This window comes from Canis lupus, chromosome 6 (genome assembly GCF_011100685.1).
Source record: "Canis lupus familiaris isolate Mischka breed German Shepherd chromosome 6, alternate assembly UU_Cfam_GSD_1.0, whole genome shotgun sequence".
Lineage (NCBI taxonomy): Eukaryota > Metazoa > Chordata > Mammalia > Carnivora > Canidae > Canis > Canis lupus.
In genome coordinates, this window is record NC_049227.1 from 43826164 (window position 1) to 43898252 (window position 72089).

General features: G+C 40.5%; 1 protein-coding gene and 1 pseudogene across 1 annotated transcript; both read left to right on the forward strand.

Annotated features, from left to right (window-relative positions):
* The first annotated feature begins 10852 nt into the window (after window positions 1-10852).
* On the forward strand, window positions 10853-59054 carry SLC25A24 (solute carrier family 25 member 24). The gene is made up of 10 exons (XM_038541163.1): window positions 10853-11058; window positions 22610-22736; window positions 26453-26540; window positions 39274-39385; window positions 41211-41369; window positions 43627-43779; window positions 48251-48358; window positions 49826-49993; window positions 54429-54579; window positions 57047-59054. Exons 1-10 carry the CDS (start codon window positions 10876-10878, stop codon window positions 57229-57231), a joined length of 1434 nt encoding a protein of 477 aa, XP_038397091.1. The 5' UTR covers window positions 10853-10875; the 3' UTR covers window positions 57232-59054.
* LOC111096357 lies at window positions 33544-35990 on the forward strand (annotated as a pseudogene).
* Window positions 59055-72089: the final 13035 nt, after the last annotated feature.

Here is a 72089-nt window from a genome sequence, read left to right on the forward strand (position 1 = left end):
ATCTGAAGGGGAGAAAAGATAGTCTTTTCAACAAATGGCTCTGAGACAACTGGATGTCCATATGGAATAATATGAACTTCAATCCTCCTACCTTACACAATACAGAAAAAGCCGAAATAGATCATACTTCTTTTTAAAAGATTTATTTATTTATTTGAGAGACAGAAGGAGAGAGAGAGAGAGCGAGAGAGCGAGCGCAAGTGATTACATGGGTGGAGGGCCAGAGGGAGAGAATCCTCAAGCAGACTGGCCAGTGAGCACGGAGCCTGACTCAGGACTTTATCTCATGACCCGTGAGATCATGACCTTAGCAGAAACCAACAGTCGGGTGCTTAACTGACTCAGCCACTCAGGCACCCCTGAAGTAGATCATACTTTAATGTAACAATGGAAACACTACTATTCAAAGTATTGCATATTAAAGTAAGACACCATGTTCACCTCTCATATTCAGAAAGTTTATAACATTCTAATTCCCAGTACTTGCATTTTTTAATTAAATAAAGCATTCATATACTACCTATGGAAGTGGAAATTAATCCAAACTTATTGGAGGGAAATTTGACAATACTTAGCAAGAGCAGAAAAGCAGAAAGATAACTGAGCAATTTTATTTCTAGAAATTTATCCTAAGGAAATCATCATAGATATCCAAAAAGATGTATCTACTGGTGTGTTTATATTTTCCATTGTTTATAATAGCAAAGGATCGTAATAAATATGTTTTTCATTTAATTTAAAAACTAATTTTAATTTAATTTTAAAAATATTTGTTTAAATATAACAGTACAATATTATGCAGTTTTTTAAAATGTTGATATAGGAGAATATTAATGACATGGGAAAGTGTATATACTAAATCAGTTAGGAAAAGCAGTACTCAAAACATTATATATAATTTGACATTATTCAAGAAGAAATATGCAATAAAGCAGACATAAAAAAGAGAGTTGGTAGGGGTAGGGGAGAGATAGAGAGAGGTTACTGTATCTAAATTAAATTCCTGGACAGTGAGCTCATGAGTATCTGTCTTCTATGATTTTCTATATTTTTCACACAATAAATATGTATCAGTTTTGCAGTCAGAAATGAAATTACAAAGGTCATTTAAAAATAGTGAAAGAAATTATAAAGGAGAGATTTCTTTTTAAGATTTTATTTTTTTAAGTAATCTCTACATTCAATGTGGGGCTTGAACCTAAAACCCTGAGATCCAGAGTTGCACGCTCCACCAACTGAGCCAGCCAAGTGCCCCCATAAAGGAGAGAATTTTAAGGTAGCTGAAAAAATTGTAACAGTTGGCTAATGAGTTTGGCTAATGAAGCTCCTTTGTTTTTTTGTCTTTTTGTGTTTTTTTAAGATTATAATATTTATTCATGAGAGACACAGAGAGGGAGAGAGAGAGGCAGAGACACAGGCAGAGGGAGAAGCAGGCTCCATGTAGAGAGCCCAACGTGGGACTCCATCATGGGTCTCCAGGATCACCCCCTGGGCTGAAGGTGGCGCTAAACCACTGAGCCACCCGGGCTGCCCAAGCTCCCTTGTTAAGAATAAATGCCTTAAACATAATTTAAAAAGAGTAAAAATGTAAGGATAAAATAAGCATAATTTATTCGTTTATTTATTATTTTAATTCTTTTAGGGAGGAGGTAGGGCAGAGGGCGAGGGAGAGAGAATCTTGGCAGGTTCCATGCCCAGTGGGGAGCTGATACAAGGCTTGATGTCACAACTCTGAGATCATGACCTGAGCCAAATTCAAAAGTTGGACACTTAGCAGACTGAGCCACCCAAGGAGCCCCTAATCCAGTTTTTAAAACTTAGTAATTTTATAATAATTGATTCTTAGTCATCACATCTCTCATAAGTAACCTTTGTTCTCCTAGGAAGAGGATGGTAATAACTCAAGGCAAGCTGAAGTGTTCAGAATGTTGTATATTTACTCACCCTGTCAGGTCACAAAAGGCTACCAGGAAGTCTGTGCAGGATGTTGTGTGGGCAGCAGGAAGTTCTTCTGAGATTTAACAAATAAATTTGGCTAAAGAAAATTCAAACAGGTGCACATCGTGGCCAGCCTTACTCCATTCATTCATGTACATTCTGGATGACTGTAGCCAAGTCATAATTAGATCAGTAATGATTTGTATAATCCACATACAATTCAATTGTATTTAATTCAATGACAAAATGAAAAAGAATGGCCTCCATTTTCTATTTCTGGTTTTTATTGGTAGCAGTGTTAGGTTTTTAGAGCAGTACACTTATTTTTTAGGCAAGCATTTCTGGTTTGAAATTTTTCAGAGAGGTTATAATGGCTTTTGGTGCTGTAGTATATCCCAAACAATTTATGATTATGATGTATGGTCTCAAATAAAATATATTGCCTTCAATATAACTCTTCAGTCTGCAGAGGAAGGGACAGTAAGGTTTTGCTCCCCTCCTCCAATAACAACAATTTAGAATAAGGAAGTGCTTTATAGTGTATTACTCATGATTCTTCCCCTAGCCCTTGGAGAGAGGCAGAGCAGGTATTATTAACCGAGTCTTGTCCATGAAAAACCTGGAGCTCAGAGATTTTAGCTAAGTAAGTTTGCTGGAAGTTAAAAATGTCTAAGAAGAACATGGGAACTAAGGTGGTGTTTAGAAAGGACATGGTTATTGGGGCCAGATCTCTATGAATGTGAGTCCTGGCCATTTGGGAAGGTCAATCTCGATGATAGTTTTCACATATGTAAAGAAAAAGTTTTTATTTCCTGCTTTGGAGGATTGCCATGAGACTTAAAGGAGAATAAAATCTGTAGGTTATCTAGAATTTAGGACATTTCTCTAACAGCTGTCTCCATTCATTTCTCTTAAATATCTCTATACTCACTGAGGCCTTTGCAGCTGAATGTTTTAAGTTGAAGCATAACTTATGGGGTGGAATTACTAGACCACTTAACTGTGTTTCCCAGAGTCACTTTGGTTCTTCCTTTGCTCTACGTGAAATTTAGGGCAAGTCCCACAACTTCTCTGATTGCTTCCAGTTAGCAAGATGTTCTTCAATAAAGTAATTAATATGTTCAGTGCAGTGTGGTCATCACAACTTCAGTCTCTATGTAAAGGTAAGTAACCTCTCCCTCTCCCTTTGCTCAGGCGGGCTGTGATGACAGGGCTGTGATGACTGAGCTGGGTGTGTTTGGTTTCTTCTCTCCACCCCTTCCACCCCCTGCGGAGGACTCTTCTTTCTCTAGCCTGTGAGCCCCATAAGAGTCACAATAGACTGGAAAGGAGAGCAAAGGGCCAGGAGGCGGGTTCTTATGTGACTAACGTACTGATAGGAGCCGCCCTGAGATCTTTCTCTAATGGGGAGGCTCCCCACCCCACCCGGGCACTAGGAATCTGTCTTCTATAGTTTCTTGTTGGGTGTCATGCACTCTCCCAGGCTGGTTACTTATGTTTCCTTCTTCCATCTCCACACAACTGATGGTGCCTCCACCTACCTCTCTTTCCTGATGAAGTTTATCTCTAAATTCAGACAGCCACTCAGCCCTTTCAGACAGGACCCGAGACAGCACAGCTGTTCCCTGTGGCAGCGCCTTGCACAGCCCACATCTGGTACAGAGAAACATTCATACGTCTTTGTTTCAACAGACTGTGTAGCTTGCCTAAGGCAGCAGCTCCTCTTTCACTTTACTGTAAGAGTAGTTAGCAGACATTCTGTAACCATCATCAGGTACCAGTCCACTGCGTCCATCACAGTCCACTGGGCCTCAAAACTCGTGAGACTTATCAAATTTCCAGGTCATCCCCCTGAAGCTCCTTGCTCTAAGCTGGAATGAGGGGTGCAGATCCGGCCCCCTAGGTGGAAGGTGGGGGTTAGAAAGGGGGGGTTCAGCACTGCAGCAGCTCTCTCCAAACATCCTCTTCTAATCCGACCCCTTTGACCCTCAGTATGGGTGACGCATTCAAGGTCACAAAACTGACTTTCTGCCACCACTTCCTTGGGAAATTCTGCATTATGGTCTTGTGTACCGTTTTGGAATAGGTTATCTCTTGTCTCAGTATCTTAATCTAAACTTCTATTTAACTGCCTGTTAATTCTGCATTACTTTATATAAAATTTATGTCCCTGTAGGTTGCTTATGAACTTAGCTTTTGTTAATTGAATTTCATCTTACCATTGACTTTAATAATAATTTCCGAGATGCTTTATTGCTTTTATCTGACTTGTTTTCAAGTGGAACTCACTTTTGGACATTTGACAAGTTAGATATAATCTGACACACTGAAACCCAAGTAAGTTAGACTTAATAAAGCAAATCTATCTGTACGTCTACATCCTCTTCCTGGAAATGCCCTCCTCACTGGGAGCTGCAGCACATTGACATAATCCTGGGCCCACGGATTGCTCCAGTGGTGAGCACCTAAACTCCTGAGGAGTCCCTGGTGAAGAGCTGGAGAACTTAGAACCAGAAAGAGTGTTGAGAAAGGCTCTCTCTGGTGCCTGAGGGAGCATGACATAAAATTGAGGGCTTTCGATGTCTGGAAAACTGATGTGTGCTGTGGGAGAAGATGGAAGCAGGAGCACAGATGGGAACAGAGACACAAGAGAGAGAATCTTCTTTTTTTTTTAAGATTTTATTTATTTATTCATGAGAATACACAGAGAGGAGAGAGAGAGAGGCAGAGACCCAGGCAGAGAGAGAAGCAGGCTCCATGCAGGGAGCCTGATGTGGGACTCGATCCCAGGTCTCCAGTATCAGGCCCTGGGCTGAAGGCGGCGCTAAACCACCTGAGCCACCCCGGCTGCCTGAAAGAGAGAATCTTGAGGATATTCCAGTTCATGGCTCTTGTCTCACCCACGTCCCCGATGCAGTCCTTCTCCTTTTGCGTAAGTTAAAACAGATTTCTGGCATTTGGGCTTTCCAAACGCTAGCTCCTTTTTTTTTTTTTTTTTTTAAAGATGTTATGTATTTATTAATGAGAGAAACAGAGAGAGGCAGAGACCCAGGCAGAGGGAGAAGCAGGCTCCCTATGGGGAGTCGGAGTCCGACGGGGGACTCCATGCCAGGACCCCGGGATCACGCCCTGAGCCAAAGGCAGATGCTCAACCACTGAGCCACCCAGGGCCCCCCAAATACTATCTCCTGATAGCCTACTAAGGTCTCTTAAATTTTTTTTTTTGAAAACAGAAAATATAAAAAATAGGTTTTAATTTGACTACAAATTTACTGCATACACACACAGGTAATATCCTGCCTTATACAGAGTCAACATCCAGAAGACGTTTGAAACTATGAAGACATTAAAAGGGAGGGTTAATTAAAATCGACAACAAGAACTAGTACTATAGCGACTTTTTAAAGTAGCCTACTTTGGCCATAGAAGGTTTCAGGTGTCACAAAAAGAACTTTAACTGGGCAGCCCAGCCTGGGGGAGCTCAGCAGTTTAGCGCTGCCTTTGGGCCCAGGGCCTGATCCTGGAGACCCGGGATCGAGTCCGGTGTCGGGCTCCCTGCATGGAGCCTGCTTCTCCCTCTGCCTGGGTCTCTGCCTCTCTCTCTGCGTGTGTGTCTCTCATGAATAAATAAGTAAAATCTTTTTTTTTTTTTTTTTTTTTTTAAGAGCTTTAACCATCTCATGGCGTCGTTTGGAGCACAAAGTTACGTTATCTACTTCAGGGCTTAAATAGATAACTGAGTCACTGAGGAATCATTCACAGGGGTTATAAAGTTCCTGATTCCAGAAGAACCTTTGACTTAGTTACCGACAGAAGCGTGCTGATGTGATGCGTTGTTTTGGCAATATATAAAATAACTTTCAAAGATGAATATATTAATTTCTTCTGTTGATCTACTTTAATTTTGTTAGAGTGCACAGTGAATGAATATGGACAGAGAATATTCTATAAGTGGAAAAAATGCTGTTACATCCGTTTAAAATGATTTTAGTTTGTATCTTTTGTGAGTATAGTTTAGGGACCCATAACTCTGTTGATGGCTAAGAAATAAAAAGACCCACTCACCTTCCTTCTTTCTTTCCATCCTCCTGCCTGAGCTCCCTCCCAGCCTCTAGTGGGCACCCGCCACCTTCATCTTAGGTTACAGCGCCCTCTACTGACGTGTTGGCACCATCACGGTAGTGGCTGCTTTTCCTTCAGGAGAACACCGCTTTGAAAGTGTACAAAAGAGACAAACTTTCTGCAAATTGAATTGCTCTCAAACCCCTTGAGACTTATTACAAACATCCAGGTACAGTCACGTTACTACAAAGAAACAAGTGATGGTGAGTTTGAAGACATCACAAAGACATAGACAAACTTTCACGTCTAAGACCTTTAAAATTTGAATATAAGTAGCACAAAGGCATGAAAGAAAAAACAGCAAGAACTTCCGTTTTAAAAATGAGCGATGAACACCTTAAAATGGGAAAAGAGGCATTAGAAATTTCTCTCTGCACAGCATAACTTTAAAAATGAATGTAGAGGGGGATCCCTGGGTGGCTCAGCGGTTGAGTCTGGGGGTGATCTTGGGGTCCCAGGATTGAGTCCCACGTCGGACTCCCTGCATGGAGCCTGCTTCTCCCTCTGCCTGGGTCTCTGTCTCTCATGAATAAACAAATAAAATCTTTAAAAAAATGAATGTAGAGGAGCCATTTAAAAATTGTTTTACAGATTCTTAATTTTATTGTTATTCATACAACCCAAACTTCTTGTAGCTATAAAACCCTGGAGGCAAGATTAAGTTATGTCTTGTCTCCTCTGACTAAATTGTATGCTCCATGGGAACAAAGACCCCTTTATATTTCTAGATCCAAAAATATTGAAAGCATGCATTCACGTCAATACCACTAATTCGAATGTAACACTAGAGTTCATCCTAGCATTCCCCTCTGCATATTTGTAACTCATTTCTCTGAGAGCAAGAAGCCTACTTCTCTTTATCCTCGATATATTTATTTATCGGCTCAAGCCCCCTGTATGTAACCAGCCTCCCAGCCCAGTAGGCTGCTGCCCTGCTTGGCCATCCCCTTTCTCTGAGCTTTGACCCAACCGGGTCCTTGAAGCAGTTCCTCAAGCCTGCTTCAAGGCTTTTGGCTGGTGATGAAGGAAGGAGGGGGATGGAAGGGAGGGTGGGGAGAGAGATGGATGGAGGCTTGACAGGCAAAAATAGCAGTATAGAATATTGATCCAATTTTCATAATTATTGATTCTTCAATAAATGTGCAACTTTTTTCATTTTAAATCTATCAGGCTTCAGAACATAATTTATATAAATTTTCACAAACTGAAGACATTTTAACACAGTCTGACAAAATTACTTACAAAGTGGTGAGGCATGTGGTTTTGAAGCCAGTTTGAACTTGACATAACTGTTTTGAAATGGGAAGTATTTACATGATTTAGTAATAATGACAAACTTTTAGTAATTAAGTGCCATGTTTTAATGATTGAGCTGTCTGCATTTACTTTTGGAGGCGTTGGGGTACTGGATAGGCTGAGCAAGAGACAGAATTCACCTTGTCATCTGGAAATCGGTCTCCTAAATGACTTGAAAAGTCTGAATATTCACTTAGCTTAATATGATAGAGTCAAAACTTAAAATGATTATCATCTTTCTAAAGACTACTAGGATATTCGAGTTTAAAATTCATTGTATGATAAAACTATCTTTCCAGTGATGGTGATGCCTTTATATTGAGCCAATTGAATTCTCTTACATACCCCACTTTGTAGTTGCTTAACTGTGAGGCAGCAGTGACTAGGATTTTGACATAGAGTTGGTCCTTTTGGAGAGACCGAGACTTGATCTTATTAGCACCGTACAATAACTACATGGTTCAGTAACCAAAAACGGTAAACTTGTTTACCAGCTAAAACTATGAACATGTAGAATGATCATTCAAGTGGATTCTTTCTAACTATAAGGTATTCAAAGCAGGTGCTCAAAGAGGCCTTTGAAGACAAAAATAGGTGAAATTGATAAAGTTTGAAGGTTGTCCCAACAGAAGATGGTAGTACTTAAGAAAGACAGGAACTGGGGAAAATAAGGGTGCCTTGGTGGCTGGGTTGAGCATCTGCCTTCGGCTCAGGTCGTGATCTTGGGGTTCTGGGATCGAGTCCCACATCGGGCTCCCTGCAGGGAGCCTGCTTCTCCGTCTGCCTGGGTCTCTGCTTCTCTCTGTGTGTCCCTCATGAATAAAATCTTTAAAAAAAGAAAAAAGAAAAAGAAAAGAAACTGGGAAAAATAGAGGCAAGCTGAGTTGGGCTGAACCCTCAACTTCTGTCCTGACCACAGAAATGAATTGGGTTAAGGAAACCTAAGTGAGTTCGGGGTTTCTCCTCTTGACCTCCACAGGAACCACTGGTCTTTGGGAATTATTAATAGAATTGGGTAGGGATGCCCTCTCTCATGCAGATGTTTAAATGTCTATGTAAAGTTTTATTCTCTCATGCAGGAAGTTGCTATTGTTGATTTTACCTTTATTCAGTACGGTAAAAATGTTTTCTTAATCTGTTGTGGGCGGATACTGTTATAAAATACAGTAAAAATGATTTATTAGAAAGTTGAAATTAAAAAGACAATCTGTAAGCTAGTATTAGACTCAACAAACGTAAAAGTACTCCATCAAAACTCCAATAAAGTTTCTAAATGCCTCCTCTTAATGTCTGATTTAGGTCATTGTGAACAGGTAACAGCTTGCAAACTGGCACAAGTGTACAAACCATACTTTGAGTGGTATTACTTTATACCAGCAGAGCATCTCAGACTTTAATGTAGCAAAGGATCACCTAAGGCTCTTGCATTAAGTGCAACTCTGGGGTGGTCCTGAGACTATTTCCTAAGAAGCTCCCAAATGATACCGATGGTGCTGGTCTGCAACCATAGCTTTGAGTAACACATCATAAACATCATAAATAGTTTTGATTTTTACAGTGATTTTTTTTTAAAGATTTTATTTCTTTATTCATGAGAGACACAGCGAGAGAGGCAGAGACATAGGCAGAGGGAGAAGCAGGCTCCCTTCCAGAGCCTGATGCAGGAGGGACTCAATCCCAGGACCCCAGGATCACGACCTGAGCGGAAGGCAGACGCTCAACCACTGAGCCACCCAGGTGCCGTTACAGTGAATTCTTATTCTATTTTACTCACGTTTAAGTCAGGTAGGTACTAATTAAAGTCACATTTATTGAGGTCTGATTTCCACAGAGTAAAATTAAACATTAAATAATTAAAATTAGTGTACAGTGCTGTTCATTTTAACAAAGTCACACAGTTGTATAACCACCAGCATAATAAAAACCTAAACAGTTTCATCACCCCTCAAAGCTACCTTATGCTCTTACATGTAGTCAATACCTCCCACCCCGCAGCCCCTGGCAACCGTGGATCTGGTTTCTGTCCCTATACTTTTGCGTTTTCCAAAATGCCAGGTAGTGCATTGTATAGTAGTTTATTCCTTTTTATCACTAAGTAGTGTTCCATTGTATAAAAGCGACTCAGGCTGCGTTTTTGTGTGAACATAAATTTTCTCAGTCAAAATTTTGACAGGCAATTCCTGTAATGACTACAAGAAAAAAAGCATTCAAGTCTTGGAGGACTGTTTCAAGCAGCCTCTCTTCGAGTACAGAGCATCCGCAGTGGAGGTTAAAAGGGATTTTTAAAGACAGATAGAAACTTTGAAGGCTTTTCCAAAGGAAGAGGGTAATCCTTAGCAAGACTGGAAATCGGAAGCAATATAAAGAAATAAGTTGGTCTCATAGTGATTTAACTAAACAGGCAATCCTCATACAACATACAACTGTGTTATGAGGCCGATATTCATACTCTGATTTTACGGATGAGGGAGGTTACATACAATGGTCTCGACCCGGAGCAAAAATTTGGAAAACAGGAAGAAAAACTTTTGAAATTCAATTCAAATTTGAAATTGAAATTCAAATTATTGAAGCCTAGTGCTCAAAATTTGGCTCTAGGTTTGGGCATTTTGTCTGTCCAGGCAATACATGTGTGCCTATCTTCAGATTTGAAAAACCTGCTCTCGTTACGCTACGGCTCAGAACCCGGGCACCTCCTACTTCCCAAGGTCGGTGGTAGGAAGTGAGCCCCAGGCCTCGCCCCTGCGCTCTTCCTGAGAGAGGCCCGAGGTTTCCCTGCCGAGCGCTTTTGGCAAATGCTCCCTGGGATTTATCAGGGTTCGGATCATACTAAGCTGTAGAGCAAAGGAGATCCCTGGTTTTACCACCCCCTGCCTGGATGAACCTTGATCCAAAGAGCCTTGAGTTTCTCCGTCTTTTGCCCCCAGCTCTACTGAGGTATAAGTGAAGTATAATGCCTAGTGGTTTTAGGTGTTCCTTTTTTTTTTTTTTTTTTTTATTAATTGCTTTCAGATTTAGCTCCTCTGCTTCTTCCAGCAGAATTCCCACCCCAGGTGCAAACACCCAACTTCCTCATTTTTGTCAGTGGAAACCAGGCCCAGAGATGCGGTACCCCTGGAGCCACGGGAGGCAGTGGGGGCGCCGCCGTGCCGGGGCCTGCGCGGGGGACGACCCCGGGCGCTCGGGGGGGTGGGGGAGGGGCTCGCGGCCGGGACCCCGGCTTCGCAGCGCCCTCGCCTCCCGCTCCTTCCCCGGGGCCCGCTCCCCTCCCCCCTCCCCCCTCCCCGGGGGCGGGCGCCGCGCAGGCTCCTCCCGAGACGGGCGCGGCCACTCCCTGCGCCGGCCGGGCGGGGTCGGGGGCTCGGCTCCTGCGCCCTCGCCGCCCGCCGACGACGCGCGGGGCCTCGTCTCCCTCCCCCGGGCCGCGCGGGTCCTCGCCTCCCCCCCGGCCCTCCCCCCTGCCCGCCTCCCCCTCTCCCCGCCGCGCCCCCCCCGGGCCGGGCCGCCGCGCCCCCGACCATGCTCGGCCGCTTGCGGGGCTCCGTGGCGCCCACGGCGGCCTGCCAGGACGCGGAGCGGCGGACGCGCTACGAGGCCCTGTTCCAGCAGCTGGACCACAACCGGGACGGCGTGGTGGACGTGGGCGAGCTGCAGGAGGGGCTGCGGAGCCTGGGCATCCCCCTGGGCCGCGAGGCCGAGGAGGTGGGGCGCGGGCGCGGCGGGAGGCGGGGGGGGCGCGGCGGGGAGAGGGGGAGGCGGCGGGGACCGTGGGCGCCACCCGGCGGGCCCCGAGGTCGGGCCCCGCGCCGCTCCCCGGCCGAACCCGGCGCCGCAGCCCCGCCTGCCGCGGTCTTTCCGGGGGGAATTCGTGCACGAGCGCCGTGGCCCGCTGAGACCACAGTACTTTTGGTCTGAATGCATCCGGGGCCCTGGTTGCAAAATGTGATCACAAAGAATTTTTTTTTTTTTAACTCTCAGCTTTTGCCAATACTTAATCATACTTCTGTTTGGTTCTGGCCTCGTTGCTGTCGGGCTTCCGCGGGCCCCGGGTCCTGTAGGAGGCTCGCACTTTGCATCCCTTAGAGGCCTCCGGGTCTGGTGCTGCAGAACTTTGGAGACCCAGTCGCCTGTCTCCTCCGCGGCCTGTCAAGAGAGGCAACAGCCCATGGCTTAAGACCTTCTTAATGTCCTGAGCAATTGATCTGAAGGGTTGGCCTGTCGCTGAGCTGCAGCTTCAACTTCTCTGAGTCATTTTAATTGTCCCTGAAGTTCAGCGCCTCTAGCAGGGTGGAGATACTTGGAACCTCTCCAACCCTTCTGAAACGTCAGAGGACATTCCCTAGTCCAAGAGGGAAGGGGATTAAACTCCAAGAGCCAGCAACTGTTTCACAGTTCTATTTTAAGCTACTCGTTCGATGTCTTTAGTAGTTCCAGGTTCCTTTAGTTTATTTACTGTTTCTTATTGAATCAGATTTAGTAAGTTACGATTTTCAGAAAACTGTTTATTTATCCAAGGTTCGTGATATTCACTTATGATTTTTAAAAAGTTCGACTATATGTGTAGTGATATACTCTATTTCATTTGATATCGAGCTCCACCCTTACTCCCCTTTCAATCTTGCCAAAGATTTGTCTATTTTATTTATACTTTGAAAGAACCAACTTTTGGGCCTTTTTTTAAAAAAAAATATTTTGTGTATTCATGAGACACACACAGAGAGAGGCAGACACAGGCAGAGGGAGAAGCAGGCTTCCCCATGGGGAGGGGAGCCCGATGTAGGACTCGATCCCAGGATCACAACCTGAGCCAAAGGCAGATGCTCAACCACTGAGCCGAGCCACCCAGGCGTCCCTTACTTTTGGTACTTTTTGTTGATGGTCTCTCTTTAATTTTTTTCTCATTATGTTTGTGTATTTCCTTCTACTTTCTTTGGGTTTACTCATTTGCTCTCTAATTTTTTAGTTGAATGCCTGATTCCTTAGTTTTGAGCTCCAGTATCCCTTTACTCACTTCTTTAGCCACATCCCACAAGTTTGTATTTTATTTACTTCCAAGTATTTTCTAATTTCCAATGTGATTTCATCTTTGATCCATGATTTATTTAAATGTGTGCTTTTCAGTTTCCAAAGACATACTTTTTCAGTTCTCTGAAAATATGAATAAGATAGATAAGCCTCTGGCAAGTTTAATTAATAAAATATGAACTCAAAAACAGGAATAAAAAATGTGTTTGGTTCTCCAGAATTTATATGTGAACAAATTATAAAGTTCTATAAAATCATGTGTATGCATAGAATAGGATAGCATGTATTTATCACAATCATATATATTTTATTTATTTTTCTTTAAAATATTTTATTTATTTATTCATGACGGACACAGAGAGAGAGAGAGAGAGAAGCAGGCTCCATGCAGGGAGCCTGACGTGGGACTCGATCTCGGATCGAGGGATCCACTCCAGGATCACGCCCCAGGCTGAAGGTGGCACTAAACCGCTGAGCCACCAGGGCTGCCTGCAATCATATGTATTTTATGCATAAGCATATGTACCCATATATAATATCACTCTTTGTGCTTATATTAGATCTTATTAACTAATCCCAGGACTCTTTTGACTGGTACCTTCTTCAATAAAAGGTTAGTAAAGGCTACTTATGGATGATGGGAGTTAAATTTTTACTTTTTTCTTCACAATTTTTGTATTATTTCAACTTTTAAAAGTAATTATATGTTGTTATTGTTAGGGGGGGAAAGAAGAGGGTTTTATTTTTATAAACATCACCTCCTCTGAGATAAGCCTTTCCAGACCACCCTCTCTAAGAGTTGATCACACCCTACTACCTGTAGGTCCTTGGTCTCACATGTCACTACTGTTATAATTTTTAAAAGGTATTATTTTTAGTTATCCACTGTACCCTCCACTGAGACCAAGCATCTCAAAGATGAGGGTCACATCTTAGTCATCTAGGCAGAGTAATGCACGCAGACTTAGGACTGTGATTTCAAACAGCCTAAATAAGGAAGAGGCTTATGTGAGGAAAATTACAGAAAAAAAAAGATAAAAATTTAATTGTAAAGTAGTTGTTAGTGCTTCTATTTTTATCATGTATAGGACAAGATGACCAAAAAACTTCCTATTGGAAGATATCAAGAAATGCTGTATAAAATAAGATAGTTTTTTTAAATGAAGACTATTTTTTAAAAGCAGTTAAGTTTAATTGAGAGGATGTTACAGAGATTTCCCATATATCATCTGCCCTTGCGTATCACATGTACAATCTCCCCCATTGTCAGCCTCACTCAACAGAATGGTGCTTTTTTTTTTTTAAACTAAGGGTGAACCTACATTGACACATCATTATCACCCAAAGCCCATAGCTTACCTGAGGGTTCACTCTTGATGTTGTACATTCTCCAGGTTTGGACAGAAGTGTAATGACACGTATCCATCATACAGAAGATTTTCACTGCCCTAAAAATCCCGTGCCCTGCCTATTGACCCTTGCCCCTCAACTGCTGATTTTTTTATTGGCTCCATAGTTTTGCCAGGTAAACATCTTTTTACCTGCATAAGAAAATAAGAAAAAGCCAATCAAACTGTCTGGGTTTAAATCTTAGTTCTGCTACTTACTAGTTAACTCTGGACAATTTTCTTTTTCTTTTTTTAATTGAAGCATGGTTGACACACGGTGTTACATTAATTTCAGGTGTACAACATAGTGATTTGACAGCTCTATGGGTTCTGCTGTGCTCACCACAAGTGTAGATTATGACCTGTCCTCATACAGCGCTCCTACAGTGCTATCAGCTCTCTTCCCTGTGCTGTGCCTTTCATCCCCATGACTTACTCCACAACTGGAAGCCTCTACCTCCCACTCCCCTTCACCCATTTTGCCAGTATCCCCACCCTTCTCTGGGTTTTCTCTGAGTTTTCTTCATCTCTCTAGGTCCAATTTCCTCAACTGTGACAGAGGCAACACTAGTACCTATCTTAGAGGGTTATTGTGAAGAATAAATGAATTAAAATATGTAAAGTACTTAGAAAAATGCCTGGTACCTAATAAGCAATCAATTAACCGTTAATTACCGTTAATTACATCACTACCGAAAGAGGGCAAAGACTCCCTCTATGATTGTGGATTTGCCAACTTTTGTTTATAATTGTGTCAATTTCCCCTTTTATATATATATTTTTAAAAATATATTTTATTTATTTATTCCTGAGAGACACAGAGAGAGGCAGAGAGAGAAGCAGGCTCCATGCCTGGAGCCCCACGTGGGACTCAACCCCGGGTCTCCAGGATCACGCCCTGGGCTGAAGGCAGCACTAAACGGCTGAGCCACCTGGGCTGCCCTCCCCTTTTATATTTTAAAAAGAGACTATATAGTGAACTCTACTACTGATGTATTCAAATGTAGCATTTGAGTATCCTCCTGGTGAAACAATCCTTTTAACAATATACTTTTTTTTGCCTATCCTTATAGCTTAGTTTTCAAATTCCTGAATTACTACCAGAGTGTTGCCCTCAAACAGTTATTTCCCAGGTCACCACTGGGAAATTGCCAGCACTGCGCTCCCACCTTGTGTAAGACATTATTCTTGCCTCATACTCTACTCAGGTCTCTGCCAGTTGGGTGGTGAGTGAGCCAGTTTCCAAATCCCATGTTACCACCTCTGGTGTTGGACTACTCTCTTGGTATTGTCAGTTCTAGTCTTCTGAGGAGCAGAAACCAAGATGGGACTGGGTGTGCAAAAGGTTCATTGGGAGAAATGCTTGTGATGGGTAAGAGAAAGGAGAAAATATGTAAGTCAGGGGGGAAGGCGGTTTAAGACCATGAGTGTATTATGTGGCGATTTCATGCCTGTGGACCAGGCATTCCATGAGCCAGGTAGTGGTGCTATCTAAGCATCTGTGGGTAGGAGAGGGAAACCCTTACCTGAAGAGGAATCTGTTCCTGTAGGCATGAGCCAGTACCCCTTTCAGAACAGGAGGCCTCAATGTAACTGAATTTCCACCTGGTGACTGGTTGATCTTCTTGAAGAATAGTGTCATGTCGGTGGCTGACAGGGGCCAGGTCATGAAAGACATTTGGGGCCTGCTGAGTGGTTTGGATTTTATATGAATAATGGGAGCCTTAGGAAGTTTTAAGTAAGAGAGGGACAAAGGCAGACTTAGGTTTTAGGAAGATCACTCTGGTGGCTGTGTGGAAATAGATGGAGGAAGAGAGGGTGTTGAGGCAGGCCTGGGAAACAGTAGCCAACCAAATACTTGGAATTAGGATTACATGGTCAGTCGGGGGGGGGGGGGGGGGGTTGAGATTTCAGCAGCATAAATCAAGGATTTGCATAATGTCAAGGATGGGGGAGACTATCTACTTGAGTATCTAGAAATGAGAACTGAGGTGACTCTTCAAGGGATGACTTCAAGATAATAGTTTGCATCTAAGACAGATAACTCAGCTAGATGTGAAATCCCTCTAAATTTCCACCTGATTTTATCTCCTCTCCATGTTTCCAAGCTTTTGTAATGAATTCAGCATTTAGAAGGGAGCAAATTTCTGTAGGCCTTCAATGGAAAAAAATATGAACTATAAAAGCAGAGTGTAGAAAAGAGGCATACAGAATACAGTAGCTAACTAACCATTACTAAGTGTTCCAAGAATACCCAGGGAGAAAAGGACTTCAAAGCAAGGTCTGCTTTTTAGAGTATTTTCTATTTTGTATACTTTCTCCTCCTTATTGTGTGTTTTTCATCAAAGGCCATGTTAGAATATTCTCAAGCACAGTGTCAATGTTGGGATATCATTTGAGGTACTCTAAGGAACAAGTTTTAGAACATTAAAGAATAGAGGAAAATCTGAATTTTAATTTACTCAGATGGAACTTGTGAGGAAAATAAACTGATGGAGAAGAGTCAGCAGTTTTAGCTGGAAGTATGCTTATTTTGTTTGAATTTAGGCTTGGGAGAATTTGGAGCAGGGCAGGGCCAAAAAAACAAACATTGCATCCCCCCCAACCCAAAAATTTCCCAGATGTAAGAATTAAGGCAGTAAAATGAAAAAAAGGGAATCTTGCCCAATAGGATTTTACAGGTATTTTTTTCTTCTCCAATCTTGGCATCATTTTAGTGGTTCCTCTTTTATTAGTGTGTGGAAGAGAAAGGGAGCCATATTTTGTAGAGTATAAAGGTATTCTGTGTTCAAGTTCAGAGCTGGCTGGCTTGACAGATGTGTTTAGTTGGCCTGGTAAATTACAGGCAGTTTTCTTTTTATTTATTTATTTTTAAGATTTTATTTATTTATTCATGAGAGACAGAGAGAGGCAGAGACACAGGCAGAGGGAGAAGCAGGCTCCCTGCAGGGAGCCCGATGTGGGACTTGATCCCAGGACCCAGGATCACGACCTGAGCCGAAGGCAGACACTCAACCACTGAGCCACCCAGGCACCTCAATTACAGGCAGTTTTATTTATTTATTTATTTATTATTATTATTATTATTATTATTATTATTATTTTTAGTTACAGGCAGTTTTAAAACTAAGTTGTTTGGGGTACTTGTGTGGTTCAGTCGGTTAAGTGTCCCACTCTTGATTTTGGCTCAGGTCATGATCTCAGCGTCCTGGGATCAAGTCATGCCTGGGGCTGCATGCTCAGGAGGAGTCGCCTTCTCTCCCTGTCCCTTTGTCCCTCCCATTCTTTCTTCGGGCATGTGTGCTCAAGCTCTTAATCTTTCTCTCTCTAAATAAATAAACCTTAAGCACACACACACACACACACACTCACACACACACACACACACACACACAAAACCCCTAAGTTGTTTGTCGTATTTTCATGTGTACAAACTCTTACTGTAACTTTCTTTTTTTTAAATTTTTTTTTAATTTTTATTTATTTACTTATGATAGTCACAGAGAGAGAGAGAGGCAGAGACACAGGCAGAGGGAGAAGCAGGCTCCATGCACCGGGAGCCCGATATGGGATTCTATCCTGGGTCTCCAAGATCGCGCCCTGGGCCAAAGGCAGGCGCCAAACCGCTGTGCCACCCAGGGATCCCTGTAACTTTCTTAAGAAATATTTGTCACCATCAGGGGCCTAAGACTATTAAAACAGAGCAAGAAGGGAAGCAGCATGGCCAATGAGTTCCATGCTTCCTATGACTGTTCAGGCTTGGTGAAGTAATTTAACCCATTACTTTACTTTCCTTATTCTTAAAATGCAAATATATTCCACGACTCCTGGACAGAGCTTTTATCAAGATCACATGTGACTGGATATGAAAATTGATGCAAAAAAGCCTTTAGAATCTGATGTCACAGGTACTAGATAACGGGCTCCTAGACTCTCTGTTCTCAGGGGTATCAAGTGTATGCTGAATGATTAGAAAGTGTCCGACAAGTGGCTGGACTGGGCAACCTAATTTAAGGGCTCTTCCAACTCTGATATTCTGTGATTATTTTGATTTTATATTTGTAACTACAGATGGGATAGTGTCACATACAAGGACAGTAGCTTAGCGAATGTGTATTGCTTTGAATGGAATTTCTTTTCGGGGTTTCACTCTGTGGCATAGTTCCTCTATTAACAAGAGGGCTTTATTTCATTAGCATTTCTGTTGTGAGAAACATAATTTCTAAAGGAAATACAATAGAGAGGTCATCGAGGTACCTTTTAAGGCATCATAGCAGGGAGATTATGGTATAAGAAAAACTGTGAATTCCCAATACACTTATGTCAAGTGTTCTAAAATACATTACATCGTACCTTTTGTGTTTTTCTCCTTATATCCTGAAATCTGATGTTATCCCTTCTTTGAGACTCTTTATTTTGGAAAGAATGAAAAAAATGGAAGAATTCTTTCATAAGGCATAAAATACCCTTTCCACTTAGCTGTTAGTCTCCTTCCCAAATCCCAACGTTTTGTTTCCCTGACTGGGCCACAATCATGGTCATTTGTCTCTTTATTTTCTTATCTCTGGTTGGTGTTGCTCTCACTCCCTCTTTTCCACCTGGTAAATTACTACCCGTTTGCTCAAGGCTTCAGCTCACCTATTTTGTAATTTTACCCTAGTGCAGTCAGAATTCTTTCTTCTATAAACATTCCAGTTAAGATGTTTAGAAGTAAATAAGCTACCACAAGGCAACACACTGTAAGGACGCTGCTTGACACCTTTTGACCACTCTGAGTTACAAAGATGTTATCTTTTTAAGGGTCACATAGGGTCCACTGAGAAGTCTGCATTGGACAGGATCTATGAAAACAGCAAGAGGATTTGTTGAGAAAGTTTGATGCCTCATTCTGAAATCTAGAATATCATATCTACTTCATTCTCTGGTGCAATGTGTGTAGTGGTTATTCCTATGAGCTGTGGAATCAGACCAGAGTTCACATGTTTTCACCATTTGCTACACTTGTGACTTTGGGTGAGCTCTTTAATACCCAGAAACCTATCCCAAATGCAAACTTGGCATGGGCAGAGCTACAGGGTAGTAGTACAAGTATTACATTCCTTCACTTAATATTTTGGAATAGTGCCAGACGCTGTTCAATGACCTGGGGATATAGTGGTGAACAAGACAGGTCCCTCAACTGTGTCCTCCCAACTTTCCGTAGAGGAGGTCTATTTGTGTTGGATGGGTGGGTATGGTAATTAGAAGCAAATGAGAAACAGGATAATTTTTAGTTTTTTAAAGATTTTATTTATTTATTCATGAGAGCCACAGAGAGAGAGGCAGAGACCCAGGCAGAGGGAGAAGCAGGCTCCCCGCAGGGAGTCTGGTGCAGGACTCGATCCCAGGACCCAGGATCATGACCTGAGCTGAAGGCAGATGCTCAACGACTGAGCCACCCAGGTGCCCCTAGGATCATTTTTAAAAGTAGAAAGCATTGTTGACTACAACAAAAATAGTTGCCCTTTAATTAGTTTAAGATCACCAACTGGATGTTTTGCTCCCTCCTATCAGTTGTGTAAAATTCTGTCAGTCTGTTTTCCTTGTTACTCTGGCCATGACTTGTCTTTCCTCCTTGGACCACTGGACCCTTGTGCCCCGCCTGGATGTCTATGTGCTGTGACTCCCTGGGACTCCGTGTCTTCTCTGCAGTGCACAGGGACCCCGCAGGCTGTACAGTTCTCTTGTGTGGGAGAATTTGTTGTTGATTGGGCCACAGCACGTCTTGTGAAACAGCATTAGATGTTTGCCACTGCCTAGTGGCTCTGGAGGGAAGTGTGCATTGCCAAGCCTGCGGTGGTACTTGGAGCCACCGGGTGCAGCCTCCTCCTGGGGCAGGCCTGTGGGTATTTCATGCGTGGGGCAGGCCCCTCTCTGTATGTTTGTCAGTACCTGACAGGATGAACGAGTAGAGCCAGAGCTAACAGATAACGGCCTGGTTAAATTTGCTTTGTGATTTTTTTTTTTAAATTTATTTTCTTGGAGTAGCTTTAGGTTCACAGAAGAACGAAGAGGAAGTCCTAGAGATTTCCTGTATACTCCCTGCCCCCACACATGAATCGCCTCCCCATTGTCAACATCCCCCCCAGCCTGTTACATGTGTTACGACTGATAAACCTGTATTGACACATCATCACCAAAAGTCCGTAGTTTGCCACAGGATTCCCTTTTGGTGGCATTCTCTGGGTTTGGATAGATGTATAGTGTGACCTGCGTCCATGTTTACAGTGTCATAGGGACTATATTTTCTCTGCCCTAAGAAAATCCCCAGGGTGCTGCCCATTCATTCCGCCACTCTCTCCCCCAAACCCCTGGCAACCACTGAGCTTTTTTTTTAATTTTTAAAAATTTTTTTATTTATTTATGACAGTCACACACACAGAGAGAGAGAGAGAGAGAGAGAGAGGCAGAGACACAGGCAGAGGGAGAAGCAGGCTCCATGCAGGGAGCCCGACGTGGGATTCGATCCCGGGTCTCCAGGATCGCGCCCTGGGCCAAAGGCAGGCGCCAAACCGCTGCGCCACCCAGGGATCCCCCACTGAGCTTTTTAATGTGTTCCTAGTTTTGCCTTTTCCAGAATGTCCTAAGCTGGGGTCCTATAGCATGCGGCCTTCCAGATTAGCTTCTTGCACTTAGTAATATGTAATGGGCCTTCAGGGCCCCCCTGTCTTCCTGCCTTGATGCTTTATTTCTTTTTAGCCTTGCGTCAACTCCGCGTCCAGCGTGCCCGGCCTGCTCGTGCCTTCGCCCACTGACCGCCTCCGGGCGGTTCCCGGGTTCTGGCGGTCGCGGACGGCGCTGCTCCGCGGCGTGTGTGTGCCCGGTGCGCGGCCCGGGCGGCTCTGCGGGCGGATGCGGGCGCGGCTGCTGGGCGCTGGGGGGGTGGGGGTCGGGGTGGGGGTCGGGGTGCGGGGGATGTCCCAGCAGCGACCCAGGACAGGGCCCGGGATCCATAGGAACCCGACAGTCGGCCGCGAGGGCGGGGTGCCTGTTACCCCCAAGGTGGAATGTTCCCCGCGAAACCCCGCTTACCGTTTCGGGGCGGGGGGGGGAGCAGGCGAGGTCAGGGGGAGACGTGAAGGGAAGCGGGGGGCTCTGGGCGCGGGGGGCGCCGGGGGAGGTCGGAGCCCTGCACCCCGAGCGGGGCTCTGCGAGGAGGCCTGGAGGAGCGACCGCATTTATTTATTTATTTTTTAAGATCTTACTTATTCACAAGAGAGAGAGAGAGAGAGAGAGAGAGAGATCCAGATCCACAGGGAACCTTCTATTTCAGGGGAACACTAATGGGGCTTTTCCTCCCCGGGTGACAGTAACATCTTTAGCCAGTTCTGTCTGTCACATGTCCCCAGCTTCCCTAGTAGAAAATTTATTTATATAAATTAAGAATTCATCAATTACAAAAATAGAAATGGTACTTACATAATGACAAGAAAGAAAAGAGTTTTTTATTTTGATAATAGATTTTATGAATTATTTTTTTTATGAATGATTTTTTATATGACTTTTTACTGTGAAGGGTGAGAGACTGAATATAAAAGTGGACAATGATTTGCTCATATTTAAAATTTAACTTTGACCCACAACTTAGATCAACCTGCTCAGGACACGAACCTCTTTTCTATGGTAAACAACCCAGGGTACCAACCTGCTGTAAGTCAGACTTACAGGACAGCAGATTGCTATCTCTAGAGACAATCCAGGTAGCAAAATAATAACTTCTATAACAATCAGCCCCGAATAGTCAGAGGTTGATTGCTACCTGACAGCTTCCCGAAGTTTCGTCCCTACTTCCAATCTAGGACCAAGTAGAGAAAGTGAAGTATGTACCCCTAACCATCACACAGGGTGCACAACCTCTAATTAGCCTGCCTGCAGCTTCCCCAGGCCAAGAGCCACCAATCAGGACACACCTGAAGCCCCGCCCCCCAATAAAGCTTGCCTACTCCTCTGCCTGCCTTTGGGTTCAGCCAAAACTGACCGTGGCTGACTCCCTTGCTATAGTAAGCTCAGAACAAATAGCCTTTGCTTTTCTCATTTGACTGGTTTTCACTTATTTCTATAGAGGAATACAAAAGAAAATTCAAAAGGGAACCCCTAGTCTTGCCCCATTATTGTAAGTTGGAGTCCTGATTTGCCATAAGAAAGGGCAAAGTAATATGGGTAAAAATAAATCAAGCTGTTCAAAGATAGGGTCAGGGATGTCCTTTAGCTTGTAATTTCCAAAATGATAGTCATTTTCTGGTATTTCTATTGACCAAAATATAAACTTCTTAGATGGAACTTTAGTATGTAAGTGGGGCCCCAGAATCCTATGCCATTTGCTCTTGGATTATGTACATCTCGGTATATGTTGAGTAATCAGAATGTAATTTCCAGATGAACGTGATCCTCAACTAATCTGTAAAAGTAAATAAGCAGTAATTATTTTTCAGTGACAATATAAATGTATTTGCTTTTATTTATGTTTTTTGGGGGAGAGCGTGTGTGGGGAGGAGTTGGGAGGGGCAGAGGGAGAGGCAGAGAGAGAATCTTGAACAGGCTCCCCTGCCCCCTGATGTGGGGTTTGATCTTATGGCCTTGTGATGAGCCAAAATCAAGAGTCCCTGGCTTAACTGACTGTGCCACCCAGGCACCACAGGAAAAATACTGTTTTGGACATCTAAATTGCATGCTAGGTCAAGTATCTTGGAGTTTATAAAATGCTTGTCTTAGAGGAAAACAGCCAGTCTGCTCAAAGTATATGTATATCCAAATAATTTAGTAATTTAGCCTATTAAAAAAATCTTTTTTCTTTTTTATAGAAAATCTTTACTACTGGTGATACCAACAAAGATGGAAAGCTGGATTTTGAAGAATTTATGAAGTACCTTAAAGACCATGAGAAAAAAATGAAATTGGCATTTAAGAGTTTGGACAAAAATAATGATGGTGTGTCTTCATTTTGTATTCCTCACCAGCTATGAAGAAGCACTTCTCATATATCCAAGAGTATAAAACAATGTGCATTTAGTCTCTTCTTTTAGAAAATAATTACTAGTAGTTTTAGTACTCGTCTTTCATAGTAATGTGATTTTTCTATAGAATTTATGTTTTTAGTGGGGAAAGGCATAGCTTTGTCTATCAAATTAAAAACTGTGTATATGTTCACTATAAATATTATGCTGATTTGACTTAAAGTTATAGGTTAAAAATAATAATTATGTTCTCTGGGCAAGAGATATTTGGTTTTGTTCATATATAGACATAATGTTACATATTGTAAAATTTAAAAGACCTTTCAGGTTATCTTACATTTAATAATCTTTTTGAAAGAATGAGTTTAAAGCAACTCTGATCATGAAAATTGGGAGAAAAAGAATATTTAAATATGTAACTTTTTTTTTTTTAATTAAGTAAACTCTACCCCCAATGTGGGGCTCAAACTTACTACTACTCTGAGATCAAGAGTCCAGAGTAGCCCCTAAAGATGTATCTTCTGGTTGGGGTTTTGGTTTCACTATTTAGATTACTAGTTTAAAGTTAGAATTCCAGTGTATAGAGCAAAAAGCAAGTGCCACAGTAGGAGAAAGGTTGGAGCCTATGAAACCCTTATCACCAGAGGTAGCCTTTGACAGGAAGTGGTAATTTATTTTTAAAAATTATAATGTAGGGCAGCCCAGGTGGCTCAGTGGTTTAGCGCTGCCTTCGGCCCAGGGTGTGATCCTGGAGTCCCGGAATCGAGTCCCACATCGGGCTCTCTGCATGGAGCCTGCTTCTCCCTCTGCCTGTGTTTCTGCCTCTCTCTCTCTCTCTCTCTCTGTCTCTCATGAATAAATAAATAAAATCTTTTAAAAAATTATAATGTATAAAAACTTAATAAAAAGATAAAATAAAGCCTAAAATGCATCCTCAAACCCCTCCCTGTATGTGAATAGTCAGGGTCATTCCATTCACAAACTTGTTATTCAAGAAACAAGTTAAACAAATAGATTGAGGAAAAAATATGACTCATACCTGAGTTGGGCAAGTTTTTTTTGTCAAAGGCCAGATATTTTAGCTTTGTGGGCCATGTGGTCTCAGTTGCAGCTGCTTATCTCTGCTATCATACTGCGAACAGCCATAAACAATGTGTATATGAATAAACATGGCTGTGTTCCTTTAAAACTTTATTTACAAAAGCAGGCAATAGACCTTATTTGGCCCCTTGTTAATATTGAATATTAACTTTAGTTTAGGTATCAAGCAAATTTCTTCTAACAACTAAACCCTTTGAATGGTTTTGATGGCTCAAGTCTGTGACACTCATCTAGGAGGCTGCGTTTGTAGTGGAAGGTAGTGCTATTTGAACATTTGTTACCTCCTCTAAGTCTTACACTATATGCCCCCAAGTCTAGCTTTAGTCCAATCTTCCAGCAAAATGCAGTTTTTTGTAAAGATTTTATTATTTGAGAGAGAAAGTGCATGAGAATGAACAGAGGGAAGGGTATAGGGTGAAGCAGACTCTCTGTTGAGCAGGGAGCCCAACTTGGGGATTGATCCCAGGAATCAATCACAACCTGAGCTGAAGGCAGATGCTTAACCAACTGAGCCACCCAGGGCCCTGCAAAATGTAGTTCTTACAATCAGCCTTACTTCTCTGCAAACTTTCGTTCCTATCTTGAGTCCACTAAGGTGCAACCACTTAGGTAGGACTGTCTTTATAGTGTGAAGGTAGGCAGTAGCTGGGGGATGGAGCTACCTTGGGGTCATATGTCAGGTAAGCAGGGGTGAATCATCCCAGGATGTAAGCTGTGCCCATATCCGTTCTCTATTTCAGAAAATTCTACATGAACCAGAGGAAATAGTTAAAGGTGAAGTTTTATGATCAGCGAAAATAATTTTTACTTAATTTATCTTGTTTGTAGATTTTCAAACAGTTTCTTATTTTGAGTTCATATTTTTATTTATCAAACTTCTTATAGCATAAACAGTCTTTCTTTATTTGTCGTTTGTGTATTTGAGAATTTGCCTACTTGCTAAAATTTAACCCCAAAAGTAACTCTAAAATCAGTGCTAAAAAAAAATAAATAAATAAAATAAAATAAAATAAAATAAAATAAAATAAAATCAGTGCTTGCAGCATTTTTCCATTCCTTCATGGACTTAACTTCATTTGCTTGGCGAGCACATTTCTAGCTGAGACAGAAGAATATGCTTTCTCATTTTAGTTCTCATACTAAGACAGGTGTCCTTCTCAGTCTATTTAGTGCCATGTTTCTTGCATTTTTGTGCTTTTTGTTGGCAATTTTGCTGTTTAAAATGGCTCCCAAGCATAGTGCTGAAGTGCCATCTAGCATTCATTCCTAAATGCAAGAAGACTGTGTGTGCCTGAGGAAGAAAAATGTGTTTATCACATGTACTTCATTCAGGCATGAATTGTAGCATTTTTGGCCATGAGTTCAAGGTTACCGAGTCAACAGTGTAATATGGGGTTCTATGGTACTTACACACATATATGACAAGGTTTTATATTGGTTGGTTGATAAATATGCTGTGACCAGAGGCTCAAGGGACGTAACCCTGTATTCCCCATAAGGGCCATGGTTTGATGATTCAGGGTTCCTAGTGACCTTGTAGAACATGACTACTGTGAATAACGGGAATTGACTGTGTTTCTTTAAGAGTGCAGATTATAAGAGAGAATTTGCAGAGTGGCATTTAAGGAATTTCATTGCGAACAAATAGATCCCTCTGTTTTTACACTGTGCAGATTCTCCTGTTTCTCTTTTCCTCTCCCCAGGAAAATTCTTTCCAAATCCTGGAATTTCTTCAAAGTTCTTCTCTTAAATGAAGTCTTTCCTTTCACCTCTAACAGTAATTTTTGTCCTCTTATCCTGGAGAACTTTGCCATTAGTACTGTTTGGCATCAGAGCCTCTCGTGCTTTGTTTGATTTCCTCCTATTTCATGCATATTGGTCTTGGGATCATAAGTCTGTGAGCTGCTTGAGGGAAATGCGGCATTTATCACTCCCATTTATCACTTCTGTTTTCTTTTTCTTCCTCTCTTCTGAGTCCTCTTGTTCTGTCTGCAAAGATGCTCTAATTTCTCTAATAATGATAATCTTCTCTCTTCCATCGTCCTACCATTCTTGCTTTCCTTATTTTTATTGCCAGATTTCTCAAAAGAATGATCCCTATTCTTTGGCTTCTTTTAGTCATTTTCTACATCCTTTGAACCCCTTGCAACACACCTTCATGCATATGAAAATTGCCTAGTCATTTATTAAAATGCAGAAACACATACTTGTGAAATTAATAGATCCTGATGGAATTTGCTTTAAAGTCAGAGCGTCTTGATTTGAATCTCAGTCCTGGTGCTGCTTAATTTGTTACTTGGTGAGGCCATGAAAGCTCTCAGTCTCTTATTCTTTAGGTGGAATACCATTATTTACCTATAAAACTTTAAGGTTTCTGAATGAACTAACGTCTGTGTACTTGTTTCATGTATTTGTTTTGAGTTGGTGTTGCAGTATGTGTGTAAGCAAGTCTGTGACTCACCTAGACTCATGATTTTGCCTTAATGAGTCCAGGGCTTTCCCTTACAAAATGAGAGATTTGAAATTCACGATTTCTAAGACCCTTATCAGTTCTGAGTCTGAGTTTATGCTCTTTTTAATTTTTTAAAGGAATAATTGAGGCTTCCGAGATTGTCCAGTCTCTCCAGATACTAGGTCTAACTATTTCTGAACAACAAGCAGAGTTGATTCTTCAAAGGTAAGCTCTTTATCTTATTATCTTATCTTGACATTAATTTCCATATCTTGTATTAGAGATCTTCATTTTAAGTGTAGCTTAAAACTCTGCAGCTTACCATTACTCATTACCTATGTTCAGTAGCTTTCTTTGTCTTCCTTTTTGTTTCATACGCACACATTTAAAGTGTAGGAGTGGGAAGTGGAAGCTCAGACTGGATTCTCTCTTGCAAGGCCTCTGGGGCGGTAGAATGGCAGTAAGGCATTAAATTGTACATAGAGAAGGAGCTAAGCATTTTAGTGCTATTTTTCCCATTTGGTTTCTAAGGTGATAATGAAACTCATTGTTCCAAGAGAAGCCATTCAGCAGATTTATCATATTACTTAACCTCCATGTCACTGGATAAGAGGGAAATTCCAAAGGCTCACAAAGAAACACTGATTTAAACTCTCAGAAAACAGAGATGCCGATTTGAACATTATTGCCCAGGATAATTGGTTCAACTATTTAGTGAGTCAGACCTTTACAGACTTAATGTTTTATTTCACAGGATAGAGCAATAATCTCTGACGTCTCAGTGCCCTTGAAAACTCTTCTCTTGCAAACACACCATAGGGACTAATTTATTTTTTTTTTATGATAACAGAAAGCAGAAAAGGGTGCTTATATTCCTGTGAATGCTTTCAGTCTTTGAGATTAACTAAACTTAAGTTTAGCTAAGTTTAAGAAACTAAAAAGTTTCTGCTAAGTGGCTTTGTTGTTGAATTTATTTCCTTTTATATCTGTACCAGTAGCATTTTTCTCCTTTCTGACTGTTTAGAATTTCTTATAAAAGCCCCTGGTACAGGAGGACCCATGTCTCAGAGCTGGGCATGATGTTGCTGTTGTTAACAGGATGAGGGAGGCTTTCCTGAGGAAATGAGAAACTAAAAATGAAAAGGGGTAAACTGGATTTTGGCAGTGAAATATGAGACATGTAATATTCTCTTGCTGAAGTCACATTCCTCTGGGGAAGTGAAGGTTTTTCTCTGCTTCTTAGGCCAGACATCATATTCCACTACTCCTTTTGATGATAGTTTTAGGAATAATGCAGATTAGAAGCCCAAGTTCTAGAATAGACAGTGGGTAATACAAAAGGATGGATATTTAAAAGTGGCTAAATAAAATTATGGAAGCAAATGTCCATCGACAGATAAATGGATAAAGAAGATTGTGGTGTCTATATATATACACATACCACATGTATATATACACACACAATAGAATATTACTGAGCCATAAAAAGAACAAAATCTTGCCATTTGCAACAACATAGATAGAGCTAGAGAGTATAATCCTAAGTGAAAAAAGGCAGAGAGAGACAAATATCTTATGATTTAACTCAAGTGCAATTTAAGAAACAAAACAAACAGTAAAGGGGAAAAAAAGATAAACCAAGAAATAGACTCTTAACTATAGAGAACAAACTGATAGGAGGGTCGGGGATGGGTGAAATAAGTGATGGGATTAAAGAGTACACTGTTGTGATGACTACCAGGTATAAAATTGTTGAATCACTATAATTCATGTGATTCATGAACATGAACTTCATGTTCACTTTACTAGAATTAAAAATAAATAAAAGTGGCTAAATAATTGCATATGTAAATATTTTAGGGCAGCTTATTGATATATGGTTCACATACCATTAAATTTGCTCTTTTAAAAAGTGTATAGCTCAGTGGCTTTTTAATACGTTCACTGAGTTGTGTAACTATCACCACTACCTAATTTTGGAGCATTTTCATCACCACAGAAAGTAACCCCGTACCTATTAGCAGTCACTCCTTATTCCTCCTTTGCAGGCCCCCAGCAATCACCAATCTGCTTTTTGTCTCTTTGGATTTGTCTGTTCTGGACATTTCACCAAAAAAATGGAATCATACAATATGTGGCCCTTTGTGTCTGGCTTTTTCACTTAGTGTGGTGTCTTCATAGTTCATCCATATTGTAGTGTGTATCAGCCCTTCATTCCTTTCATAGACCAAGTCACATTCCATTATAAGTATATATCATACTTTGTTTATCCATTCATCAGTAGATAGGCATTTGGGTTGTTTCCATTTTTTTTAAAGATTTTATTTATTCATGAGAGACAGAGAGAGGTAGAGACCTGGTAGAGGGAGAAGCAGGCTTCATGCAGGGAGCCTGATGCGGGACTCAGTCCCAGGACCCCGAGATCACAACCTGAGCCACAGGCACACGCTCAACCACTGAGCCACCCAGGTGCCCCTGGGTTGTTTCCATTTTTTGACTGTTATGAATAATGCATGTACATGTTTTTGTGTGAAGATATGTTTTCAGTTCTCTTGGGTATTACACCTAGAGGTGGAAAGACTAGGTTATATGATAACTCTGTTTACATTTTGAAAAATCGCTAGCCTGTTTTTAAAAGTGACTACATCATTTTATAATACCAACAACCATGTATGAGGGTTTTAGTTTCTCCACACCATCCCAACACTTGTTCTTTGCTGTCTTTTGGATTTTACCATCTTAGCGGGTATTTTTTAAAAAATTTTATTTATTTATTCATGAGATAGAGAGAGAGGCAGAGACACAGGCAGAGGGAGAAGCAGGCTCCATGCAGAGAGCCCGATGTGGGAATCAATCCCGGACTCCAGGATCACGCCCTGGGCCAAAGGCAGGCGCTAAACCGCTGAGCCACCCAGGGATCCCCATCTTAGTGGGTATTATGTGATATCTCGTTAATTGATTTGTATTTCCCTGATGGCTAATAAATCATATTTTCTTTTGCACTTTTGTGCTATTATTATTATTATTATTATTATTATTAGCATTTGTACTTCTTCAGAAAAAATACCAGAATGTGTTTATACTGGGAAAACCTCCTTTTTTCCTTTGTGTCTTCTTTACTCTTCACGTTGAACACTTTGCCTCTGACACCTCTGGTCACCAAAAGTGTAGGTTCCCCACGCCCACTCCCACCCCACATTAGGCAGTTATCTGTGACATTAGCCTGAGTATCCTACAATTTAACTTAATTCTAACACTGTCTACCTGGAGAAAGTGTCAGATCCCATAGGTTTAGGGCTCATCCCACAAGACTCCTCCCCAGTTCTGATGCCAATCACAAGTAGTGGGTCCCCATATTACCCACAATTTCTGACCAACTTGGTTATAAGTTGGAGATTCCCGTGACCCTCTTCCTCATTTGATTTGATTAATTTGCTCGAGCAGCTTACAGAACCCAGGGAAATATTTACTTAGGTTTTCCAGTTTTTTAGAGGATGTGATGAAGGATACAGGTAAACAGCCAGATGAAGAGATGCATAAGGTGAGGTCCTGGGAGGGTCCCAAGTGTAGGAGCTTCTGTCCCTGTGGAGTTGAGGTGTGTGTTACCCTCCTGGTAGGGATGTGTTCACCAACCTGAAAGTTCTCTGAGCCCCAGACTTTGGATTTAATGGAGGCTGCCTCACATAGACATGTTCAATTATTAATTCTATTGCAAGCCTTTCTCCCTTCTCTGGAGAATTTGGAGTAGGGGACTGAGAATTCTAAGCTTCTGATCGTGGTTTGGTATATCTGATGACCAGCCTGCGTCTCCAGGAGCCCACCAACAGCCACCTCATTAGAACAAAAAAGCTCTCAGTGCTCTTATCATGTAGAAGTTTTTCCAAAAAAAGATTTTATTTATTTATTTATTTATTTATTTATTTATTTATTTATTCATTCATTCATTCATTCATTCATTCATTCATGAGAGACACAGAGAGAGGTAGAGACCAGGTAGAGGGAGAAGCAGGCTCCATGCGGGGAGCCCGATGTGGGACTTGATCCCAGGACGCCAGGATCATGACCTGAGCCAAAGGCAGAAGCTCAACCATTGAGCCACCCAGGTGCCCCTTATTACTGAGGAATTTACAAGGGTTTTAGGAGCTCTGTGTCAGGGGTGGGCTAGAGACCAGATATTTGAACAAGAGAAACTCCTAGGGCTCTTATCACTTGGGAAATTACAAAGGTTTTAGGAGCTCTTTGTCAGGAACTGGGGACAGAGACTAATGTATATGTAGGTAGGTTTTAAAAGGTAGCATGTAATTAGGGTTTCAGTAATGGGGGCCATGGACCCTCTGGAGTCCTCAGCTGTTGGTGTGGCTCATATACCTGCAAATATCAGCTTCTTGTCTGCCATGTCACTGTCTCTTAGTATCCCAAACCTGAAGTTCATGAGAGAGAAATCTGAAAGGTGCTACTTGCGACAGCTGTGGCTAGGTCGTCAGAGTATGCTGAAATGTAGACTTTTCAGTAGAAATCTGGGTGGAATGGGCAGTCTCTTCCAAATATGTGTTCTTCATATATCTTCATCTTCTGCTCCCAGGTAAAAATCCATTTTCGTATCAGGCTTTCATCCTCATCCCTCTTTCCTCTCTTTTTCTTATCTTGACATTTATTGAGGACTTTGGTACCTGCCAATCAGTCATTTTTGCCTTACCCCAAGTCCTAGGAAGCTTCAGTATTTGAGCTGGTGATTGATCTTTTGCCTAGCTAAGACTTGCATCTGCATTTTGCTTTGGCAAGCCACTCCCTCTCAGGATTACACCATCACTTGAAGCTTCCCCTCCTCTGAAGTCTCAAACACCTGTATCCTACCTTCTGACCCCTCTTCCAGATTTTGTGTTGTCTTGCTCTCACTGTACTTGCTTTTTGACTTACCTCTGGCTCCTTCATTTACTCCAGTTCCTCAATTTCTTGACACATTTCCTTCTGTCACTTTCTCCCATCCCTGAAGCATCCTACCACTTGCCTTCTCTACCCCGACATTTAGGCTATTAAACATTTCTAGAGAAAAATGAAACTGTTCCGATTCATACCCCTAAAATCAGCACAGCCTTTATCCTCTACCAGACATTCAGGCTGAAGCTTTATGTGTCTGTGTTCCTGGTCACCTGTGTCTTCCATTTCCCCAGTGATTATTCCAAATGGTTACCACTTTATTTCTGCCTGCCACTCTCTTAGTGACTGTCCATTCTCTGTGGCTTCAAATAGCAAGATCAGCTAGGCACAGGTGAAATCTGTTGACTCTGCTCTCATCATGTTTCTTTCAGTTCTTTGAATTTTTTAAAAGTCTTCCAACATTGGAGCCTTTCGCTTGCAGTAGTTACTGCTTAAGGGACTAAGGCCCTCCCCTCCCCTATCCTCTGTTACCCTTAGGTTTTTACCTCAGAACCACCTGCCCTCCCTAAACCAGCCTCCTTCTCCCCCCACCCCCTGCCAACTCTACAGTGGTTTTCTTTATTTGTGCAACTTGTTCTCTGCTTCATGGTTTGTACAGGTTGGAACCATGAGCTTGTTTCTGTAGCTTAGTGATTAGAAATAGAGTTTATGAATTAGAATGCCTGGGTTAAAATACTTAATTCTACTCCACTTACCAGCCTGTGACCCAGAACAAAAACTTAGCCTCTCTCTGTGTATAAGATGGAGATTGTAGAAAGTATATAGGGTTGTTTTAGGTACTAAATGAATTCACTCGCGACATGCTTTAGAACAATGTCTTGCAAATGCTCAATGAATATTAGCTATCATTTGCTATTGTTTAGTGCCTGTTTTTCCTACTATGCTAAGTTTTGAGGGCAGGGACCACTTCTGTCTTGTTGTGTTCTGCACTCAGTACCTTGTAATAGTGTGCCCTCAGAAAATACTGAAGAGTGTTGAAGAATGAGTAGAAGTTATCCTAGTGACACGGATGGGGGGAGGGACATTCTAGTAGAGGGCAAGTCCTGTGCAGACTTGGAAGCATGTGAACAGCACTTTTGGGGAATGGGTCAGACAGTGTTTTTCAGAACAGAGCACTGGTGGTCTTTTAGCTGGTGGTCTATGAGCTGTCTGGCTCATCGGAAACAGCCACGAATGTACTATAATAATGACCGATTTGTGGGATTTAAGAAAAAGAACAGCTGCAATGGTAGATAGTAATAGGGGAGAATTATTTGTTTTGAACTGTTCTAAGATTCTTATTCAGGAGAGGGAGGTGAAATAATAACTTTAGTTTTTTTATACATACGTGGCAAAATTTCAGGGTAAACCACTACAAAGATAGGAATTGAGTATATAACTTCTAAACCAGTGAGGGGGAAAAATGGAATAAAAAAAAACAAGCATGAAATTCAGGCAGTTCAACAAGTAAATAAAGGAGAAAAACAAAGAAAAAAATGAGACAAATAGCAAATAAGATGGGAAAAATAAGTGTAAGCACAATAAAGCCCCACCAAAAAGTACCCTAAATAATGTTAAGTCCTGTTTTCCTTTTACTTCCATTCTCAACTGGGCCAGGTTGAGTAAAGTTGCAATCTTTTTGGGGGAAGGTGGGGTGGGAAGTTAGATGGTTATTGCCTCTGGTTGGTCAGGATATTCCCAGTTCAGTTAATACTCTGGTGGGGACAAAGACTTTCAGTATTTTCCTGGTATTGTGATGGAACGTACTCATCGAAAAATATTATTAACCTCACAGTAGCATGAAACTCTGTTTTTTAGTGATCCCTGCTTATGGTGGACTTTTAATGTATATCAAAATAAAAATTAACAGTATTTACTAAAACACAGAGATTGCCAGATGTAAGAAAAAATGAAGACCAAATCCTACAAACTAAAAGCAAGCCGAGGTAGCTAATTAATATTGGATAAAATTATAAGGTAAAAAAACATTAATGGGAAATAAAGTGTCATCACATTTAAGGTTCACCACAAAGGACATACAATTTTTAAGCTGGTTGATAGAATACCAGGGATAAATTCACAAATCCTTTGTAGTTGTGAGAAGTTTTAACAAACATCTTCCTAGACCTGTTAGATCAAGCTGAGAAAAAATTTAGTCAAGGTGGAAGGGAAATAAATAAGAAGCTTAATTTAATGGGTATACAATAGAACCTTGTACCAAAAAATTAGGAAAAAAATTTTTTTCTCATGTACATATAACTTGTACAAAAATTGATTTTATAGTAGGCCATAAAGCCAGGCTCAACACATTTCAAAGAACTGGATATCACAAAGTCCATTTTCTTTGACCACATGTATTAATTTAGAAGTTAGTAACAAAAGTAAGTTCTAAAATACCATTGGTTTTAGATATGATATATACTTCTCAATAATTTTTGGGTCAAAGAGAAAATCATAGTAGACATTCAAGGATACTTTGACTTGAAAGCATATCACATATGAAAACTTTTAAGATACAGCTAAAGTGGTACTTAGGGGGAATTTTATAGCTTTAAAGCTTAGAGTAGAGAAGAATTAAGGGGTGCATGGGCTGCCAGGACCAGAGCCATGAGTGAGACCAAGATCATCTACCAGCTGGATGCACAGGAGACATGGTACCTGGTGAAGCTGCTCCTGCCCACCAAGTGTCTCTCCTTGGCAGACTTCAGGGGCATCCTGTAGTGACCAAGCTTTATGTTGTTCTTCAAGTCAATGGACCACGGTTTCGGAGTGGTGAAGGAAGAGATGTGGGATGACAATGCCAAGCTGAGGTTGGTGTTGCTTGAGGGCTGCATCCAGAGCCAGTTTCCTTCTGTGCTGACAGCTCATCAGAACTGCCACTGCCCATGGAGTGCACAGGAGGCAATGGGGACTCCCGGCCCCGTCCTTCAACCTTGTGCTGGTGCGGGAAGCAAGCAAGACCTAGACAATGACACAGAGACAGATTCCTTCGTATCTTCCCAGCGTGAGGAGCAGTGGCAAGAGCTAGGGGTCTGTGATAGCTCATGCACCTTTCTGAGCAGTGAGTTAGAGACCAGCAGCTTCTTCTCATCTTATGAGGATGACTGCGCTCACAGGTTTAGCAGCTCTATAGAGCAGGGCAGTGCCTCCCACTTCATGAGAAGACGAGGCAGCAGAAGCAGGAGGCTTCACGGCCCGAGTGGTCGTGGTCCTTCAGCAGCACCACAGACTCCACCGTGTCACTCAGCATCATCACAGTCATTCTCATGGAAGAGTACAACTTTCTAGGCATCTCCTTTGTGGACCCAAGGCGATAGAGGTGTCTGTATCAGCTCTGTCATGAAGGCTGAGGCCATGGCTGCTGATGGAGGTACAGACCTAGGAGATACGCTATTACAGGCAAACTAGAAGAGCTTTAAGAATATGCGTAATGACAACATGGTATGGGTTCTGTGGCACTGTGCACAGACTGGGGCCATCACCCTGTAGCCAAGGGGCTGGGACCCAAGCCCATGTGACTGCTTCATACTACTCAGGAGTGAGGCCATTGGGCCCACTGACCCTGCAGCCTGGGTCACTGATGCTGTAGCTTTGACCAACACCCTCCTGCCTGTGGAATGAGCCCCTAAGCTCTATCACCTCCACTGGCTCTTCTTTCACCAGCCCCATTCATGACACAGAGTGCCATAGTGACATGGCTGCCATCGTCAAAGCCATGGCCGCCTCTGAATCTGGGCTGGGGGTCGGTGGCCGCATGTGGCCCAAGATTACCATCCCCATTACTTTCATTGGCTTGGATGTGGTAGACTTGCTGTACCACAATGTGGAAGGCTTCACTGACCAGGGAGAGGCCAGAAGGTATGCCAGCAACCTTCTGAAAGCAGCTTCATCCATCACACTGTCAACAAGGTCACCTTCTCTGGGCAGTGCTCCTATATCTTTAGCGACCCCCGTGGCAACAGAACCAACGTGGCTCTCCATGATCACAATGGCTTCCATGGCACCTCTGACCAGTGCCACACGCAGGGCCATGCCTTGGTCCAAGGCTTTCCTTTACCAGTACCTGCTGCCCCTGCACCCCTATAGCCTACGCCAACTGCTTTGGTGGGGGCAGTGACAGGTGGAAGGAGAAGGACTTGAAGGCTGGGGACTTGAAGTTGGGCAGCAACAGCAACAAGTAGGACACAACCCACAGTAGCTTGTGGGGCCGCAGGAGCAGGTGCCCAGCTAGCATAGCCACTGCAGCCAGCCACCACTCCATGACCAACTTGTGCAGTCACCACATGCACCCGAGCTGCAACCCCCCCATGGCATACCTTCTTTCAGTGGTCCCCCCATGCTGATGATGCCGCCACCACCAGTGGCCATGGAGCCTCCAGAGCCCCTATGGGCCAAGACCTAGCCTACATGCCCCCTGAAATGACCACCAGCAGACAGTCCTTCTGCACGGCTCTGGGACACCCAGTGAGTTCTTTGTGGATGTGATGTGAACGGGACCCTACCCCACTTACGTCTCACTCCCTACCCTGGGGCCAGCTGCATCCCTCTCTCCATCTGTCCATCTTTTTTACTTTGACACCTAAGAAATAGATAAATTCAAAAGAAAAGAATGAAGGCTGAAAATTAACATGCTAATTTAAAGGGAGAAACCAAAATAATCTCAAAGAAGGTAGAAAGAAGGAGATAATTAAGGAAGCAGTGGAAATAGGATGCAGATATACAGAAATCAGATCGACAAAGCCAAACATTGGTTACTGGAAAAGACAAATTTGGGACATCTGGGTGGCTCAGCAGTTGAATATCTGCTTTTGGCTCAGGTCGTGATCCCGGGGTCCTGGGATCAAGTTGGGCTCCCCGTGGGGAGCCTGTCTCTCCCTCTACCTATGTCTCTGCCTCTTTCTCTGTGTCTCTCATGAATAAATAAATAAAAATCTTTTTCTAAAAAAAGAAAAGACAAACTTCTGGAGATATTGATGAAGAAAAAATTGAGATGGAAATAATAGATAAATGTTTGATTGCAAATAGACACATCAGAAGTTTTTCAAAGATAATGTCACAGATTTCTGCCAATAAATTTGAAAACATATGAAATAGAAGAATTTCCAGACGTATATAATTTACCAAAACTAAATCAAGAAGAAATAGCCAACAGTATCTAAACAAGCATATTACATCAATAATTAAAAATTTTCCCGTAAAAATTTTAGCCCAGATGGTCCTTATAAACTATCAAAAGACAGGTCTATAAATATATGGAGACTGTAGAAGCACAGTATCCGATCCATTCTGTTGAGGCCATAATAATCGAAAACAGCAAAGGCAGACAACTAATGAAAGAAGGAAATTATAGGCCAACATCATTTATGGCACATTTGTAAATATTTTACTTTATATACATATATTTTTTAAAGATTTACTTATTTTAGAGAAAGAGAGTGTATGAGTTGGGGGAGGGACAGGGAGATAGTCCACTAAGCGTGGAGCCGGATCATGGGCTCCATCTCATGACCCATGAGATCATGACCTGAGTGCATATTAAGAGTCTGATTCCCAACTGACTTAGCCACCCAGGTACCCGTAGATATAAATATTTTAGAGAAAATATTGTGATTTAGAGAAAAACATAGTGATCTGTTAGCTATATAGATAAAAAATTAGCTGTATATAGAAAGCGTAATGTACCACAATCAGTACCTACAAAAGAGCAATGTATGGGGATCCCTGGGTGGCTCAGCGGTTTAGTACCTGCCTTCGGCCCAGGGCACGATCCTGGAGTCCCAGGATTGAGTCCCACGTTGGGCTCCTGGTATGGAGCCTGCTCCTCCCTCTGCCTGTGTCTCTGCCTCTCTCTCTCTCTCTCTATGTCTATCATGAATAAATAAATAAAATCTTAAAAAAAAAAGAGCAACTTAAAATATTGTGTTAGATAACTAAGTACAGAAAAGATGTACCTTTTCTCCAAATTGATAATGATACAATGCCATCAGGAAAAAAAAAAGTAATTTTTTTTTTTTTGAGAAACTTGTTAAGCTGAGTCTCAAATTACTATCAAAAAGCAAAGGCCCCAAAATAATCTAGACATTCTTGAAGAGCCATGAGAAGCAGGGGACTTCCTCATCAGATATCGAGAGTTTGTATTAAGATAATGATAGTGGTACAGGTATAGACAAGTTGAGAAATGTAACATAATATCCCAGAAACAGACCCATCCATATTTGGGACTTGTCACACAAAGAAGTAGCTTTGCAGATCACTTTGCAGAAAAGAAGAGACTATGCTGTACTTGGTGCCAGTGCATCTGGTTATCTATGTGGGCAAAAATGAAGCTGGATACCTACCTCACACCATACACAAAGATCAACCTAAACATGAAAGTTAAACTATCATACTTTTGGAGGAAGAAAAGGAAATGTCTTTACCTCAGTGTAGGGAAGAATTTATTTTTTAAAAAGACACAAAAGGCAGTAGCATAAATGAAAAGATTGATAAATTCAGCTATAGTTAAAATTAAAAGCATCTGTTCACAGATACCATGAACAAAGTAAAAAGACAAAGGGTTTGATAATTTATAACGAAGTATTAAAATCAACTATATAAAGAACTATACATATAAAAGAAAAAGACACTCAACCCATTTAAAAAAATGGGCAAAAGAGACAAATAGGCATTTCACACAAGGGGAAACATTTACACAAGCAAGTGAATATGATAAGGGATGTGGAGCTCCATTAGTGGTTTGAAGAGAAATGCAATCTAAATGCACAGTGAGACTATTTTATTTAAGAAGTTTGTCAGAATTTAGAATTAATTTATTCATTCAGTAAACATTGTCTCTGCCAGGCACTGTTCTAAACACTTGGGTCATCTCAGTGAACAAATCCATAAAAAATCTCTGCCTTGTGGAGGATACTCATGACTGCATGTATGGGAGGTTGAGGGGTAGGGTCAGATGATAAATAATTGCATTAGAATAGAAAATACTGATAAAAACAGAGCTATAAATATTGCAACCTAGAATAATGTTATAGACCTAGTAGTAACTAGGATCCTCATGGGAAATGTTAACACCCATGTGCTGAGACAAGTTAAAGTCTGTGTAATTTCACATATGCAGACCAAAATTAAAATTGGCACTAGAGAACATGATAGTATTAATACCTGAAAATCACATTTGATTTGACTACCATCTTTATGCCAGCTTTATCTACATAAAGATTACATTAAGATACATAAAGATTCAATAATGATTGAATAAATATAAGGTTTATAGGAGACATCTAAACTTTTTTTCAGAGACAGTCATTAATTCAGCAAATAAATGAGCATCTTCTTTGTGCTAGCCACTTTAGGTCCTGGGTATGGAGAGTGAACAAAACAAGGTCCTGGCCCAGTTCAGAGTTGGACTTGGGAAAAAACTGGCCAAATAGCACACTGCCAAGAACTTGTAAAACAAGCAAAATGTTAATGGAAAATATCTAAGGCTATTATAATACATTAATGTTAAATGTTGAAGATGAGGTACTAGGATTTCTTAAGACTCAAAGGACCCAGTAACCAGGTTAGATTTTTTTTTAAATAATAACTGCTAATTTTATTAGCTTTGAAGAAGTTGGAGAAGGAAACTGATAGAATATTTTGAGTATATTCCAAAATCACATCCAAATGTCAGAACATTAAGAAATGGCTTTGTGAGCCAATGCAAGAAAAAAATGGATCATAAATCCATTCATTACTAACTCTCAGTATTCGATCTCCCAGCTTGACTGTTTGATAGCTCATTGATTAGAGTTTGACACAGTCCCAAAAGTAGTCTTTAGTGAGAGCTCTCTGTGACTTTGGGGTTCTTCTTCATGTAAATGATTAAAGCTATCTAACAACATTAAAAGCTTGCTGCCATTTCTAACAACCTCTTATTGTGAATTGGGATCTTCTGATAAGAACGTTGAGTTGGAAAAGAAACTGTCATTTTGCAAAATGGCCAATAATGTTTTACTTTTATAAGTTTTATCTTGTTTTTTAATTAGCTTCTTTTAATTTTCAGTATTGATACTGATGGGACAATGACAATAGACTGGAATGAATGGAGGGACTATTTCTTACTAAATCCTGCTACAGACATTGAGGAAATTATCCGTTTCTGGAAACGTTCTACTGTAAGTATGCCATATGTATTACATTACACTTAGTTGTAAGCCATAGTTATTTATCACACGAGAATACTCTAAGGCTTCTGGGCCGGGGTGCCCAATTCCCAGGGCTCCTAAGCTTATAAAGTTCTGCTTATTCTGTTAGGTGTATATTCAGAATACATTAAAAAAAAAAATAAACACCTTAAAACCCTGAGGCTACATAAATATTGCAAATGCAGTACCCATTTTTGTCATGTTCAATAGTTGGAGGAGTACAACAATACTCATCATACACTTTTAAAAATCTTATGAAGATGAGCTGCCTAGCTTTTATTGCATTTAAGTATTTTGCCAAGAGAAGTGTGAAAGTCATAGGTTTTTACTTTTTATAGATACTACATTGCTTAAGTAATCTCAACACCTCATGATTGCTGAGATTCTATTTCCTTGGCCATTAATGATGGCCAGAGATGACTTCTGAAATTTTTGCATATTTTATCAACTCTCTAGATTTGTCTCTGGGATAAGGTACTTATAATTATTGAAGGTTAAAACAATTTTGGCTCTTTTGTTTAGCAATTCACACCTATTTGTATTTCTCAAAACTTTCAAATTTAATGAAATTTCATTAATACTTTGCTAACATATGTTAGTATAAATGAAGGTCAGTTTATTGTGCAATCTGCTCCAGAAACCAATGGAACTCTTGGAGGGAATTTTAATTTTCCTAGTGGGCTTGTCTGCTATGTTTATTCATGGATTTCAATAAATTTTACACATAATAAATGAAGCCTAGGGTTCACATTGCTGCTAGTAACAATGCCAAACTTAAATAGAATGTTATAAAATTCTGGTGATTAATGCCTCTTCTCTGAGTATAGAATAATATACTATATTAGTAGTTCAGTTACCTAGATATATTTTCTATCTATGTCAGTTTATATTTACATAATCAGACTTTTACTATACTTTTGGAGATAGTTGTTGACAGTTGAAGCTATAATCATGTATTCATTTTTTTGATACTGAAATAAAGAAAGAGGGGGTTACTACTATAGCATAGCCTCTTACCCCTATACTCCTGCTTATAAAATCTTTTACAGCAGAATCATTTAGATAATAAAGTTGTAAACATACTATCATTCTAGAACTCCCATTTATCTGCATATTTATAATATATATTGTATTTATAATATATATTATATTTATAATCTGTGGTAATGTTTATAGAGTAGATTGGGGGAAGGATTATTTTTAAACAGTACCTCCCTGTTGGCTAAAATTTATAAAGAATCTGTTGCATAGTTTAAATGACAAGTCTGTAAAAATATTTATAAGCAATCTACATAGGAAATCAGTTTTGAGGTTTTCACATATAAAGCATTAATCTAATTTTTATTTACAGGTCTAAAGCACATAGCATGGTATAAAGAATAACATGGATAGAGTTTTGAGATAAAGGGAGTATCTTTGAAAAATTGACAAAACTCATTTCTTTCTGTAGCTAAAAAGGATTCACATCTGCCAAAAAGGCTGACCTTTCATTCTGACTTAGACCAAGAGGAGAAAAGTTACTCTTACTTAATCTATTAAGAAAGAAAGTTGTTGTAATTGTTGGTTTTGTAAATTTGTAATTACTGTTAACTTTCATTTATTGTGAACTGATTCTGCACTTCATTTAGTGTGATGAAGCTATTTAAAATCATCTACATGCTCAAATTGGAATGAGGAATGAAGGAATGAAGTTGATCTTCACTGTAAAATAACATGATTCTTCTCCAAAACAAACCTTCTGCAGTGATCTTTTTTTAATTGAAGGAGAATGGGGATCTTTTTTCCATCTTAACAGGGTATTGACATAGGAGATAGTTTAACTATTCCGGATGAATTCACGGAAGATGAAAAGAAGTCTGGACAGTGGTGGAGGCAACTTTTGGCAGGAGGTATTGCTGGTGCTGTCTCTCGAACAAGCACTGCCCCTTTGGATCGTCTGAAAGTCATGATGCAGGTGAACTTTATGATCTTGTGTTTCTCCTACATAATTCTAAAACAATGAGAAATGTAGTGCTTTGAAAAGGAAGTTTTAAAATTTCCCCATAATATTCTTTCATCCCTTAAAAAAAAAAAAAAGGTGTAAAATCTCTATTTTATTGCTCTTAGCCTTGATTCTGGTCCATATGTGTATTTCACCAAAGCTTAAATTGTGGGTACAAGTGTGTGATGGACTTTTAATCTCTGGCATTCCATGACTTTTCAAATGTTTAGTGAGGAAAAAAATCTACCCATTATTGTAGGAAATGATAATATTTTCCTTTTGTTTTATATACATTCTCAAAAGTGAGATATTTCTAAAGTTTTGACCCTTGAAACATGGATGTAATTTTTAAAGTGTTTCTAAAGATGAGGTGAGCAAAAAAGATCTGGATTTATAGACTAGCTTTGCTATTTACTAGCAATGTGGTCTGATCTGAGTGGAGAGAGAGAAAGGAAAGGAATTGCTATTCATTTGGTCCTCATTATGGTAACCCATTTAGTCCTCATAGCAGTGGTATTTTATCCTCACATTATTGGTGGAGAACCTGAGGCTCAGATAAGTAATTGGCTTTTCCTTTACAACAAATTAGATGAGGAATACTGTATCTTTGTAGAGCTTGTAGTTCTCACACTGCATGAAACTCCTGCGATCTCATTTTCCTTTATCCTAGAGTGGGATTAAGAATAGCTAACAAGGCTGATTGTAAGAATTAAATGATAAAGCATGTGCAAATGCCTAATACACTGGAACACCCTACTGGAATATAGTAGTTGCTTAGAAAATAGTTTTAAAAGTTGTGTTGTGTCATACCTATGGTCCATACTTTTTTAGTACTTATCCTTAGTTTACATATAATATAAAAAGATTTCTGACAATATTTTAAGCTAACAACCATTCAGAATGTACCTAAATCTCAAAATACATGTAGGGTAAAAATAGTCCTTTAAAGAAAAAGGAGAAGGAATCAGTGCTTGTGTTTTTCTTTAAGGATGATAGTAAGTTGACTTTGAGCTTGAATAAGCATTCCTCTTTTCCTTTATCATATTTTATTGTGAAGCTTACTTAAAAGAAAATGGGTATCTCTGGACTTTATTTCTTGAAAGTTCTGTGCGGTGAATGAGTGGGGTTTTTCAAAACAACCTTCAGGTTCAATAATTCAGTAAGACTCTTAAAGCACACTCTTGGTTGTGGCTTATTACAGGGCAAAGATACAGATTAAAATCAGCCAAAGAAAGCATATAAGGACAAGTCCTGTAAAGTATGAAATGCAGGGCTTTTGTTGTCTAATCCCTGTAAAGTTACGATGTGCTCCTTTCCTGGCATTGATGTGTGACAATATGCACAGTGTTGCAAGCCAGCCAAGAAAGTTCACCCAAGTCTTTATTGTGGATCAACCACGTATTGCCCACATGGCTGACCTTCAATCGTCAGCCTCTTACATCTTGTTTTTCTATTTTTTACAGTAGTCACTTATTTTGTGTAAGCCAAAACAATAAGAAGAGCTGATTTCTTTACTTGTTTTGGCTTGTTAGACTTACTGATTTTTTATATAGAGGCCGTTATAAGGTGTAGTGTATTTAAACAGCGATCACTTCTGTTATTTAAACCAAGTATTGACGGGGCGAGGCATTCATGTCTTCATGAATTTATTGCCTAGAGAGGCTTTGAAGTAATCCATAGAAGGTATAATTTTTACTTTTCTTGCCAGGCTATGTGCATTCCAGAGTCTACGGCTCTGATATACATAATACAAAATTGTTTTCAGGCCTCTTTATATTTCATCTTGGTATTACTTCTTAAGGGGGAAAGATAGTATATTACCTGCAGTATATTTTAAAAAGTTTTCTTAAAGTGAACTTGTTTGCATTCCAAGGGATGTCCTATAGCCTAATACATAATTTGGTTCATGTTATCTTATGAATGTTGTTCATAATAATTTTAATTTAGATTATGTTCTTTCTGTCTTCTTTCCCATGCTGAGGATACGGGGGTTTTTTGTTTGTTTGTTTTTTAGTTTTAGATTTAGATTTAGAGTCAGGCCTCTAAAATGGCCTCTAATAATTGTTCCTATCATTATACATTATCTGAACTTTCTATATTCTATTTTTAAATACATCTTCTTACAGTAATAAATAGTATTAAAATAAAGAGGGTGGATTGTACAGTTACTTTAGAAATAGTAGCAGTAACATGCCATCAATGTTTCATATCATTTTGCTTTTATTTTTAGGTCCATGGTTCAAAATCAGGCAAAATGAACATATATGGTGGCTTTCGACAGATGGTGAAAGAAGGAGGTATCCGCTCCCTTTGGAGAGGAAACGGTACAAATGTCATTAAAATTGCTCCTGAGACAGCTATTAAGTTCTGGGTGTATGAACAGGTAATTGTCACTTGTGGAGTTAATAAACTGATTCAGTGTGGGGCACCTGGGTGGCTCAGTGGTTGAGTGTCTGCCTTTGGCTCAGGGTGTGATCCTGGAATCTGGGATCAAGTCCTACATCAAGCTCCCCACAGGAGAGTCATTCTGCCTATGTCTCTGCCTCTCTCTCTTTCTCTCTCTCTCTGTCTCTCATGAATAAATAAATCTTTAAAAAAAAAAACTGATTCAGTAGCAATGAACACATAGTTCTTTTGGGGTTCTTGTTTTACTATATAATAATTTTCCACTTATAGTCCAGGAGGAATTTCTCTGACAGGAGATTAGACTACATAAATTCAGATTTCTAATGAACAAATTTTAGAATTCTCAATTTCAAATTATTTATTTTAAAAAGACTTCTGTATTCTTTTCATAGCAACTCTTAAAAGAAATACAGGATTTTTGCTTACTCATTTTGAATGAGTTGAACTGAATTTAGAATGAAAGCTCCATGAGGGCAGGGGCTTGGCTACTTCTCCACTGTAGCACTTGGAACCTGGCGTTGTGATAAGTGCTCTGTGAGTGTTTGTTGAAGCAAATGTCAGATAGGGGTGAACATCCTATGAAGACTTGACTCACTCAGGTTGGCGAATGACAGATAGTGGCAAACATTCTCCAAGAAACCTTCTTCATTGTTACAGGTCTTTTTGTTGTCCTCTGTTGAACACTGTCACACTGGATGATCGCAGTACTTATCTCTCCCTTAACAAGATTGAGCTTCCTTAGGCAACATTTGTTTTCAGGTCTGCATTCTCAACACTTAATCTAGTGCCAGTGGATCCTCACTGAATGAGTGAAAACACAGAAGTGCCAGATGTGGACTTTGAGCCTAAGCCTGCCTGAATCTCAGGTCCACTCAGGTGAAGAGGAAAGTGTGTATTTTGAGCAGAAGCAGCAGCAGCAGCATGTGAACAGAAATATAGGCACAGGCGAGCATCATTCATTAAGGAAAGGTGGTTGAAGGTGGTTCATTTGGTTCCAATGCAGTGGAGTGTGTTTCTGGGAAGAAAATGATGAAAGCAGGCTGGACAGGTAGACAGAAGCCAAGTGTAATAGGAGTCTTGATTTTATCCTGAAGAGGGTGAAGGTGCTATTGAAGCATCTTCTGTAGGGAAGTGAAATGAGTATATTTACATTTAATATCTACTATTTACATTTTATTTACATTTATTTACATATTATTACATTTAATATCATATTAATATCAATATCAACTTAGGAAGAAATGGAGAATGTATTAGAGGACAGCAAGGCCAGACTGGAGGCAGGGAGACTATTTCAGGAAATATTTCTGTCACCCAGGTAAGAAATGATGAGCACCAGGGTAAGGTGGTGGCTAGAGAAACTGGAGAAGAAGGAAATGAACTGAAAAATATTTTGGAAATAGAATTGCCAGGACTCACTGAGTGGACATGGAGGTGAGAAAGAAAAGAGGAATCAAGGATGATACTCTGGGTCCTAATTTGGGCAACTACACACATGGAGACTACAAGAAGAGGAATAGGTTTTGGGGTAAAATGACTGGTTCCATTTTGGCCATGCAGAGTTTGGGGCATCTCTGCAACATGAAAAGGTAGCGGTCCAGTAGGACATTTGATCTCTGATGGAGAAGTGGTTTTTGAGTTGAAGTCGTTAGAATGGATCACTGAGGAAGACTTATAGAACAGAAGAATTCTGGGAATATGCCCGGGGAGAAGTAGAAGGAGCCCTTTGTAGAGGAGACTGAGAAGGAACAGCCCGAGATACAGGAGGCAGTGCAGAGACTGGTGGCCTAGAAGTGAGAGGATGCAAAAGGGTTACGGGAAGGCTACACAGTGGTACACACACTAAGAAAAGTATCTTTTAGGATTGAGCAACCCACAGATAGGAGATCTTGGTGTAAGGATCCAGGGAAGTGAAGAGATGAGGAACCATTCTGAAATGAGTGAGAGTACACCCAGCGGTGACCAGAATTGTCCAGTGTAGACACATTTTTGCGGAGCTTGACTTGAATAAAGAGAAGGAAAGGAAATGAGGAAGAGTGATAGATAAGAAAGATGGTGGGCCCAGGGAAGGTTTTGATAGGTTTTATTTTAATGTGCCCGTTGCTGAAGGAAGCATGTCAACACAATAGATGGAAGTTAAAAGTACAGGAGAGGCTGGTGAATGCAGCAGGTGTTCACAGGAGGTATGTGTGGGGGTGGAAGGGCTGGGGAGACACGAGTGCTATGACCAGTGCTCCTCCCTGGGAAGGAGTGGCTTTGATGGCACAGAGGACTCACTCTGCTTATGTCATTTTGGGAAAAAACATACACGTAGATGTAGATAATTCTGTGGAAGGTGGGCAGGAATATTCTTGCTTGGTGGCCTCTGTTCTTCCCTGCGTTCCCAAGAAAGGACATTTCCTGAGAATGAGGGAGGAAGTGGTATTGGCAGCTGGAAGAGAACGGAAACACTGAAATAGGTGTTACAACAAATGGAAGAGAAAAGGATAGACAAGAGGATTTCAGGGTGGCTCTGAGAGCTCAGTTAGCCTCCCACTTCTCTTTCTTTGTTTGTCCACTTCTCCCTCCGAGGTCAGTGGTTAATTACCTCCGTAGACCCACTGTCACCTTTCTAAAACAAGGAATCTGGTTTGCCTGGTTTATGACCACAGTCTGTGTTTGGGCAGGGCCTTTCTTTCCAAGTTGTAGAAGAGAGTGGTGATAGTAATGGCTTTTCCTGAACGTTTGCCATGGGCTCAGCACTATGCTGTATTATATGTATTAGCTTATTTAATCCTTTTGGCAACCTTGTGAGAAAAGGTCCTATTATCACAGATGAGGGAACATGTTCACGAGCTTGCTCAGGGCCACAGGTTCCTGGGGTTCTGGCCCGGATCTGCCTGACTCCACAGCCCATCCTATTTCCATCGTGATCTGCGGTTACTTTGACTGCATTGGGATCAGATTTTACCTTTGGCCTGACGGCTCTGTTGGTTGCATTAGTACTGGTGGGCCAGGTGGGCTCTCGGGTTGACGTGGTAGTGTCACTGTCACCTGCAGAAATGTCTTTCTCAGTTGTTTTGTTAGTATCTGTCACTTACTTTATTTATACTGGGGAAGATAAACATCTTACAAAAGGAAAAACTATGAGGAAAACATCCAAAAATTGTGAACACTTTACCAACCCTGTATTTTCTTTTTTCTTTTCTTTTTTTTTTTAAGATTTTATTTATTTATTCATGAGAGACACAGAGACACAGGCAGAGGGAGAAGCAGGCTCCGTGCAGGGAGCCCAATGTGGGACTTGATCCCAGGACTCCAGGATCATGCCCTAGGCCAAAGGCAGGCACTAAACCGCTGAGCCACCCAGGCATCCCCTAACCCTGTATTTTCTGGGATAGAATACTATTATTGTGTTTAGCAAAGGAACAACTGGGTCCCATCTTCAGAACATCTGTGTTCTGTGGAAATCTAACTTGAAGACCGCTTTCCAGTGAACTAAATGTTTTAGCATCTGAGCCTTGCTTTTCTGCCACATATTGCTAATGCAGTGTATGCAGTTGGAAAAACATCATCATATTATCAATTAATTGGTTACTAAGAGCGGATTTGTATTTTGGTATTTACTTAGCTCAGGCTGCCATAACAAAATACCAAATTGGTTATTTAAACAACAGAACTTCGGGGTGCCTGGGTGGCTCAGTCAGTGAGGTGTCTACCTTCGACTCAGGTCATAAAGGTCATAGCCCTAGGGTCCTGAGATTGAGCCCCACGGTAGCGGAGAGCCTGCTTCTCCCTTTCCTTCTGCTACTCCCCTGTTTGTGCTCTCTCTCTCTGTCAAATAAATATGTGAAATCTTTAAATAAACAACAGAATTGAATTTCCCATAGTCCTGGAACTGGAAGATCCAAGACCCAGGTCCTGACCAATTTGGTTTCTGATGAGGGCCCTCTTCCTAGCTTGCATGTGGCTACCCTCTTGCTGTGTGTGCTCATATGGTCTTTCTTTAGTGCATGAGTGTACAGAAAGGGGAAGAGAAGGGCACCTGGGTGGCTCAGTGGTTGAGTGTCTGCCTTGGGCTCAGGTCATGATCGGGGTCATGATCAGGGTCGTAGGATTGAGTCCCGCATCGGGCTCTCCACAGGGAGCCTGCTTCTCCCTCTGCCTGTGTCTCTGCCTCTCTCTGTGTGTCTCTCATGAATAAACAAATAAAATCTTTAAAAAAAAAAGAGAGAGAGAGAAAGGAAAGGAGGGGAGAAAAAACTCTCTGGTGCCTGTTTTAAGGACACTAATCCTCAAGGGACCCACCCTTAGGACCTCATCTAACCCCGATAATCTCCTACAGACCCCATCTCCAAGTATCACCACAGTTGGGGGGGAGGGGTTACAGCTTCAACATGATTGGACAGAGGAGACATGATTCAGTCTCTAGCAGGTATTAATATACATTTTTAAATGTATTTATACAGTATAAGAAGTTGCTTACTGAGGAAGGACAAAAAGTAGGAACCTTTAAGAGATTTGTTTCTGGTTCCCTGGCCGGAGCGACTGCACAGACTATTATTTATCCTATGGAGGTAAGTACCATTGTGAAGTCTGACTGTGTTGGTGGTGTTTGTGTCATTAGCTATTGCTGGGCAGCAAGTTATCCCCAGGTTAGCAGTTTAACACCAGCATTTATTATCTCAGGGTTTCTGTGGGTCAGGAATCTGGGAGTAGCTTAATGGGGTGCCCCTGGCTCAGGGTTTCTTTGAGCCTAGAGTCAAGGTGCAGGTCAGGGCTGCAGACACTGCAGTGTTCAGCTGGAGACAAGTCTGCGTCCCAAGTTCACTCATGTGTTTGTTACTGGGCCTCGCTGGCTATTACAGCTGGAGATGTCAAGTCCTTACCACCGGGGCCTCTCCCTAGGTTCTCTGAGTAACCCCACAACATAATAGCTGTTTTCCCCAACTTGGTGATATGAAAGAGAGAGAGGGAGAGAGAATGAATGTGTGTTAGCCAGTACTCAAGATGGAAGCTGCAATCTTTTGTCATTTCTGCTGTGTTTTGTTGGTCATACAGACCACCCGTGGGAGGGCATGGGAGGGCACTACACACTGTGAAAACACCAGGAGGCAGGGATAGTTGGGGGCCCACTTGGAGGCTGGCTGCCACAGTGTTGATGGGAATTTTAACACCCATTCCTCTTCAAAGAGTTACTGTGCCAAATTCAATAATAAATATGATGAGTTGATGGCAGTCCTAACTAGACATCCTACCATTACAGCATAGGTAGGCAAACCACGTGCCTGGGAAGTACTTTGTAAAGCCCTGAGCTAAGAATGGTTTTATACATTTTAAAAGTTGGTTAAGAAAATGAAAAAAATATGCAACAGATCTGAGATTTTAGGCTTGCAAAGACTAAAAGACTCCTGGTCTTTGCAGGAGAAGTTGGCCAATTCTTGCTTTAGAGCAAAAATGATACTGTAGATTTGGCTACCTTTATTGATACGGCAAAGGGCTTTCAACAACTAAAAAGATCTAAGCAAAATATACCCTTAATTTTCACCTGTGTGGTATGCCTATTAATATAGCTTTCCTGGTCAGCTTCTTAATATGATTGCTCGTGTTATTCCTCACACCCTTCAAGAACTATTCTAACTGAATTCATGTCATCTTCTTACATCCTCCATCTTGTTAGTAGCATCGCCTTCCCTCCCCGCTCCTGTGTTCCAAGCTAGACACCCGGGACCATCCTGTATGCTACCATTTCCCTCACCTCCCATATCTCATTGGCCACCAGTCAATTTTAAGACATCTGTAAATTATTTTCTATTTCCTCTGCCCTCATTCAGATCCTCTTTACAATAAATAAGTCTTCTTGGCTCTGGTCTTAGCCCTTCAATAGACATAATATGTGAGGGATGACAGATCAACAAATTGGGCATTCATTTGAGAGACAACATGTGCTAGGTATTTGTTCTCTGTAAAATTACTTCCTTTGAATTCCATGATGTCAGGATGAATATGAATGATAATATTTCATTACATTCTTTTATAACTAGGTTGTGAAGACCAGGCTGGCTATAGGCAAAACTAGGCAATATTCTGGAATATTTGATTGTGCCAAGAAGATTTTGAAACATGAAGGCATGGGAGCTTTTTACAAAGGCTATGTCCCCAACTTACTAGGCATCATACCTTATGCAGGCATAGATCTTGCTGTCTACGAGGTAAGTTTGTAGCAATCTTTTGAATCTGAAAATGTAGTTAAATAGTTCTTATTGTTAGGATTTGACCTTATGTAAAGAAGTACATATATACCAGGAAATAGTTTGTGACTAAAAGTGGATTCAGGAGTGTGTTACTTGATCTTTTTTTTTTTTTTTTTTTTTTTTTTTTGCCAAGTACCTTGAACATGGGACTCCATATGCTTGTGGTCGCCTTTGTATCAGATTTCCCTGCAAATTACTTTTATTAATGAAGAGCACAAACTCACGTTCACATATAATTGTTCCACTTAGCAGAGAGCTGCCTTGCCACAGGCCCTGCATGGAGAGCCCTGTGCCCACACTGAGCCAGGCAGTGAGATGAAGGCCCAGCCCAACACGGGAAACCCTGATGGGCGAGAGATTCTGGGGGCTGTCCTATGCTTTGTCAAATTTGCATCACAATTTACTTCTCTCCCTGGACTCTTTCCTCAAACTTCCCTCCACCAGCATTGACCCCTGATACATATCTGGCTCCCTACACACCAAAAAAATAAAATTGTTTATCTTAGAAGATGGTCCTAGGGATTTTTTTGAGGGGAGAGGAAATAAGCAAAGAGGGCACATTTTCTTTGATTTGTTAAAATCTGACATCAATAAAGCCAAGAGACTGATGTGGCTGGCACAGATTCATCCCCAGTACTGAAAAGATGGCTCAGACCACAAATCTTGGACCAGTTCTGCCATTTAAACCATTTAATAATTTATGAATCTGACAGTCTCGGTTTTTGCCTTTAAAAAACTGAAGTTTTGGTCAGGGAGAGACAAGAAACCTCTGAAGCAGTGTTGGGTAGTTGTGCTGTGATAGAAGTAAGCCTATGGCTGAGCGGGGGAAGGCGGGGCATGGAATGTGTCACACGTTTTCTTAGGGGACTTTACCATTTTTTTCTAAACAGTTTTATTAGGATAAAATTTACATACCATACGTGTCATTCATTTAAAGTGTACAATTCAGGGACACCTGGGTGGCTCAGTGGTTGAGCGTCTGCCTTCTGCATGTATGTAACATAAAATTTGCCATTTTAACCATTTTTAAGAGTACAGTTCACTATTTCCAGTACTTTTTTCATGATCCCAAACATAAACTCTATAACTGTTGTAAAATAATTCTCCACTCTCCCTTTCCCCCAGCCCCTGGTAACCTCTGATCTTCTTTCTGTCTCTGTGAATTCATCCATTCTAGTTATTTCATGCAAGTAGAAGCATACAATATTTTCCTTTTTTATCTGGCTTATTTCATTTAGAATAAAGTTTTCAAAGTTCATCCATGTTGTAGCATGTGTCAGAACTTCATTTTTGTTGGCCAAATAATATCCCATTGTATGTATATACCACATTTTGTTTATCTGTCCATCTGTTGGTGGATACTTCAATTGTTTCTAGTTTCTGGCTTTTGTGAATAATACTGCAGTAAATACTGGATACGAGTATCTGGTCAGGTCTCTGCTTTCAGTTCCTTTGGGTGTATACTGAGGTGTAGAATTGCTGAATCCTATGGTAAATCTGTGTTGAGCTCTTTGAGGAACTGTCAAACTGGTTTACATAGTAGCTGTACCCGATTTCATTCCTACGAGTAGTACATAAGAATTCTAATTACAAAAAAAAAAAAAAAGGAATTCTAATCATATCCTTGCTAACACTTGATAGTTTGTTGTTGTTTTTAATAGTGGCCATCCTAACAGGTGTGAGGCAATGTCTCATTATGGTTTGTATTTGCATTTCTCTGATAATGTGTGAGGTTGAGCATCTTTTCATATGCTTGTTGTCCGTTTATACATCTTTTTTGGAGAAATGTCTACCAAAATTTTTTGCCAATTTTTTTCTGCTTTTTTTTTTTTTTTTTTTTGCCAATTTTCTTTGTTGAAATATAGCTGACACAGGTTGTATTAGTTTTAGGTGCACAACATAGTGACTCGGCAACTCGACGATATGTTATGCTGTGCTCACCACAAGTATAGCTCCCATCTGTCACCATACAGCATAATTACAATGCCATTGACTCTATTCCCTGTGCTGTACCCTTCACCCCTGTGACTGACTCATTCTATGACTTAAGCATCTACCTTTCACTCCCCTTCACCCATTTTGCCTGTCTCCGCCTCCCCAGCCCCCCACCCCTGTCTGACAACTGTCTGTATTTAAGAATTTGTTTCTACTTTTTTTGTTTTGTTTGTTCATTTTTTAGATTCCACATATAAATGAAATCATATTGTATGTGTCTTTCTCTGACTTACTTCACTTAATATTTTCATAATACTCTCTAGGTCCATTCACACTGTTGCAAGTGGCAAGATCTTATTCTTTTTTTTATGGCCGAATAATATTCCATTGTGTGTGTATGCACATGCACACGTGCACATGCATGAACACACATCATATCTTCTTTATCCATTCATCTGTCTATGGACACTTAGGTTGCTTTCGTGTCTCAGCTATTGTAAATAATGCTACAGTAAACATAAGGGTATTAATTTGTGTTTTCATTTTCTCTGGGTAAATACCCAATAGTGGAATTGCTGGATTGTACGGTAGTTCTACCTTTTAATTTTTTGACAGGCCTCTGTACTATTTTCCACAGTGGCCATATCAATTTATACTCCTACCAACAGCGCATGAAGGTTCCTTTTGTGCCACATCCCTGCCAACAGTGTTTCTTTCTTTCTTTTTTTTTTTTTTAGAGTGAGCTCTAGGGGGGTCTGAGCAGAGGTGGAGAAGGGGAGGGAGAGAAAGAATCTTAAGCAGGTTCCCCACCTAGCATGAAGCCCGATGCACAGCTTGATCTTACGATCCTGAGACCACGACCTAAGCCAAATCAAGTGTCAGGTACTTTCCCCCTGAGCCACCCAGGTGCCCCTATTTCTTATCTTTTTTGATCCTAGTCATTTCAGTATAGGTAAGGTGATATCTCATTATGGTTTTGATTTGCATTTCCCTGATGATTAGCAATGTTGAGCATCTTTTCATGTATCTGTTGCTTTTGCCCATTTTTAATTGTTTTTTAAAAAAATTGTTGAGTTATTGGAGTTCTATAAATATGTTTTGGTTAATAATCCATAATCATATGTGTGGTTTGCAAATATATTCTCTGATTCCATAGATTGCCCTTCACCCTGCTGATTGTTTCCTTTGCTGCACAGAAGTTTTTAAGTTGGGTGGAGTTCATTTATTTATTTTTGCTTTTGTTTCCTCTGCTTTTGATGTCCTATCTAAGAAATCATTGCCAAATTCAGTGCCCTGAGGCTTTTATCCCATGTTTTCTTCTGGAAGTTTTATAGTATTAGGTGTTATGTTTAGGTCTTTAACCCATTTTTTTTTCTTTAACCCATTTTGAGTTAATTTCTGTACATAGTATAAGGTAAAGCTTCAACTTTATTCTTTTGCATGTGGATATTCAATTTTCTCCACATCGTTTGTCTCAGAGACTGTTCTTTCTCCAGCGTGTAGTCTTGGCATCCTTGTTGACGATCATTTGGCCATGTATTTAAGAGTTTATTTATGGACTCTATTTTGTTCTATCGGTCTGTATGTCTGTCTTTATGGCAGTGCCACATTATCTGATTACTGTTACTTTGTAGTGTCTATTAAAATCAGGGAGTATGAAGCCTCCAAGTTTATTCTTTTTTTCTAAGATTATTTGGTTTATTGGGGTCCCTTGAAATTCCATATGGATTTTAGGGCATTTTCTCTTTTTCTTCAAATAATGCCATGGGGATTTGAGTAGGTAGGGAATTGAATTGCATTGAATCCGTAGATTGCTTTAGGTAGTATATTACTATGCTTGTGCTACCATAACAATAATTTCCCTTACATATTAGCATAGATTCTTATACTTAAAATATTGTATATTTAAAAAGTAGATTAGCATATGTATTTTATACAATTACTTTCAATTGCCTTCTAATGAAAATACATGGATGTAGGATAATAGGGGGAAAGGCATAGCCTGGGGATCAGTACACTTGATTCTGCACCCTTGTTAAAAAAATTGCCCTGAGACTCATTTTTCTCATTTCTAAAATTGTAAGAATAACTCCACCTCGGAGAAAGGACTAAATGAAATAACATGTGTAAAGTACAAAATTAGATGCAATTAGTAGAATTATATTGTTTTTATTAATACTCACTACAGGAAATGTTCTTGAGATACTGTATTTGGAGTGCTGTTGATCTTGACATTTGTTTGGAAGAAAATGAGCAACCAGTGTAAACCTCACATGGTCTGAATCCCCAGTGGCTTCCCTTCCCTGTCTCTGCAGAGCTGCTGCCTCCTACAGTGGCTGGGAATGTGCCACTTGATCTTGCAGAAGTGTGGCCTGTCTCTTGTAAGGACAAGAGTGACTGTGAAAATGTTTGTGCTGAGTGAAAGCACTGATTTTCTTCTTTTCTGTTACTCTGGCAGCTCTTGAAGGCCCATTGGCTGGATAATTATGCCAAAGACTCTGTAAACCCTGGAGTCATGGTCTTGCTGGGATGTGGTGCCTTATCCAGCACCTGTGGTCAGCTGGCTAGCTACCCCTTGGCTTTGGTGAGAACACGCATGCAGGCTCAAGGTGAGTTTTGTTTTGTTTTTAAAGGTTTATTTATTTATTTTAGACAGAGCATGCGGGAAGGGGAGGAGGAGCAGAGGGAGAAGGAGAGAGAAACCCAAGCAGGCTGCACTGAGGAGGAGCCTGACCCTGAGACTGTGACCTGAGCCAAAACCAAGAGTCCATTGCTTAACTGACTGAGCTGCCCAGGTGTCCCTTCATGAAATTTTAATACCACAGATACACTGCGCATGTACTGTTTGCATATCTGTGCTTTATGCCTAAACTGAGATCTTTTTTTTTTTTTCCCATATCGAAAGTGCATGTTTTAAGAGTATGTAAGCTATAGTATCTAGATGGGTTGGGTTGGGTTTAGATTCTTGCCCCAAACCACTTTGGATTTTCATTTTCTCATCTGTAAATGGAAATGAAAACTGCAGTGTTGTGAGAATTAGCAGCAATATATGTAAAGCACCTGGCCTTTGGCAAATTCTTGGTAAATGGTGGCTGGAATTATTTATTATTATTGGACCCTACAACTGTTGAACTATGATCCTTCCTCATTGTGCCATTGTTCTCTCCCTTGGCTTTTGTGTTTGCTTTAGAGAGGGCGGTAGAGAGAGAGTCTCAATTAGGCTCCACGCCCAGTGCTGAGCCTGAGGGGGGCTTGGTGTCACCACCCTGAGATCATGACCTGAGCCAAAATCAAGAGTCGGATGTTTAACAGACGGATGCTTGTGCCAGGCGCCCCTTTCTTGGCTTTGATTATACTGAGTCTTCCTGGCCCTCTGCCAGTTCATTGATTATTCTTTTAAGATTTGCTGGCTTTTATTGCTATTTAAAGTATGTAGCCTGTTCCTTTCTTTTCTTTTTGGCTCTTTTGCTGGCCAGTCTCACCCACTATCATTTCTTTAAATAGTGTCCCCTGGGTATCCACAGCTCTGTCCCCAGTCTCTCTTTGAAGTACCAACCTCCCTCGCCACCCCCCAACCAAGCCTTCACTCGTTAATTAACAAATACTTGCAGAGCCGTGGTCAGGCGCTGGAAACTGCAAGATGCTAAGGTTAGAGCAGTCCACAAGTCAGTTGTGGGCCTTGCTGTTGTTGAGCAGAGAAGACACAAGGACAACACCAAGTAAGCCACCTCCCCTTTGTTAGGGGAGCACAGAGCAAGAAGCTCTAGCCTTACTTGGGAACCAGAGAACATTGTTGTTAAGCTCAGCCTGGGAAGACAGGTGGGAGTTAGCTGGGCAACGGTGGGCGGGTTGGGAAAGAAAGAGCATTCTAGCCTGAGGAAAAGCATATGTGAGGGCACTGAGGCAGGAGAAACGGGGACCATTTGAGGTGCTGGGAGATCATATGGCTGGAGAGAAAAATGCAAAGTAGTAACTAAATATTTCATATGTATCCTCTCATTTAACCACCACAGCCATCTTCGGGATTGACACTAACATCATCTGCATTTTACAGATGTGTAACTGGGGCAGAAGGAGATTAAGTGACTTCCATTAGGTTATACATTTGGTAAATAGTGGAGCTAGACTTCAAACCCAGGCTGTCTGATTGAAAGCGTCACCTGGCAAGTCCTCCCTGCCGTCTGCCAACTACATTTCAGTCCCCGTCCCTTCATGGCCGACAGATCTGTCATTTTTAAAGTCAACGTCTGATTGTTTTATTCCTGTTCAGAAATCTTGGTGACTCTCCAGTGTCCTCAGAATAAATTCTAAAGTTTATAGTGGGAATTTCAAAGCCTGTCGTCATCTGGCCCCACTTTATTTTTTCGCCTCCTGTCCATTTCCCCAGAGCCCTGCCTTGCCCGCCTCCTGCCGCTGGGTACCCCCTGTGCAATAACCACTTTGACATCAGTAGTGTCCCTGTGGCACATGCATGTTCCCACCTTTGTCTTTGTTGTGGCAGCAACACGACTGTCCCTTCCTCCCTTTTTTGCCTCTTGAGGTCATATTCACAGCCCAGGGACTCTACATTTTTGTAAGCTCCACAAAGTGTTCCCCTCAATTCCCAGGATTGAACTACTCTCTTTTCAGCACGTGGTTGATGAGTCGGGGTGGTGGTGGCCATGCAGGGTGGTGGAACTTTGGAATCAGAAAGACCACCTGTTCTCAGCTCTCCCACTTACTGGCTAAGTGTACTCAGCCAAGTTTCTCCATCTTTCTAAGACTCCCAATTCCTCATTTATAAAATGGGTATAAGCCTTGTAGGATTGGTATGTAAAGTAATTAACCTAGTATCTAATACATAGTAGTCACTCAACAAATAACTGTTTTATCATTGTTATTATAATTATGGAACTCGCTCTTAGGTGCCCTGCAAGGAGTATATAAAGGGCTACTTTCTTAGGCTGCTTGGAATAATTATTATCCTTTCATTGTATTCTCTAATGTCATTCTGAATCATAATAATTTATGGTAGTAATAACAAAACATGCCTAAATATTAAATTTGCCTGGTTTCTTTACTTTTTTCTTTTTCTAGCCATGATAGAAGGAAACAAACCAATGAACATGGTTGGCCTCTTTCAACAAATAATTTCCAAAGAAGGAATACCAGGTCTTTACAGAGGCATCACTCCAAACTTCATGAAGGTTCTCCCTGCTGTGGGCATCAGTTATGTGGCTTATGAAAAAATGAAGCAAACTTTAGGAGTAACCCAGAAATGACATGTTGAATTTTTTGCTTTAGCATGATTATTGAAATTTTCAACAACTCTGGAATGACTTTTTCTCTTAGAATTACAAATCTATGGCAAAAGAAGTCATATACTTCTCACACGCAAAAAGGAAGAGCGTATCAATGATTACTTCAAACATTTGGGCTCAATTTTATATATACAGAAATGTCAAAAATCATAGTTTTGATAAGCTCATACAATTTTGAAAAGGCCATAAAAATTGTATTTTATCTTTTCTAGATAGTACCTTTCTACAAATCTGCCCTGAGTCCTAAATCTGAAAAATGTATTGCTCAAATTAAATTTGTTTTGTGTGGTAATTATAAATCATTAATCTTTATTTTGGGTGGTTCAAGTGTATGCCAGTTCCTTAATACTTCAATGTCTTTTTCTAAAAAACAAAATGATCAGAAAAACTTGAAACTTGAGTTGTTTTACATATTTTTTGAGTGTCTTTATAGACTTCCTATCTTACAGCAACCAAATAAGTAGAAGGCTTGTATCCTTATCTTCCTTAAAGCTGAATGAGAATGAACTTAAGTGCCAAAATTCCAGCCATGCAAATACTCTAGTCCATTTATATTTTTAAGGAGGAGTGATGAGATGATATTTCAGTCTACCCTTTACCATTTTCCTTGCCCTGTTTTTGGTTCCTGGAATGGAAGGCAACCTATTTGAAAGATCCTACTTATTCTGTCTTTGCTTTGAAAAGCACCAGGAAACAAAACCCTTCTACTTCTATCAGCTTCTTCAGAGCTTCTTTACTTTGTCCTTTGTTTCCTCCTTGAATCAGATTCTGTTCTAATCAGGAAGGCTCCTAGGGAGCATACTTGGTAATCTGACATTTCTTAATTACATGAAGTAGGTTGATCATGGGTGGATGACATTTTCATTGCCCCCCACTGTTGAATTTGTTTGAACCTGCAGTTCTCAATTTGGGCAGTACACACCTAGGAGGTTAGTGCATTTCAATAGTAGTATGTGTTGATATTATGTATTAGGTACCTACGTTCAAATGAAAGGCCCAAGTTATAAACCTATACTTATATGCTCATGAACATGTTCATGGTCTCCCTTGCTCCAAGTTTTGGGAACATGCTATGATATAAGAAATTTATAATATTGATAGCATATTTTTATTTTACTAAAACATTTTTGTAGTCAACCATCTTGTTTTGATTTGTGTAATTAGGGCTTAGATGTTTATTAGTTGAAGTTATTCTGTAGCTTTTTAATTTAGTTCCCAAACATATGTTTGATTTCTAGTGATTTCTGTTATAAATTGCCAACATTTTAGTGCAAGTCCAGTGACATGATGGGCACACTTTATTTGAACCTACCTCTTACATTTTCTGAACCAAAGAGAAATGTTGGAGCTGTGTTTGTGAAACATATTCTAAAATACAGGTTTCATACATTAGTTATGCCTGATAAATGTCTTGGTATTTATACCTGTGATAAACATGAGACTCCACTATTTCTTCATGGTTGTTTATATTTTTGAGTAATACAGAAATGACAATATTAAGGTACATGATTAGCTTTTTCTTTTTCTACTCATAAGAATTATGGAGTTAATGACCAGAATTTCGAGCTACTGAAAAACAGTCATTGTTCATTATGAATTTAAGTTGTCTGCTATTTAGTATTATAAGGTGTGAATGTGATTTATCTGTGCATCTTGTACCTTTGAAATAATCTTGTGTCTTTTGAAAAGAGCCCAGAGTTGAAGATGTTTATTTCCAGTGTTACTATATATGTACTTTCCATTTATATTAAAAAAAAAAAAAAGCTATATACTTGTTTTAAAAATGACTTGTTTCCTCATTTAAAAAAATAGGCAAAAAAAAAAAAAAAGGCTGTATCATACAGCTTCTATCACTGGCAGCAGTTTGAATAATTCTTTTCATATCTGAGTCTTACAGTCTTTCCAAATATTTTGCCTTTTCCTGAACAGCCACAACAGTTGTCTCTCATACATACTGGCATAAGATGATGTTTTTCCTGGTGTCCAAATTTCACATTTACTAGTTAGAGTTACACCTCTGGGGGTTCACAATGTCAAGGAGAATTCAAAATCATGGGATTTCTTGACACAACTTGGTGGAGTATCAGTTTGTCTTGAAGCTTGGGAAGCAAAGCTAAGTAAGTTTACTGGTAAGTGATTAATTTTTTTTACAATGAAGATTATACTTAAATACAAAATTTGATTTTAAAAAATAAAAATAATAAAACTAAGACTGCAAAGAAATGTCTGTGCTACAACTCAAATGCCACCAAGACTCCAGGAATAAACATATCATCAGTTCTTCTCTGTCTTTTCTCAGGAACCCTGAGAGGGAGGGTGTAAACAACCCAGCCAGAGGGTTACCACAGGAGACATATTAGCTGAGCGTTTCTCCATTTCTCAGTCCCCAGGACTCCAGGACAAGATTCCTGGAGGTAGGGCTCCTCTGGGAGTAGGGCTTTCTTATTGGAAATATTTGAAAACACCTTTCCTTTCTGGTAACCTCCGTGTCCATCTCACAGTTTTCCCTACCGCAGTCCCAACATACTGGCCCCTTCCCTAGGTAGCATGTCTGTTGGCTGCCATATGCCTCTCCCTCTCCAGGAAGAATTTTAATGTTTTTTGCAAATTTTAATTTAAAAAAATGAGTAGAGACCTTAAAATCTTTCTAGATATTTTCCTGAGAATTAGAGATCTTCAGCCTTAGCAAACTAGCAAGGCTCTAGCTATCTTCATATCCTCTGACCACCTTGTATTTGCCCAGGATTTGTTTATTTGTTTTTACAAGTCATACAATATTGAAAACAATTCTTTAACTTATTTTTTGTTAGTTGTTAATTGTCCTGCTTTGAATCTACTTCCACAAAGTCAAGATAACAGTAACAAAGAAGTGATCTGTATCTTGTTACTCCTGAAAAACGTGCTGATCTGGCCAGGGATTTTAAAAACACTCTAAAGTACTCTCAAACTTAAACTTACCAACATGTTTTTCCACCTACTGAATCTCTAAATCCCTAAAACGTTATTAATATATGGCAATGTAGCTTCATAGACAGTTCAATAAACAATGTCTAAATGGGAAAGTTAACAATGTCAAGGAGAGTCAACACTCCCCAAGGGCTTGGGAAGAGATAGGAAATAGAGGGAAAAATTACTTGTAATGTGGAAAAGAATGACTTGGAGTCTAGAATTGTTTCTGAAACTTTTGGATCATGTAGGGAATATATAGATGGTAAGGTACAAGGGTAGAAATATAGGTAGTATTAATGAGTCAGGTGTTTAAACTTTTACAGTAGAAGAACCTGAAAGAATAAAGGTGAGGAAGAATTTTTATAACATCCACTTGTGATCTTTGTTCTTCAGATCCTGTTCCCTTCCTACTTTACTGTTTGTTAAAGATGTTCATCCTGGAGAAATAAGAGAACATCTTCTGTAAAGTAATAGAACTATGTTAAGGAGAGGAAAGAGTCAGACAATTGAAGAATTTTGCTGTAGTTTGAAAATTTTGCTTTTTTTATGTGCGTTTGACTAATAAAAGTATATGACTATTATTTGACCAGCTATTATGGGGGGAGACTTTCCTTTCTCGGCCAAGCCTTAATAATTCACTTACTCTTCATGTAAGGCATGAACAAAAAGATTCAGAACGACAAGAGACATACATTGGTCCAAAAGGTTATTCAACAAAGTTCTTCCCTTTTTTGTTATGGTACTATGAGCTAATAATCAGATGGCAATGCTGGCGAGGTATTCCCTCCCTCTTCCAGAATTCCCCACAGTGGAGTTTCCTCTTGGTCAGCGGACTGAGAAGGAGCACAAGATGTTGCTTCAGTACAGCTACGTGGCGGGCCCCTAGGGTGAGAAGTGAACGGACATCCTTGTTTATAACTAATAATTGCTCATGATGTTATTCAATTACAGATTTGCCTATTTGGGGCACCAAGAACCATAAATACGGATCTCTAGTACAGTCCTCCCAAGTATCAAGTGTGCATAATTTCTGAAGGGCGTGGGGAGACAGAATAGATTTATGACTTTTGCAGCCCATTTCACGCCTTCCCTTGTTGAGCTGTTATAAATTACCTTCGGAAATAAACAGCAAGGCTTTGGGAAGAACACTAATACAATCAAGCTCATTTGTTCCTGAATGGATGGATAGTCACATGACAAATGACCCAGAGCCTCAGCCCAGACGTAGTAATTTTCCAAGGCTTTCTTGCCATGGTCTACCCTTTCTTTTACTGACTACAGAGGACTTACAAAATTCTAAGTAGTTCCTATTATCCAATGCAAAATGAAATAGGAAAGCTGCTTTTCGCCTATTGTGGCAATAGCACAGGACCAGTAAAATAATGACACCTGGCTTACAATAGCAAAACTTTGAAGGTGCTGGTCATGGGAATTTTCCCCACAGCAGTCTAGTGACCACCATTTAGAACGTATAAACTGTTTAACCCCAATTTTTTAATTTTCAACACCATGGTTTATCTTGTATTTGTTTCCACATAGTCCTAATATGATTGTTAAATTTAGTTGATCCAGATTATGATGATATGCAAACTTGAGGTAGGGCCAAGTTTACCTCTGCTCGTTGGGTCCAAAGATGATACTTCTGACTGACATAAATTTTAATCCAAACTCTATATGCTTCTTCCAAAAAGTGTCTTTTTTTTTTTTTTTCCAGGCAATATAATGGTGCCTCTGAGTGGAGGTTGGGGATATCTCTGCATCCTTGTTGACTGCAGCTTTCACAGGGATACTGACTGCTTTGGTTGGGGAGATCAAATGGGTATACGTAATTGCCAATCTAGTTAGGATGTACTACTGTCCAGGCTCCCCCCACTGTCAGGAATCATCCACTGCAGTGCATACTTCCGTTTAGAGCAGACAGGTATTTTTATTGAACCTCCTGGACTTCCAACGTGAGCCAAGAATTATGTAAATCATGCCGATTACACATAGAATATATGCACAGTAAGTCTCCCCTTATCTAGCTGTGGTTTCGCCTTCCGCAGTTTCAGTTGCATGGTCAAAGGCAGTTCTGAAGTAGATGATCCCTTTTCTGACAAATCATAAGAAGGTCAATAAGTAGTCTAACTCTACGTCGTTCAACGCCTACGTCATTCCCCTCACTCGTCTCAGCATGTAGGCATTTTATCTTCTAACATCATCACAAGAAGGGTGAGTACAGTACAACGGATATTTTGATAGACCATGTTCACATAACTTTTGTTATAATCTGTTGTTACAATTTTTCAATTTTATTATAAGTTATTATTGTTAATATCTTACTTTATCACATGTACATTCATATAGATAGGAAAAAACAGTATAAATAGGGTTCGGTATGATCCTGGCATCCACTGAGGGCCTTGGAACATATCTCCTGGGGCCAAGGGGGAAGTAATAGTACTTACTATACTTTATAGTACATTATAGAATGCAGATTAATGAGGATGTTATAAATTTAATATAACTTCTTGGAAGAAAAAAATGAATTAATATTTATAAGAATCACATTTATTTATTTATTTTTTAAATTTTTTTATTTATTTATGATAGTAACAGAGAGACAGAGAGAGAGAGAGAGAGGCAGAGACACAGGCAGAGGGAGAAGCAGGCTCCATGCACCGGGAGCCCGATGTGGGATTCGATTCCGGGTCTCCAGGATCGCGCCCTGGGCCAAAGGCAGGCGCCAAACCGCTGCGCCACCCAGGGTTCCCAAGAATCACATTTAGACATTGTAACAGGTCTTTGTAAGTAATATTTTTCTCAGCCTTATTGGTGTATAATTGAGATAAAATAAACTGCACATATTTAAAGTGTATAATTTGATGAGTTTTGACATGTGTATTCCCATAAACACAATCAAGGTGATGAGCATACCATTAGCCTTAAAAGTTTCCTACTCCACTAGGAAACCACTAGGAAATCACTATAGATTAGCTTGCATTTAATAAATTTCACATAAATGTCTGGCTTCTTTGACTCTGCGTACTGCTTCCTCCATGTCGCTGAAAGTACTAATAATAATCCATCCCTTTTTCTCACTGAGTAGTATTCCATTCCAGGCTATGCTACAGTTTGTTTATGGGTTATTGACCTGTTGAAGAATGTTAGAGTTGTTTCTAGCTATTACGAATAAAGCTGCTATGCACATTCACATACAAGCTTTGTGTGGACATACGTTTTTATTTCTCTTGGGTGAATACCTAGGAGTGGCCTTGCTGGATCATCTTGTAGTGTATGTTTAGCTTCTTAATAAATTGCCAAACTGTTTACCAAAGTTTTCATACTATTTTCTATTCCCATCAGTGAGAGTCCTCGTTATTTCACATTCTTGATTTGTGGCCAGTCTTTTAAAATTTTAACCATTCTAATAGGAGTAGTGCCATCTTCTTGTGGTTTTAATTTATATTTCCCTAATGACTAACAATGGTGAGAATTTTATTTATTTATTTATTTATTTATTTATTTATTCTGTATAAAAGTCCTTTATCAGATATACATGTTTGCAAGTATTTTCTCCCAGTCTGGTGCTTGTCTTTTCATAGCTATGTCTTTGAAGAACAGTTTCTAATTTTGATGTAGTCCAATTTATCAATTTGTTCAGTTTTAAATTTTGGTGTAATCCAAATTATTAATTTGTTCTTTATGAATAATAGTATTGCACCTAAGAAAGCTTTGCTAAAGCTAAGGTCACAAAAATTTCCTACTGTGTTTGCCTCTAGAAGCTTTGCAGTTTAAAGGCCTTTAAGTCCGATCTGTTTTGAGTTAATTTTTGTATACGGTCCAAGGTGTGGATTAAAGTTTATGCTTTTGAAAATGGATATTCAGTTGTTCTCATACCATTTGTTGAAAGAGAGGTTTTTTTCTTTATTGAATAACCTTTGTACCTTGTTGAAAATTATTTGTCCATAGAAATGTGCTTCTATTGTTGGAGTCTACTCTGTTCTGTTGATCTATTTATGTATTTTAAGTCAGCGTGACAGTCTTTGTTACTGTGGTTTTGTAAGTCTTGAAATCAAGTACTGTAAATCATCCAACTTTGTTCTTCTTTTTCAAGGTTGACTTAGCTATTTTAGGTCCTTTGCATTTTCATATGAATTTTGGAATTAGCTTCTCAGTCTCTACGATAAAGCTTGTGGAAAACTTTGGTTGGGGATTACATTGACTCTATAGATAAATTTGGAGAGAAATAACATTTTTTGACCCATGAAGAATGCATACCTTTCCATGTATTAATTTAAAAAATTTATTTCCCAGTAGTGTTTGATAGTTTGATAGCAATATGTAGGAAGCCAACAAAGGCCCATAACATTGAGTGAAAAAAGCAAGTTGCAGAAGAATGCTTATAATATGACACTCAGAGCAGGGTCATTCTCTGGGGCAAGGTATAGCCATAGGTGGAGTGTGCATGAGAACTTCTACTTTTAAATGTTGATTTATATATTGTTCCAATTTCTGTATGTTTTACTTTTTTCTTTAAGGATTTTATATATTTATTTGAGAGAGAATGTGAGAGCACAAGCATGGGGAGGAGCAGAGAGAGAGGAAGAAGCAGACCCACCAAGCAGAGCCCAATATGAAGCTCGATCCCAGGACCCTGAAATTATGACCTAAGCTGAAGGCAGATGCTCAACCAATGGAGCCACCCAGGCTTCCCCCATGTTTTACTTTTTTAACCTTATTTTTATAATCTTTAAACTGTAAAAAACTGTATGTAAAAAACTGTTTTTACGTATGTTTTCCTTTTATAATCTTAAAAACTGTAAAGAACTCCCACCACAATCAGTTACAAATATAGTATTTAAAATAATTGAAAATACAATTTTAAGAAAAGCAACATTCAGATTACTGAGTACTGCTGAGTGGGAGGGGATTATGATTTAGGGGGCATTCTGAATATTCAGTAATACTGTGGTATCTCAGGCTGGGTAATGGAGACCCAGTCAGATTTTAAAGATACGTATATTTTTTCATATAGAATATTTCACTGAAATATTTAAGAATCAAAACCATAAGGCTGGAAATAGCTGTATAATTTCTAATCTTCTCAAAGAAAAGAGCACAAACATGGGAATATAACCAGCCTAACAAAATTGAGCAAAGAGGATGTAAAAGAAACAACGAGAACATATTATGTATAGCTATTGCATATCCATGTATTTCTAAAGTTTGTAAATGCCTAGATAAGAATCTCTGGTGAAAAACTCAGAGCAGCATCATTGTTTGGGGCAGGGCATAGCCATAGGTGGGGTGTACATGAGAACCTTCACTTGTATTTTATTTATTTAAAAGATTTTTATTTATTTATTCATAAGAGACACGCAGAGAGGCAGAGACACAGGCAGAGGGAGAAGCAGGCTCCATGCAGGGAGCCCGATGTGGGACTCGATCCCAGGACCCCGGGATCATGCCCTGAGCCAAAGACAGACGCTCAACCACTGAGCTACCCCAGTGCCCCAAGAACTTACACTTTTAAATACAGACTTACATATTGTTCATATTTCTACATGTTTTACTTTTTAAATCTTTTTATTTTTATAGTCATTAAAACTATAAAAAGCAATGTTTTTACATATGTTTTACTTTTATAATCTTTACAACTGTAAAAAGCAGTATTAGATTATATTCTATATGACATTTTGTCCTCTTAACTGTGCTGGTCCTGGGCATGTCTGCTCCCAGATTCATTCCTTGCCTGTCCCATACCCTGCTCTGTATCCTGAGGCCAACTCCTCCAAACTATATTTTCCAGCTCCTGGTCTGCTGCCTGCAGCTGGAGCTGGTCAATAGGAGGCACTAGCAGGAGATTGAAGGGCAGAGGAAGGGAGAAGCCAGGATATTTTTTTCCCCTGCTGCCCAGCACAATAAATAACAAAAGACACACATGTCTACACCCATGATTGGAAAACTCAGAACACCAAGGATAAAGAGATCTTAAAAGCCTCTGAGGTGCAAGCAGAAACATAAATCATCTGCAAAGGAATACGAAAATACATCAGATTTTGCAACTATATCCCTAGAAGGTAGAAAAGTGATTTTCAATTTAGACGTAAAAGCATTAATTTGCTAAGTGAAAGATAAGAAAAATAAATGTCCAAAGGGAAAGGAAATTTACTTCCTGCACAGCTTCTTAGGATATATTCAAGCAAAATGAAGAGTAAACATACAAGAAAAAAGAGGGAACAGGATACAGGTAACAGCAGCTCCAGCCTGGGGAAGCAGTGCCAGGAGGTCTCAGGATGACAGTAGGTGCAGAGAAGGACTCCAGAAAGGAGCAGGAGGTTGTAGGACACGCACAGAAACTCTAGGGAGAGCAAGCGGCTCAAAAGAACACTCCATCCCTGATTGGCACAAGAGGTTAGGGGGAAATGTAAATATAAAATACAGGCCAAAAATTCGAGAGCATTAAAAGGTAGTTAGAAATCTCAGGAAACATTAAAAAGCTCAAATACAAAAGAAAAGTAATGATAGTGAACACTAGCTCTGTGGTGGAAAATCCTGTGCTGTCCCATCAGTGTGCTTTTAGAGTCAAACTCTAGGCTGAGCATCTGGGACTTAAATATAGCTCTAGAATGAGGTAAAGGAGAAGGCAAACATAAGCAGAAGAGAAGTAGGAGAGAGGAGGAGGGGCCCCAGGGAGGTGTGGGGGCCCTAAGGTCTTCATGTTAGAGGATAAACATACTGCTTATTGTGGATGGAACAAAAAAGAAAGCTGTTAGTGAATCCTTAAAGTGAAGTAGGTTTCCAAGGAAGGACTAAAAATGATGAATCGGGAAGATGGGAAGGGGGGGTGGCCGTGTGCTAGGGACCTGCTCATCTAGGTAAGATGGCCTTCGGGGGGCCTGACCCTCACCACGACTGCACAGTGGCTCTGGGTCCGACTAGACAGCTTGTGCATTTCTATGCCTCAGTTTCTCCTGCTGCTGGAGCTCACTCGGCTGCCCCGGTGACAAGAGCAGCCCTAAACTACCGAGGCCGGGCTCCCTTTTCCGCTGGCTCTAGGTGCCCGCAGTGGCAGCTGGTTGGGGCTGTGCCCTTTCCTGGCCTCCTTCCCTGTTTCATCGTACGTCCCCCTCCTGCCCAGGACCCCGTACCTCCTGGGCTGCTTTGGAGGGAACCCAAACCACAACAGTCCACCATCCACAGAGCCGCACAGCGGCGGACGAGGTGTGCTGCGAGATCAGGGGTGCTGGCGCAGGAAGCCCCTACACGCCCACTAGTGGTTACTTCTAGGGGACAGGGCTCGCGTCGGAGGGGAAACGGGGGGCCGACGCCTTCAAATGGGTACCGGTCTATGTGCCACTTTATTTATTTTAAAAATTTAAATCGGATTTGCCAACATAGAACACCCAGTGCTCATCCCCATGTGCTGTTTTAATAAAATTTAAAAACAAGCATTTAAAACATAAAGAAAAAATAATAAAAGAAAGAAAGAAGAAAGAAAGAAAAAAAGAAAAAGAAGAAAGAAGAAAGAAAGAAAGAAAGAAAAAGAAGAAAGAAAAGAAGAAAGAAAGAAGAAGAAAGAAGAAAGAAAGAAGAAAGAAAGAAGAAAGAAAGAAAAGAAAAAAGAAAAAAGAAGAAAGAAAGAAAGAAAAAGAAAGAAAGAAAGAAGAGAAGAAAGAAGAAAGAAAGAAAGAAAGAAGAAAGAAGAAAAGAAAAGAAAGAAAGAAAAGAAAGATAAGAAGAAAGAAAGAAAGAAGAAAAGAAAAAAGAAAGAAAGAAAAGAAAGAAAGAAAAGAAAGAAGAAAGAAAGAAAAGAAAGGAAAGAAAGAAGAAAGAAAGAAAGAAAGAAAAGAAAGAAAGAAGAAAGAAAAGAAGAAGGAAAGAAAGAAAGAAGGAAAGAAAGAAAGAAAAGAAAGAAAGAAAGAAAGAAAAAGAAAAAAGAAAGAAGAAAGAAAGAAAAGAAGAAAAAAGAAAGAAAAAGAAGAAAGAAAAGAAAGAAAGAAGAAAGAAGAAAAGAAAGAAGAAAGAAAGAAAGAGGAAAGAAGGAAAGAAAGGAAAGAAAGAAAGAAAGAAAAGAAAGAAAGAAAGAAAAGAAAGAAAGAAAGAAAAGAAAAAGAAAGAAAGAAAGAAGAAAAGAAAAAGAAAGAAAGAAAGAAGAAAAAGAAAGAAAGAAAGAAAGAAAGAAGAGAAGAAAGAAAGAAAGAAAGAAAGAAAGAAAAAAGAAGAAAAGAAAGAAGAAAGAAAGAAAAGAAAGATAAAGAAAGGAATGAAAGAAAGAAAGAAAGAAAGAAAAAAGAAGAAAAGAAAGAAGAAAGAAAGAAGAAAGAAGAAGAAAGAAAGAAAGAAGAAAAGAAGAAGGAAAGAAAGAAAGAAAGAAAGAAAGAAAAGAAAAGAAAGAAAAAAGAAAAGAAAAAAAGAAGAAAAAGAAAGAAGAAAGAAAAAAGAAAGAAAGAAAGAAAGAAGAGAAAGAAAGAAAGAAAGAAAAGAAAGAAAAAGAAAGAAAGAAGAAAGAAAGAAAGAAGAAAAGAAAGAAAGAAGAAAAAGAAAGAAGGAAAAAGAAAGAAAGAAAGAAGAAAGAAAGAAAAAGAAAGAAAAAGAGAAAAAAGAAAGAAAGAAGAAGAAAAGAAGAAAAAAGAAGAAAAGAAAGAAAAGAAAGAAAAGAAAGAAAAAAGAAAGAAAGAAAGAAAGAAAAGAAAGAAATAGGAAAGAAAGGAAAAAAAGAAAGAGAAAGAAAGGAAAGAAAAGAAAGAAAAGAAGAGAAGGAAAGAAGAAAGAAAGAAAGAAAGAAAGAAAGAACGAAAGAAAGAATGGAAGAAAAAGAGAAGAAGACAGAAAGTCCCCCCTCCCCCCCCCCACCCTCCTCCCTCCCTCCCTAAAGAACAGAAAGAAAGAAAGAAAGAAAGAAAGAAAAGAAAGAAAGAAGAAGAAAGAAAAAGAAAGAGAAGAAAGCAAGCCTAAAGCCACCCAGAACCCCGTGGCAAACGGAGTCGGCAGAGGAGCGCGCAAGCGCATCCGCGGCCTAGGCGGGGCGGCTCCCAAGCCCGAGCCCCGCGTCCGAGCCCCGCGCTCCTCCGCTGGGATCAATTATTGCCTGGGGAGGGGCCGCTGAAAATGGTTCTCACAGGAAACCCACAGTACGACTCTAGTCATGATAACGGGGGGAAGTGCTGCCCACCCGGGTCTGCACCGTGTAGGAAAAGACGCGCGGGGGCTTGGTGTGCGGCGTTTGCTGCAGAAGCCTCGGCGGGCCCCGCGGCGGGAGCGCTTCTGTGGGGGCCGCCACCGCGCGCCGCATCCGCGGGAAGCAGTGTTTGTGTCTCGGGTTTGCGGATTGTTGGCGGGCGGCGACGCGAGCGGGCGGGCTGGCGGCTGGCGCGTCCTCCAGCGGGCGGCGGCCTTGCCCCGCGCAGGTCCCCGGCGCCGCCGCCTCCGCGGGCCCAGCCTCTCCCTCGGTTTCCCTCCGGCGCAGCCTCTGCCTCGGTTAGAGGAGGGAAGGGGGTCGGTCCGTCAGATCCCGGGACAGAAGGTGACCAAAGGAGGACCTTCATACGGAGCCCTGCACACAAAGGCTTATTCTCATGTTTTAGACAATTTTTCAAAAACTGCTTTGCGAATCAACTTACAAATGATTGAAAAACAAACAAGTATCACGGGTCCTAGCCAGGGTCGTAGTCAGGTGTTCAGATATGAACATTGTAACCATAAGAGGTATTTTGAGATATTTGTTTTCAGAGTGTGACGGATCTTTTTTTCATTTGCTTAAAATAATTTGAGAAGTGTCCTCATAATTCCAGCTTGAAGTGCAAGGGCAGTAAAATAAGTGTAAAAATAACAAAACAAACAAGCGAAATGCACCACAGACTTGAATTTGCTCCATTCTCTTTCAGGAGTTTTTCTTTCTTTTTTTTTCTTTCCTTTCTTTTCTTTTTTTTTTTACAAGAAGTTGTTTTCATGGATTCACGTGGTATACTCTGCTTGACATGTTTTGAAAGAAATACAATTCAGGGTTCAGACTGAGATTGAGATAAACATGCTCTGGTGAATCCCTGGAACAATGAGCGTCAGAAGAAGAATTTAATAAGAAAACCAGACCACTCAATCTGTATTTTGGGGTTAACCTGGAGTATTCATTAATTCCATTAAACAGGTGGAAACATTTCCAAATTTCGATCAGAGAAAAATAGAAATTAGGGAAGAGAACTGTTAGATTCCACCGGACGTCGAGGCCGCCTCTCCCAGGGTCTCCTGCCCCTGGAGAGGCCCCGGTGCAGGCCTCCTTCCCTCTTCCTCTCTCCTTCCTCCGCACACCACTCCTCCCTGTGTCCTTAGCATCCTTCTAGACTTCCCAATTATCTCTTCCCTCTTGTTCGTGAACTTAGCATTAAAAAACCGCAGACAGGTCACCTGTGAGAAGCCGGGCCAGCACGGCCTGCATGCCTTTGCCAAAAAAGTGAGCAAAAATTGAAAAAGAAAGTCAAGGTCGTGAAACCGACCTTGTCGAATCGTTAAGCTTCATCGAGCCTGCCTAAAACTGCGATGAGCTTTTCAGCGCATTTCCCTCAAAAGTCACAGAAAAGTGGCTGTGCTCAAAAAGAAAACAGAGAATCCAGAGCTGAGATCTAGGGATAGTCTGACCAGTTTTTTAGCCAGTGGTAAGCTTTTCTCACCAAATGATCACTATTTAAAACGGATAAGATTCTTATAAAAATAAGAAAGAATAAAATAAAAGTAAAGATGATAAGTCTTTGTTCACAAGAATAGAGCATAGTGATAAAGCTTCCCAGTTTTAATTCTTGTCTATTTTAATGGGGGATATTGTTTTTAGCGTGTGATGCTGATTCTGAAATCTACTTGATAAACACTGCTTAATACTAATGGTTTTCCCCAGGTCTCTCTTTTTTAAGCCCTAACACAGGGGCTAGAAAACTTAGCCCCACATTAGAACCACCTGGGTGGGGGCCAGGAGGGGCTTTTTAACAATTTGTTTTCTATGTTTTTTTTTTTCTTTCAAATTTGTATTTAAATACTAGTTAGTTAACATATAGTGTAACGGTTTCAGGCCTAGAATCTAGGGATTCATCTCTTATGGGCTCATCACCACAAGTGCCTTTCTTAATGCCCCTCCCCGTTTAGCCCACCGCCCACCCCTCTCCCAGGAGGGCCTTACCTTACCACAGACCATTTCAATAAGAATCTCTGGGGGTGGGACATGGATACCAGAGTTTGTAAGGGCCTTGCCCCTCCAGGTGATCCCAGTGTGCAGCCAAGGCTGGGAACCACTGAAAACTGGTTGCCTCGTGACCACTGCATATACATGATGTTATGAACGGTTGAGATGAAAGGACATGAGGAGGGCAACGCTCTCCAGAGCCCTCCTACTGAGAGGAGACGGGAGGGATTGCTGACAGGATTAGCTGACAGATGAGGTCAAGGTTTAACAAAAATTGTTGAGTCAAGTTTTTGACGAGAGAGAGAGAGAGAGAGAGAGAGAGAGAGAGAGAGAGAGAGAGAGAATATGATGAAGCTGCCTCTTGTTGAGATGGGCAGACTGCATGAATCCCAAAAGAGGTGGGGCCGAGTGGGGACGTGGAGAACTGGGCTTGGGACACATGAAATTTAAGATGCCTAGGAGGTAGCCTAGGCAAAAGTTCAAGAAGGCAGTTCTGGAAGCCAGGCTAGACACACACGTCTGGGTCTGGTAGTCTTCAGCATGGACATGGTATTTAAAGCCGGGAGATCTGATGGTTACCTAAGCAGCAAGAGTAGATAAGGGGGAGGAGCTGCTCACTGAGGCCCAAGGCCTGGTGCAGCCTCCAGCGAGAGGTCAGAGAGGTGAGGAGGAAGCAGCGGCGAGGTAGGGAGAAAGCCAGAACTTGGGGGTGTGTTGG

What these genes read in the sequence shown, in the direction of transcription:
- SLC25A24 (XM_038541163.1), top strand. Translation starts at nt 10,876, where the DNA reads ATGCTCGGCCGCTTGCGGGGCTCCGTGGCGCCCACGGCGGCCTGCCAG. An exon ending in GTCTGAAAGTCATGATGCAG is followed by an intron (nt 41,370 to 43,626) that starts GTGAACTTTATG and finishes TTTTATTTTTAG; the next exon opens with GTCCATGGTTCAAAATCAGG. An exon ending in AGTTCTGGGTGTATGAACAG is followed by an intron (nt 43,780 to 48,250) that starts GTAATTGTCACT and finishes GTATTTATACAG; the next exon opens with TATAAGAAGTTGCTTACTGA.